Source organism: Engraulis encrasicolus, chromosome 8 (genome assembly GCF_034702125.1).
Source record: "Engraulis encrasicolus isolate BLACKSEA-1 chromosome 8, IST_EnEncr_1.0, whole genome shotgun sequence".
In the NCBI taxonomy this organism is placed as follows: Eukaryota; Metazoa; Chordata; class Actinopteri; order Clupeiformes; family Engraulidae; genus Engraulis; species Engraulis encrasicolus.
In genome coordinates, this window is record NC_085864.1 from 46,599,985 (window position 1) to 46,668,903 (window position 68,919).

A 68,919-nucleotide genomic window follows, 5' to 3' on the forward strand; every position below is an offset into this window, starting at 1 on the left:
ATGCAACAGATTAGTGACAACATGTATTCAAGTTCACATGTAGACTGTTCTATTTCCAAGTCACCATCATATCTATTATAAGAACCAACAGATATGCCAGTAAGGTGTGGCAAAGAATGAAAATAATTTGAAGCTGCATGGCACAGTAGAACTGACCATCGTCTACTGGCTGCCCTGTGCATTAAACTTAGTAGTCTAAACACTAAAGCGAAAAACATGCCATTTGCAAAGACTGACCTGCCTTTGCAAAATAAACAGTGCACGGTACATTTGACAGAGGCATTTCAACACAAGGACAGCGAATAAGCATCGAAATCGAATCTGCAATGTAATGTTGAAAATTTCGACTAATGTAGGCTAAGAGCATCAGGCCATGACAGTGCTCATCATCCAGGACTGTTAAGCCAAGGTCACAAGCAGGCGATACGAGCAAAGCGAGGCAAAATTCATTGTTCCAATCACAGCCCAACAGTCATGTCAGCAAGTCAAAAAGAATGCCATATTTGTGTTGATTTAACTGGTCGCAGCAGGTGAAATTTGCTCTTTTGCAAAACAGGAACACTTTATAGAATAGTTTTGCTTTGCTCTGTTCGGCTCCCGCATAGGAATGAAATGGCGACGTTCGCTTGGTGTTGTCAAATTCAGGTGCATGTGTCCCCAGCTTAAAGTGATTCATTACCTTTGCCCAGCAGCTCCAGGAGGGCAGCCCTGGCGAGGGATCCCCTGATCTTCAGCCTCTCAGACACTACTGCGGGCGTGATGAGCTTGTAGTTGGGGACCTCCTTGTACAGCTTGTCGTAGGTGGCCTTATCGAAGAGAACCAGGTTGTTCAGCTTGTCCCTGACCTTTCCCTTGGACCACTTCTACTCCACACAGAGAGAGAAAAAAAGAGACAAGACAAATGGGCACAGCGTTAGTTCCAGTTCACCATTCAGGAGCTGAGGGTATGGATTTAGGCCAAAGCAGATTAGTAGAAATGCCACAAACCTTCTTCTTGGCCTTGCCTCCAGACTTGTTGACTGGGTCCTTGTCCTTCTTGGACTTCCCAGCATCTTTCCCCTTCTTCGCGTCTTTGGGAGGCTGTTTTGGGAAAAGCAAAGTGGTGTCATCATGAAATCAGTGCTTCATAAAGCTTCTCCTGGCAGTCCATAGCAGACGGGCTGCATCAGACTTTAAAGACATGTAAGGATGGCATTCCAGTTCGTCTGACTGACTAACTTGAAATGCCGTGCCCGGTAATAAAAATTATGTGCACCAATCGATTCGGCTAGGCCATTGGCTAACTGCTAACTGGATTGCACCACACACGGGAAAACTGGTGAGCTACCAAAACCAAGGGGGCACCAGGATCAACAGCCAATTCCAGAACACTTCATACCCAGAAACAGGTCTGTCGATATACATGTTTTACTTTAGACGCAAAAAGGCCAATTAAAGAACCACACTAAACCCACGCTTGCATGGCTAGCAGCCTTCAGCTAATGCTTACAACAAGTCATGTAGTGCCTACTGGCAGCACGCGACAGAGCATGCCGCAGAGTGGTGAACTATATTGATTATTTGTGACGTTTGGGACGCATTTCAACGATTCATTTGGAAATATATTGCAGAATAATGACTGATGGCTTGTATGTCACGATTATTTTTTAAAACAAATGAGGAAAATGTGTAGATTAAACGTTCAAAAATCCCGAAGATTCTCACCATGATGCTGCTCAGTCAAGATGTCGGAAAGAAAGGAAGTGCAACAAGCGCACGGCCCAGAAGACACTGCGAGAATCCGGGAAATGACGCAGGTACTTATGGGAAATTGAGTACATGGCAATATATATCGATTAAAATGCATTCTTTTTAACGTTTTAGACGAAAGAGCTTCGACATTTCAAGACACATGTAAGTCATGAGCTGTAAAACGTTGCCTTAGTTAACATTTTATAGAAATGTCCCATTACAAAAAATATAGGCACTGCCGCACTGGTCACGTGACTTGTAGACAGCTGTCAGCTGGTCAGTGAGAGAAAATGGCGATTTTCAGTGTGTATGTTGTGAATAAGGCAGGTGGACTTATTTATCAATATGACAACCACGTACCAAGAACAGAGGTGGAGAAGACATTTAGCTTTCCGTTGGATCTAGTCTTGAAAATCCACGATGAGAAGGTTGTGGTTTCATTCGGCCAGAGAGATGGCATCAGAGGTGGGTGTGGATAGCCTGCATATCTGGACAGCTAACGTAACGTCAGTTTAACCAAAGTTCTTCTGGTTTAACTATCTCAAAATGTAATGCACCTTACTACACATATCATTACATTTTGTAACATCATTTTATTGCAGTGGGCCATGCGGTGTTGTCAATCAACGGCATTGATGTGAATGGCAAGTTCACAGCAGAGGGCAAGGAGATCCTGGAGTACCTGAAAGAGCCAGCCAATTATCCCGTGTCCATCAAATTTGGAAGAGCCCGTCTGAGCTCAAATGAAAAGTTGATGCTGGCGTCGATGTTCCACTCGTAAGTAGGCCTATGCTGCACGTTTCCTATGCCATGAATCATGTGTCTGTATCCTAGTTCTTGGCCTATTGTAATGTGGAGTGAGCTAAAGTCTGTTTGAAAGCTTCCCTGGCTATCCTTCTGCCTGCATTCCTGCAGAAAATGCAAAAGAAACAGTGCCTATGCGCCAAGATCAAGATGCCAACCACTGCGTACTATCCATTATTATCATATACTATGAGCAGCTTCAGTTAATCCAAATACCATTTCTCTACTCCTTTCCCTCCAGGCTGTTTGCTATTGGTTCCCAGCTCTCGCCAGAGGTCGGGAGTTCTGGAATTGAGATGTTGGAGACGGATGCCTTCAAGCTGCACTGCTACCAAACACTCACAGGTTCAGTACAGTAGATTTATATTGTGATCTGTTGTATTCTCCACACAGTTGGCCTGTTTATGTTTCCTTTTGTAAGTCACCTGATCTTGGACAATTAAATGTAGTCTAATGTGAAGTGCTCTTGAGCAAAGCACTTAACCCAACATTGCATCCGGGACTGTAACCAATAGGCCTACCCTGTCAAAGCTGTAAGTCGCTTAGGATAAAAGCATTAGCTAATTGTAAAACAAAACAATGCAATGCAATATAATGTAACATAATGTGAATTGTGTTGCAATACCCATGGTGGCAACGTAATTGATGATTCTCCTTCCTGTGTTTTGACAGGTATAAAGTTCATTGTGCTGGCAGATCCAAGGCAGTCGGGTATTGATGCGCTGCTGAGAAAGATCTATGAAATCTACTCAGACTTTGCCCTGAAGAACCCCTTCTACTCACTGGAGATGCCCATCAGGTCAGGAGTACATCAGTGTACTGTTTGTTATCTGTGTACAGTAGGGCTGGGTAAAAGAATCGATTTAATCGATAATTGATCGATATAATTTAAAATTCACATAATCGATTCACAGTGCACAAAATCGTTTTTTTTTTTTTTGCTCTTCTTCTTTTTGTTCTTTTTGTTTCATTTAGTTCTATGGAAAATACCCAGTAGGTAGGTATTAGTCAATTAGTCCTAGGCCTACTTATTACAAATTAGAAATCTGTTAACACTGTCAAGCCACGCTCTTTCACATTTTGATATAAAAATAGACAACAGCATCATTTGGGGGAAATCCTAGCACCAAGAAGGGAACGGATTGAATTGATTCGGAATGAATCGAATCAAATCGAACTGAATCGTGATTAATCGATTCAAAGACCTAAGAATCGAAATCGAATCTATACAGGAACATGGCTGCGATACCCAGCCCTAGTGTACAGTTATTCCATCACAATTGTTTGATTTAATATGAATCCTGGCATACTGGAGGAGAGAAGTGCCGCACACTCTCAAGTTGGATAAACAAGTTTTTAATGTGACAACGTTTCGGCCTGGCGGCCTTCCTCAGGTCACATGTGTCTCACGTGACCTGAGGAAGGCTGACAGGCCAAAACGTTGTCACATTAAAAACTTGTTTATAGTGTGCAGCACTTCTCTCCTCCTGCAAGTGTTTTACTGGTTGACAGCACCTCTGTTTCTGGTGTGCGCTTTGTACCTCAACTCATATACTGGTTCTAACTAACAACACCCTGGGACAATACAGGACTGTTTGCAGATTATGAGTAGCAGAGTTACTTCATGATGACATGTACAGAAAACGAAAGTGTGAGCACAGAGATAAGTGAAGAAAGCCACATGCTGAAATGTTTGCTCTGCCCTAAATAATGGTAAGTATAGTAGAGTGCTTTTATTAATCCAGAGGGAAGGTAAGGTGTCTCAGGATTAATACAAGTGCTCTAAACAATACTATTATAGTAAAACAATAATATTTGATGTCCCTTTCTTTCTCTGTGTTACAGATGTGAGCTTTTTGACCAGAATCTGAAGGGTTCCCTGGAGGTTGCGGAGAAGGCTGGTACCTTTGGACCGGGTTCTTGAGGCGCATAGAAGAGGAACCGTCAGTAGGGGGCGACGTACCTCAACCTGTGCTCAGGAGGTGTGGGAGTGGAGCAGACAAACAAAACTACTCCCATCTTGGATCCCCAGGACGTTTTGCCTTCATCCTAATCGGCATGGCATATGCTATTCATTAATGAAAAGAACTTGTGGGGTGGGGTGGAAATGTCCTAAACAAGCAACACACTGCTGTCTTTCAAATATGTAGTCAGATCTTCACGTGTGTGTGTGTGTGTGTGTGTGTGTGTGTGTGTGTGTGTGTGTGTGTGTGTGTGTGTGTGTGTGTGTGTGTGTGTGTGTGTGTGTTAGCCGTCAATGAAATGTTCACTTCTTCACTAGCCTACACAGTGCACTACATGATGTGCAGTGATGGGCATTTTGGATCCATTGGTTTTAATACAGTGCCATATATTTATAATGACCTGTCAAATTACCTGTCCAATTCAACCAGGTGATTGCTTGGTTGAACGATAACCTGGTTGAATAGGACAGGTAAAATCAGGTAATCTTTTTGAATATGTGGCACTGGAGTGTAAACTAATGAATCCAAGTTGCCCATCACTTTGTGAGTGGATTTAGTTTGTTTGCGAGGTAGTGGATTGTGTAGTGGATGGGGGAGTGAATATTGAGGATTTGGCCAGTATGTATGTGGGCGTTTCTCAAAGTCAAGTGTTCTAGCCTGGCTAGTACGAGTCATTTTTCGCAGTATCCAGTTATTAATTACACTTGGAACTAGTTATTGGATATCCCATACTGCCTTTAGTTCCACACAATCGTTTCGATCTGAAAGACAGTCTGGCGAGGATGACTCATAACGGACAAGATCATGGTCCCTGTCTCTGTCCAATCAGAGAGCGGAACGGGTGTGTCATAATGGCCAAGCATTCCGACCTTTACGGTTTCTCTGTCCACTCAGAGAGCAGGGCAGTGTGTCATAATAACCAAGCATAGAACTAATACAATTATTTCTATGATAGCCAAGTATTCTGCCCCCTATGGAATTTACAATAGGCAGCTCCCCAGACCAAATCTCACTTGTGATTAGGTCTGGTGTTAACCAGGCAAGTTATTGGATACTCCTAGGTGAAATCTGTAAAAAATGAGTGCTTCTCGCACTAGCAAGGCTAGAACACTTGACTTTGACAAATGGCCTCTGATTGCTTTGTTCAGACGATCAGTGGACTGTAATGTGAGATCCACTGAGGAGCATACTGTTGTGAGGATGGCATGTGTTGGAACATTTTACCTGTTGTGTGATATGAAGAAGCCACTGTAAATACAGCATAAGTAACTGTCTGTCTCTTTTGTACATAACATTAAAAAAATAATATCTTCAGTTGACTTCCATTTGAGCTGTCGCATTTCTCTTCTGCATGGAGGATAGTGACCTGAGTTCTAGTCAACCTAAAGGTGCACTGTGTAGAATGTGGCCAGAATGGGCACTGCAACTATGCTGTCCATTGAAACTGGGTTGCCTATTGCCACATTTGATCTTTTCATGAATGTTTGCTAAGAAATAAACTAATATTTACTAGTGGTGTGTGCATTGGCATTGCCCTCACGATTCGATTTGATTCCGATTCGGGAGGCAGCGATTCGATTCTATGCGATTCGATCCGATTCAATTCCACAATGCATTACATTTGTATTGAAAGCAAAGCAAATGTTTCATCAGTCATGATTAGGCAATATAAGTAGTTAGATACTGAGCAACAATGTATTGTCTGTATCAGTCTGTATAAGTCTTGCAATGCTTTGAAGTGCTTTTATTTCATTTAACAGTCATTTGCTCCCGAAATATCCACGGAAGTAATTGAAATTAATTAATTACAAGTAGTTGCAGCTAAAAATGCCTATTTCTGGAAATTCAAAATGGCAGACCATGGAGAAGATCCCCTTTTTCATTTATGAAAAGTGCAATTTTCCCAGTCATAATGAATACTTAGAATTTGATGGTGGTGGTCAGTATTCATGAAAAAGGTAACATTAGTGAATGGGTAGCATGAATTCTGGAAATAAACAACAGAAAATCTTACACAGTGCACCTTTAACCATCGAAATTCAAATTCATGATTACACTCGCCTCCAAAAGAGTTGTCGCCTATCCATCTGTTTGGAATAACAGCTAATAACCTGACTTTCAAATAATCACTTGGCTTCAGAAGTCTCTCATATGAAAGCTACAATGAAAATGTATGTACAAAAATACATTTCATGCACCAAAGAAAGATTGACCCTTTATTGAACACAGACAGGGCAGATTTTCACAAGACAAAAGTTTTGTCGCCTATCGAACATAATGTGAAAATGAGCAGATAAGTCACTTCAAAACACTTCAAATACGCAGATTGGGTGTCATACTTAATCACTGAATCACTCTCACCTCTCCAGAAAATCAACTTTGGCCTTAGGTGTATGTTTAGGGTCATTGTAATCATGGAAAGCAACACAATGAAAATCAATGGAGTTCAATGAGAGATGGTGACATATTCGCTATTCGTAGAGCAATACATGTTTAACTTCATGATTTAATCAATGATAAAAGCCCTCAAACACCTGCAGCATGCATGCAGCTCCTCATAAGAGCTGTATCTGTACCATGTTTCACTTTATACACCATTTCTCTTTTTTCATATTCTTCATCTCCAACACCATATAGTTTTGATGCTATCAGTTGGTTGATCTTGGGATCTTGACTTCAGAGTATGAGTCCCATTAGCCTTCATTTTTGTCAGAATTAGGCCTGACATACTCTTGGCTGGCTTTTTTGAGACAGGACAGTGGGAGAGACTTCTTTGGTGTTAAAGGTGAAGAATTTGGAAAAAATACAAGGTGTCTAAAGTCAAACATGGGAGGGATACAGCTCTTATGTGGAGCTGCATGCATGCTGCTGGTGTGTGAGGGCTTTTATCATTGATTACATCATGAAGTTAAAAATGTATTGCTCTACGAATAGCAAATATGTCACCATCTCTCATTGAACTCCATTGATTTTCATTGTGTTGCTTTCCATGATTACGATGACCCTAAACATACACCTAAGGCCAAAGTTGATTTTCTGGAGAGGTGTGAGTGAATCAGTGATTAAGTATGACACCCGATCTGCGTATTTGAAGTGTTTTGAAGTGATTTATCTACTCATTTTCACATTATGTTCGATAGGCGACAAAGCTTTTGTCTCGTGACAATCTGCCCTGTCTGTGTTCATTAAAGGGTCAATCTTTCTTTGGTGCATGAAATGTATTTTTGTACATACATTTTCATTCGAGAGGGTTGTAGCTTTCATATGAGTGACTTCTGAAGCCAAGTGATTATTTGAAAGTCAGGTTATTAGCTGTTATTCCAAACAGAAGGATAGGCGACAACTCTTTTGGAGGCGAGTGTAGATGGTATGAGTAGTATCATGTGTAAATGGTTTTAAGAGAGTATGCAAATGTTATTACATCAGTGAAACGAGAAAATGTCAATCCATGGCAAATGTAATCATTTTGGTATTGTTTACATTGAGCTTTAATAAGACTTTCATTACAGCAACATTAAATTAATAACAAGAACCAACACATTCACAACAAGACAGTTACAAAAGTTGTCAGGATTGAAACTGAGATGGGAATGTATAGTGTTACCGGTACATGCTTTGTGCAATTCCCAAGAAAAATAACGCATCTGTCAAGTAGTATGCAATGTTATTCAAGTATTATTTACAAAACGGTCATTTCACAATCTTTTTTTCAGTTACAGTATTATTAAAATTAATGTGAATTATACATCAAATTTGCAAAAGCATTACAAATGTGTCAGGATTAAAAACCCTGTGAAAGGGGAATGCGGTTCAGTTTTTAGTACATCATGCCTTCATGTGCAATTGTGCAATACCAATTTACTTTCATTGTGTTTTCAAAAAAACAGAACTATTTAAAATGCTTGTGAACACTAATTCATCTGAAGTGGAATGAAGGGGGTGGAGGTAGAACTATGAGGACGAACGAAGGTCTCTGTGTCAGTCCAACTACAACGCTGGTGCAACAGAGGTGGCTTTTAATACAACATATGCCAAGTGTGTACTGTCTACATCAGTGGTTCCCAACCTTTTTCTTCAGGGACCCATGTTTTTACTATTGTAAGCTTTGGTGACCCAGCGCCCGCATGAGAGGAAGTCACTCGATACGCTCTGTCTCCTCCGAAAACTCATTTTAGTCATCATTTTATTCCTCAATTCGTCTTTGTTCAAAAACAGAAGAAATGTTTAATGTAGCACTTACATTTTGTTGCTTCTATGCATTAGTCATTCATTCAACATGGGCTACATATGGTATTAAAATGAAACCCCTTAAACTCAAGAGGGCTTCGCGACCCCCCGTGAATCTTTGGCGACCCATAGGTTGGGTCCCGACCCATAGGTTGGGAACCACTGCTCTACATCACCGTCCCTAATGGCAGAGAGGGAGGAGATCTGTGGCTAAGGTGCTGTTTATACGTATCTGGATATTTTTAAATGTGGATATTTTTTTTGTTATCCAGTTTAGGTGTAAACGCACCATGTGGATAAAAATTCAAACTTCATTGCAACATTTTAGCCTCCTAAATGGGATATTTTTAAAGCCGGATTTTTGATATGCGGATTTGAAAACTCTGTTTACTTGTAAACGGAAGGCCAAAACCAATGCGTTTTCAAAAAGATCCATATACGTGTAAACAGTTTCTACCAGGGCAAGGCACAGCAGTAGCCTACCAAAAGTGTTTGTTATTGCATCTTAATGACATTCTAATAACAGTAGTGAAGTGAGGTGAAAAGGACATGCCGAAGTATTGCATGAAATTCAGATGCTGGCCTCATAATACGCGCGTTGTGTTGTCAGTCACAGTTGTCAGTGGGGTGAGCTAAGCTAAGGTAACGTGGCTGGCAGTTCCTACAAAATGGTGCTGAGGTGCATCTCGATATCTGTGACAGCTACCACAACAATCTAGGGTAGGGGGAAACAGGCAGGATTTAGGAAAATAGATAAAAGGAGGCGTACCGATGTTCATTGTGCACAATGCATGGATTTTTACTTTCTTTATACATAATAAAATAAGTATTTGCTCCCTCCCTTGAGGAGAATCTGTGTCCTATTTAATATTTCCTATTAAAAGCTTGAGATGATGAGGTCTGAACTAAGATTTAACACGTGTCCAGGCGACAGGATTTCGTGGCTCATATCATGACTCTGAACTCTAAGTCATCCTGCGGCACAATCGTGGAGTTGCATCCCTTCCATTTCGACATAGCACCGTGTCCGTTTACAATCTTAATAATAATAGCAATAATAATAATAATAATGATGATAATAATAATGTAATACTTTCCCGCCCTTAGAATGCTATGAGACACAGACATTCATGTAAAAAAATGAGAAAGAAATGCTAATCCATGAATTCCTTTTGAGACCAGTAACGTATGTAGGAGAGATGCAGATGTGTGTGTGTGAACAGTGACTGGTCTCTGAAGTACAAACAAGGTGGTGGCATTCGCATGTCTGCCATGACGGCCGCTCCCGCTCCCTAGTCCTCCTTCTTGGGGACGCGGCCCATCTTGGTGCGGACGTTGCGCAGGAGGAAGAAACAGACGGTGGTGATGATGCAGGTGATCTCGGCGACCCAGAATGCCGTGTTCCACCCATGATACTTTGCGATGGTGCTGAAGGGCAGGCCGGACAGGAAGCCACCCACTGCCAATACAAGAGGAATAAATGCAATTTTGTTGTGTGCAGCAGTGTGCACTTGTGTGCTGTGGAGTGCTGTGTCACAATTTCACTTCCACAGGAGGTCAGCTCATCACCAAGCAACACCACCACCTGTACATCAACTTTTATTAAGTCTATACAGATCCTTTAGCTGTTTGACCGAAATATGTGTTGTAATTGAAATAACGTATTAAAGCATTTCAGCATTGTGATATCAAAAGGCCTTACCATTGGCCATGAGTGCAACGATGGCATGTGACGTTCCACAGTAGTTTGAAGGAGCACTCTCATTGGCTATCACTCCGAAGAGCGCCACTGGTCCATATGCTGAGAAGCCAAAAATGGCGCCAAGAGAAAGGATCCAAACCTGAAAGGAATCAGAACACAAATGGTGCACTTGTTTACTTCAGTCAGTGTTCATGTTTCCGTGCGTATGCCGTATTAGTTACGCACTAAAACATAGTGCCCTAAGTGCACAAGTGCGTCATTTGAGATCCAGAAATATATGTATGTGAACACACAATACCGCGTTGACCACTCCTTTGTATTGCAATGAATGGCTGAGGTCAGATAGCCGCCATGTTTAGCAGCAGGTATAATGCTGCCATTGATCAGTGTCAATGAGTGCGTCTTACTATGCGACCTTGCCTCCTCCACTTGCGCTTGTCTCCTCGTCCCGCCTCCTGGCCCCTCCTCCGTGGAGAAAACGATAAAGTTTCCCAGCTGTAAGCCTAGCCACAACAACTTTTGAGGAACTGTTTTTCATTCACCATCCCAATTGCAAATTAGAAAAAGACTCTACAATTGAGCTTTTGCAAGATATTGAAATATAATGCTGTTGTCAGTGATGTCATCATGACGAGAAGCAAGTGGAGGAGGCAAGGTCGCATAATAATACGCACTTTATGCGATATGCACAATATCCTGTAGGTGGCGATAAAACAACATCAATGAAAAACATAGGGTACCGTCCTAAGACAGCAGTGCCCAGCAGTGCACATCAAAAGACTGAACATGGCATCTAGAGTTACATTACATTACATAACATTACACTTAGCTGACGCTTTTTAACCAAAGCAACATACAGTTATTATTTTTCAGGGTATTGGTTACAGTGCCTGGATCAATGCCTAGGGTTAGGTGCCTTGCCTCAAAGGCACTTCAGCCATTGATGTAGATGTCGGGAGAGGTTAGGGTGGGATTTGAACCTACAACCCCCAGATTGAAAGAGCAACTCTCTAACCACAAGGCCACGGCTACCCCCCTAATGCAGTTCATATCTATGCTCAGAAAAAAGCCTTATTGGTCCGCTCTTGTGGAATTTCGTCTTTTCTTTTTGCTTAAATCACTAAATTTCAGAATATGTTGCCAAGTCAAGAATAATGTGCCTGCCAAGCATTTTGGTCCAAAGTCCCTAATGGGTCCTTTTATGTGAACAATGAACAAGGGAAAGATTAACAAACTGAGGTAACTAGGGAATGGGGTTTAAAGAACAGAACCCAGTTTATGAAATACACGAATGCAGTTCTGTACGCCAAACCAGATGCTTTCTACGCTAAACTACGTTGCCAGCCAGTGAGGATCAATTTCAGTGGATGAACGAAGTCCGAAGTTTGAATCATAGCACCCTCCCGTACCCTCATATGCAGAGAAAATAACAGAGACAGGTTACCAATATATTGATTTCATTAATGGAAGAGATCAAAGGTTAAATCCTCTACAACAGGCAGACCCTCCTCAATTATGAAGGGTTATAATTCATGACTGTGAATAGATGTGGTCCCTCTCTACCATCTCTGTATAAATCCAAGGGGGTGCGAGCAGATCTCATCCCAAATGATCTTAACCCATTGATGCCTAAAGCACCTACAAAAAACACCTGCTGAAAGCCTAAGCTCTTGATGGGAATGTTGCCCTCAGCCTATAAAAACCTAAATATCTCAGCCTCTAATGCACATACAGTTGAGGACGATATTATTAGCCTCCCTCCTGAAATTAGACATTTCTCTTGATTTCTCAGTGACACTGACCATTATGAACCGTTTCTGTTATTCTGGAAACAAATACACTGATGGAGATATCAAATACACTGATGGAGGTTTTTCCAGAATAGAAGAAATGGTTCAGAAAGGCAGCGGTACGCTTGCTACGAGCAGCAAATTACGCGCGTCACCGCGAGCAACCGACTGCATATGCTTGCTTTAAAAGCAGTGGACCAACACGCAAAATACTGGCGGTGTCATCCAGAGGGCAGACAGAACGCTATTGTGATCCGGGAATTGTGAACACAGACTGTAAATAAAACATAAAGGACTCCAGGGTAAGGATACTGCTACTACTTCTGCATTTGCACGCTCCTTTGTCAAAGTGCAACGGGAAGTATGATTGCAAATCAAGTGTTTATAATTTCGGACAAGCTCGAGATGTTCTTGAAAAGTTGCTGCCATCGTTCTTTCCTCCAGAAGCACTCGCATGGAACTGTGCCGTCTTTCTTATGATCACCCCCAGCGAGCTTGAAAATATCGCACCTAACACACGCGTTTGGTTGCAGTATCTAACGTGCGTAAAATTGACATGAACTACGCTAGTTAACTCGCGTGCGTATCCTACAGCAAGCATGCCGAGGGCCTAATGGTCCTTCTCACTGAGAAATCAAGAGAATTGTCTAATTGTCTAATTTCAGGAGGGGGGCTAATAATATCGTCCTCAACTGCATAAACATGCAATAAGTTGCATTTACAACCCTAAGACCCTCATCTTGCACTAGAATGTGTTCATTCAGCTGTAACACCCACATTTGCATTTTAAAAAGCTAAAATCTCAAGAGCTTGAATGCAGCGTATATGTGTCTCCAGGCACCAAAGGTTAAGCAACATATACGAATCATCAGGCTAAAATGGGTTAAAGCAGTGTTTTTCACCTGGTGGGTCGCGTCCCAAAAGTGGGTCGCGGAGAGGTCATGGGTGGGTCACAGAGCCGTGGTGTAAAAAAAAGCGTAATTCATTCATTCGCTTAAAAAAAAAAAAATCCAACTTTTCCTGCAACAATTTACAACCTTTATTTTTATAGGCGATTGAACTTGTGTCATCTGTCCTCATAGATAAAATCAGAATGTCTATGCGAGATAGATAGTAGCGTGCAACCAGTCATTCGAGTGTCGCTAAAAAAAAAATGGGTCGCGACCGAATGAGAGTGGAAAATGGTGGGTCCCAAGACTGTTCCAGTTGAGAACCACTGGGTTAAAGCATCTCGGGACCGAGGCAAGCTACCATTTCTGCACATTACTGTCCTGGTGTAACTACTGGTGTAATGGCAAACTAGTGAAAAGATGGATGTTGACCTCACCGATGAGCTGTCAGGGGTCACGGTGACCCGGAAGAGATACATGGAGACGCACATGCCGGCCATCATGGACAGCAGGAGGCCATGGCGAGGGTTTCCATTAATGCTCAGGCCTTGCTATTTAGGAAGAAAAGGAAAAAAGAGTCAGACAGAAAACAGGAATAAAACAAATACAGTGTTGTGCCATGGCGAGGGTTTCCATTAATGCTCAGGACTTGCTGTTTAGGAAAAAAGAATTAGAGAGAGTCAGATATATAGTTAGCCTTTATTGTCCCCAAGGGGACAACCCACCTGTATATTACATATATATGCACAATATCAGTCTTGTTTTATTTTGCTTCTCTCTGTACAGTGTCCTTGAGTGTTTTGAAAGGCGCTTTTAAATAAAATGTATTATTATTATTATTGCTGTAAGACAATGGAAGGATGGGGTGGGTAGAAAAGGACCAGGGGTCCGTATCTCGAAAGCGTCTTTGCTAACAACGGTAGCAACGTCCTTCGTAAGAGCGACTCAACTCTCTCTCGACAGCGACGCTCACCACTAAATCCAAGGGAATGGTAAGACTTAAGACGGTCTTAAGACGGTTAGCAACGTCAAGAATGGAGAAACGGACCCCAGGCAGGTAGACAGGTGGCAGTACGAGAGAGAAAACGAGGGGAAAGGTATCATATTTGTGTGATCACTTACTTCTGCATTGCTTCTATTCTATCTGGAATAAAACTAAATACCGTGTTGTGCACAATATCACACTTCAAACTTAATTTGTACATTCCACAGTTTGAAACCTTTGTGTGAATGGCTGCATAGAAATACGCCGGCGACCCGGGTTCGATTTCGGTGCGGGTCATTTGCCGATCACTCCCCATCTCTCTCCCCAGTCATTTCCAGTCTGCCTCTCGCTATCCTGTCCCAAATGAAGGCAAAAAGCCCCCAAAAATATCTATTTATTTAAAAAAAATCTGGGCCCAGCCGTGCCTCTAACGGCAGGGCACTGGACTGCTGCGTGGCTGACCTGGGTCTGATTCCTAGCCCGGGTCATTTTCCGATCCTTAAATAAATGATGGAAGTCCGCAACACTGTTAATGCTCCCAGTGATTTATTTGCACGACGTTTCGGACCTTCGTCCTTTCTCAAGGTTGCACTTGAGAAAGGACGAAGGTCCGAAACGTTGTGCAAATAAATCACTGGGAGCATTAACAGTGTTGCGGACTTCTATCATTTATTTCAGTTACTCTATTTTGTCCAGCACCTGTACCACTGATGTGCGCGCATTCTCCACCTTCCATTTTCCGATCGTTCTCCATCTCTCTCTCCCACCTCCCTTCCTGTCTCTCCTCCACTGTTCTATCTGAAATACAATAACCCAAATCTCCCCTCCCCCCAAAAAAATTTAAAATCTGGAAAAGAGGCAGTTCCTTACTTTGGCCACGGCTCGGTCAGAGAGGTACCCAGCTGCAATGCTGCCAATCAGCCCCCCGATCTCCAACGCACTCATGAAGGAACTGCCTGCAGAACAGATTAGGAGAATAATTATTAGAAAGAAACAAACAAAACAAATACACACACACACACACACACACACACACACACACACACACACACACACACACACACACACACACACACACACACACACACACACACACACACATACACACACACACACACACACACACACACACACACACACAACATACGTGAATATTAGAACGATTAGATATGTAGGTCTATGAATATGATGCACATTGTCTGAACATTCTCCAAACATTCTCCTTAACATCCGCAGACACCTTATAACACAGCAATAACTTTTGGGTGGATTCCTGGAGTATGTAAACGCATTTATGCTGGATCCTGTGTAGTGCAACATTGACTCTAGCGCCTGGAGCTGCATGACACAGCTTTAGGCTCATGAAATTCAAGATTTTTTAAAATAAAAAAATGTTGGCATATTAGAGCTGAAGGAACTCAATCTAAGATGAGGGCAATGTCTTTTAAATACAACTCATCTCATGTTTTATGTGCTTTAGAGACTGGGATATTTAGGTTTTTATAGCTTAATCGTACATTTTCCCTGAAATGGCTTAGGCATTTAGTTACCAGGCGTTTTTGCAAATATCTTAGGCATCAATGAGTTCAAACGAGGTCATAGGCATGTTGATAGTAACAAGCTTATAATAAGGCTCTGTGTGAAATTAAATACTGTAAAACTGTAGCCATTGACATCTGTAATAGTATTAGTTATACACGGGCCAAAGTACAACAAGTCTCTTGTATGCCACCTGAGAACAAGCAGTCATGCTTTGCCTGTTGCTCAGCTACATTTTTCGAATATATTGCAAAAGTAACAATTGTTGCAAGTCAGAGGCCTGCTCAGTCCCTTTAGAAAAATGGAAAAAGTTGTGCTCTGGCGGGTGCTCTTTGGTTCAAGGTTATTGTTTGTCCAAAGTTTGTTTCTTTTCAGCGGCTTCCCGCCCAACTGGGCTGCTTAGGGTGGCAGTCTGTGGGTAAAACAGTTAAAAAGGGCATTTGGGCATTCCTGCAAATTTAGTTTTAGAATTTAGTTAATCAGGCATAGGCGAGTACATTACCCATGAGCACCGTCTGTCCCTTGTCCTGGATGAGGAAGAGTTGTCCCCAGTCGGTGCAGGCGGTCTTGACCCCGAACACCACCAGGTAGCCCAGAGACAGCACCCACAGGTAGGGCGTCAGCAGGAACTCCTTCAGGGTGCTGTCATCGCTGGAGGCATCTGAGGAGCACAGGACAAGAGAAGAGATGACAAGACAGAGAGAAGTCAAGTCGGTTTTATTGTACATGCGCTGGTCATACAAAGAATTGAAATTACAGTACGTTTCTTACTTTCCCATGCAGACATAGAGTCTAGCCTCTAGGTGTGGACATAGACAATTAGACCTAGACAGTATACATACATTAGACCTAGAGTACCTACAATACCCATACAGACATATAAAGTGCAGAGACAGAGAGGGGACTGTCAAAACGTGTGTGTGTGTGTGTCTGTGTGTCTGTGTGTGTGTGTCTGTGTGTGTGTGTGTGTGTGTGTGTCTGTGTCTGTGTCTGTGTCTGTGTCTGTGTCTGTGTCTGTGTGCGCATGCGTGTGTGTGCAAATATGGAGACTGGAGACGGAGGCGTTTTGTTTATCCTTAAAGGCTTAATGCTACAATAATACAGGCACAGTGCTGGCATAAGTATGTAGTCTTTAAAATCGGCTAACCTATCATAATCATTTGGCCTCTTCCACAATGTTTGGAGCTTGTGCTCTTTGCATGTCTTTTGGATCCAAATAAAATAAATCAAGTGTGTGTGTGTGTGTGTGTGTGTGTGTGTGTGTGTGTGTGTGTGTGTGTGTGTGTGTGTGTGTGTGTGTGTGTGTGTGTGTGTGTGTGTGTGTGTGTGTGTGTGTCACAGAGCCAGTGGAACAATGTAATATGTGTTGAAAGAGTTTACTACCATAGTACTACACTACTATGACATTACACAGAGCTGTTAGTAGTAGGCCTAATAATGACCATTGCCATTCTGTTAACAGCAAATATATAACAGGGACCAGGGCCGCTGACTTTGGCTGGGCCCAGGATAAAGCCATCTGAAAGGGCCCCCCCACTCAATACATACTATGTAATGAGGACCCATTCCTGGGCCCCTCGTCTCCCTGGGCCCGGGACAACTGACCCCTTTGTCCCGACTGGGTCCATGTTTGAAGAGAGTAGACTTTGGAATTAAGAAAACATCTCACTCTACTTCTACAGAGGAAGCATGTACACACGGCCTGTCATACGGTACAACCCCTTGTTCACGTTCATTCTGCGTGAGAGACTTTCTGGGTCAGAGTCCAAGAGGTCGGACCAGGACTGACCTTGGACTTCAAAGCACAGAGGGGCGTGTAAGACCACACACCCCTCATGCGTGCGCAGACACACACACACGTAAGCGGACACACACACACACGTAAGCACACACACACGTAAGCACACACACACGTAAGCACACACACACGTAAGCACACACACACGTAAGCACACACACACACACACACACACACACACACACACACACACACACACACACACACACACACACACACACACACACACACACACACACACACACACACACACACACACACACACACACACACGTAAGCACACACACACACACACACACACACACACACCCTCATAGGGTCCAATAGTCCGCACAAGACAAAAACATTCACCAACCAACCAACCAAGTCACACAACACACACGGGGCGGATGTCAAGGGGAAAGCCAGTGCATGCCATCAGAAACGTGTAATCATAAGGCAATGACAAATCGTATATTTTTGCATTTAAAATGCTGTCTCTTGAGATCTACTCTAGATTATCTCTACTGGAAGTCTTGTCTTTTTAAATACTTACTCTTGTTTACCTTTTGAATCACTATCTAGTAGTTTCACCAATATCAATAGTGTTGATCAGATCGGTGTGCCACATCTGACAATGGACAGATACTAGGTACTGAATAAGGCGTCTCCTGCAGGTACAGAGTGCCGAGACAAAGGTTATAGTCCTGTGCACTCATTTCTGACAGACAGTGTGTAGTAGGGCATTGTGTCAGAAACAAGGTTATCTTCCACACACCGCACTCTTACGTCTTGTTGGTGCGTCTCTGAAGTAATCAAGTAGTAAGGCACTCAGTTTTTTCTTCTTTCAATGCAGGGACTGCTATGACAGACGTTTCGGCTGCACAGAGCCTTCTTCAGTGTCACATTGTGTCAGAAACGCCAACGTAGCACCGTAGTGCTCAAGGTGTTACCAAGACATTATTACACAAAGCCCTACAAAGGAATTGTAAAACCACACACCTGGTCTCTACCCACATGTAATGAAATAAATATACAGCAAAAAAAGTACAGCATACACTTCACACTAATATACAATTCATTGCGTTACACTGTACAGTGGCAGTGTTGCCCGATTTGGCGGTTACCCACCCAATTGGGCTGCTTGGGATAGCCGTCTGCGGGTAAAAACGGGAAAAATCAGCCATTTGCCGTTTTTTCTGCAGTTGTATGTCCCTAGAAATCAATGCAATTTGTTGAAATTGGGCAGAATTTAGCGCCTCTTGGCGGTTTTTGAGCAACTATCGGGCGGGATTTGATTAGACACATCTGGCAACACAGTACAGCGGTACAGCTCAAGCCATTGCAGATGACTCCAGAGGGGTATGCTAAGAAAATGACTCTGGGCTCTTCTATTAGATGATTTATGTCTTGACTTAACTCCAGGACCAGCTTCTTAGTAGTATAGGCCCCAGGAGTGTGTTACAATATGCGACCTTGCCTCCTCCACTTGTGCTTGTCTCCTCGTACCAGAAAGTAATATGTCATGATGACATCACAGACAACAGCATTATATTTCAATATCTTGCAAAAGCTCAATTGTAGAGCCCTTTTCTCATTTGCAATTAGGATGGTGAATGAAAAACAGTCCCTCAAAAGTGTTGTGGCTAGGCTGACAGCTGTGAAACAGTTTTGCCACCATCTTGCCTCAGTAACACATGACACATTTGTCACTGACCTTAAGCGAAGAATGGTGAGGTTGGTTTTTACAGTGTGTCAACAGCTGACTATGAAACGTTCAGGTCACGAGTCGAGTCTTTTTTTAGGAGCTAGGAATTTTAGGGAACTAGTAATATGGGGAACCAGGAACTTGGCAAACAGAAGGTCTTAGCAGACCAAGTGCGATTTTTTTTTAAAGTATTTTTTTGGGGCTTTTCAGCCTTTATTGGATTTTTGTGATAGGATAGTGGAGGAGAGACAGGAAGCGAGCTGGGAGAGAGAGATGGGGAAGGTCTGGCAAAGGACCCGAACCGGGAATCGAACCCGGGTCGGCCGAGTGGTAAACGTGTGCCCTACCATATCAGCCACGGTAGGGCCCAAGTGCGATTTTTTGCATTGATTTTATGTCACAAGTTCGCAAAATCGTGTTGCGCTGGAGTGCATACTTTTTGGTGAATAATTCGCCCCTCTTTTTATTCGCAAAATCGCACCGCATTTTCGCATCGCGTCCGGTATGCGAAGGCCTCTTTAGTATAAAGGGAACTAGTATTTCAGCTAGAGCACTAGACACAGAACATGGAACAAGGAATTTGAGGAACTAAGAATAGTAACGATAACCATGGGTTCTAGCCGTTTTGTACACAGGGGAGTGCGCATGCAGCCAGGGATTCCAAAATGCTAGGCGGCTAAGTGTTTATCATTGGAAGTTCCATTAGAGCCCTGCACAATGTGTGCGTGTGTGTTTGTGTGTGTGTGTGTGTGTGTGTGCGTATCTTGAGTTCAACGTTGGGAAGGCGGAACACCATTAGGAACTAGGACTGGGAATATAGTGTGTGTGTGTGTGTGTGTGTGTGTGTGTGTGTGTGTGTGTGTGTGTGTGTGTGTGTGTGTGCGTGCGTGTGTGTGTGTGTGTGCGTGCGTGCATGCATGCATGCGATGTGTGTGATTATTCCACCGACCTCCTTTGCTTTGCCCTTCTTGGCGCCGGGTTCGATGTTGGCCAGTCCGACCAGTGAAGTGTGTGTGTGTGTGTGTTTGAGTGCACGCGTGTGTGTGTGCATGCGTGCACGTGCGCGCGATGTGTGTGCATGCGTTTGATTATTCCACCGACCTCCTTTGCCCTTTTTGGCGCCGGGTTCGATGTTGGCCAGGCCGACGTCGCTGGGCTGGTTCTTGATGAGCAGCAGGCAGAAGGCGGAGGTGGCCACGCAGGCCGAGCCGGAGAGGAAGAGGGTGGTGCGCCAGCTGTAGCTCTCCGCCATCAGCGTGGCCACGATGGGGCCCAGGCTGCCCGCCAGGTTCATGCTGCACGACAGGATGGCCCACCACGTGCCGAACTGGGACGGCTCGAACCACTGAGGAGAGAAGAGAGAGGAAACATCACACTATTGGTCATCAACATCATCTGATGTCATCAATACACCATTGGCCAGGTTCATGCTGCACGACAGGATGGCCCACCACGTGCCGAACTGCGACGGCTCGAACCACTGAGGAGAGAGAAAGGAAGAGGAAAAAGAAACATCAACATCATCCAATGAACATATTAATACAGTACATGACAGGGTGGCCCACCACGTCCTGAACTGGGACAGCTCGAACCACTGAGGAGAGAAGAGAGAGGAAGAGGAAAACCAAACATCATCTGATGTCATCAAAACCCATCAAATTCAATTTACAATGCACTCATCATCACACCATTGGCCAGGTTCATGCTGCAGGACAGGATGGCCCACCACGTGCCGAACTGCGACGGCTCGAACCACTGAGGAGAGAAGAGAGAGGAAAAAAAGCGTCAACATCATCCGATGAACATATTAACACACTAATATATTAATACAGTACAGGACAGGATGGCCCACCACGTGCCGAACTGGGAAGGCTCGAACCACTGAGAAGAGAAGAGAGGAAAAGGAAAACCAAACATCAAATTATATCATTAAATGGCTCAATAGTAGGGCACTGCGCTGTCACGCGGGGGACCCTGGTTCGATTCTGTCCCGAGGTCATTTGCCGATCCTCGTCCCCATCTCTCTCCCATTCCCTTCCTGTCATCATCTCACACCGACCAATCAAATAAAGGCATAACACCCCTCCTCTAAAAAAGGTGACAAGATGACCATCCACCAAGATGGCCCAACCATTTGCTGAACGGGGAGGGCTCTAACCAGTAAGAAGAGAGGGAATGAGAGAACAATCAGAGGTTTGTAAACATCTGGTAAATTCGTCAAGCCAATCATCAAACCATGTCCCGGATCAGTGAGAAGAAGTCAATGAGGTTTTCATCAAATCACAATTAAACGAATGAGACTACTCTCAGAACACCGTCCGACAGGTAGGGATGCACCGATGCACATTTTTTCACTTCCGATCCGATCCCAATATCTAAATTTGGATATCTGTCGATACCGATACTACTCCGATCCAATACCAAAACCACATATATGCATGGATTTCAGCTTGAGGTAGGCCCGAGATGACTATTTGGTCAGAAAAGGACAGGAAACCAATTAATTAGTAAAAAGTTACAAGTAAAAACGTATCAATCCCATCCTGAAAATTAATATGCAAGTGTTATGACTTCAAATTAACATTACACCTGGCTCAATGTCAGTACTGGGAAAATTCCGATACTTTGGGAAAATTCCGATCCGATCTCTGAATTATGTTGATATCTGAACCCGATACCGATACACCGATACCGATATCCCATCCCTACCTACAGGTTCATACTACGAGACAGGATGGCCCACCAAGTGCCAAACTGGGATGGCTCGAACCACGGGAGAAAAATAAAAGGAGATTGAATTGGCTTTAAAACATCTGGTAAGGTCCTGCTGTGGCCAACCAGTAGGGCACTCGCCTGCCATGCGGCTGACCGGGGTTCGATTCCCTGGCTGAGTCCTTTGCCGACCCCTCCCTGTCTCTCTCTCAATTCGCTTCCTGTCCACCTCTCACACTGTCCTTTCAAATTGAGTCGAAAAAGACCAAAGGAATATTTAAAACATCTGGTAAAACGTCAAACATCACCCCACTATGAAGAAGAGCAGTGAGCATGGTTTAAATATTATTCATACAGATTACAGCTGAAAATTACCCTCAAGGATAACTATGGCAAAGAAATGTTTTTAGAGATTCACTTGAACACTTGAAGAAAAATGAGCACCATTTATCGTTACATTACATGTATTTATTTAATTAAATAAATAATAACCATAAGTGGTGATCATTTGATTGTTCTACAACAGTTGAATCTCTTAAGACAAATAGATAGTTTAGCCCTCCTCTGGGCTGACATGCGGTTGCTTTCTCTTTCGCTATGCCATGTGCACCTTACGTAGTAGCTGACAGGGGATAACTTCCACATACTGATCAGTTCAATGTGGAGGATTACTGGCTTTTATTGCAATGGGATTCAACCGCTGCAGTGAAACCCAAAGCCCTTCTGAGGTCTTCTCACAGCTAGCCGCAGTGTGACGCAGTGTAGCACTATCCCCCTTGTGCTACAGTGTAGCGCTATCCCCATGTCTTTAAAACAGAAATACCAGAAGGTCCGGAGGGGCTCCATGCCTACATTCTAGCACGTAATTTACACTCTCTCTCTCTCTCTCGCTCCAACAGTAACTCGTGCGCGGCACCACGAAGCTTGTAGTTGATTTTCACCAGAATGGGCTCTCTCTCACACACTCACATACAGTGACTCAAATATTGCCCACTGTGCTCGAGTGTCTGACAAAGTCCTAAACACCACACACATACAACACACAAATACACTGCATAATAGAACCATCGAAGGCCGTCCCATCCAAAGCCGTTGAACTACATGCCGGAGAACACACATACATTACACAAAATCTCTCTCTCTCTCTCTCTCTCTCTCTCTCTCTCTCTCTCTCTCTCTCTCCTCTCTCTCTCTCTCCTCTCTCTCTCTCTCTCTCTCGCTCTCTCTCTCTCTCTCTCTCTCGCTCTCTCTCGCTCTCTCTCTCTCTCTCTCTCTCGCTCTCTCTCTCTCTCACCTCGTACCTTGCGCAGGATCTTCCCGCATGGAGGCCACCCGAGGCCCTGTCCGAGGCCGTTGAGGAACCAGAGTCCGGAGAAGACGGACACGCTGGAGGAGCCGGAGAAGATGATGTTGATGGCGCCCACGGAACACAGGCCGATGGAGAAGAGGAAGCGGGCGCTCAGCTGGTCCGACAGCACGCCGCTGATGAACTTGCTGATGGCATACGCCAGCGACTGGCTACTCGTGATCATGCCTGGCCGGGGGGAAAAACAGACAACAGCAATGGTCATTTTAGGGAAACAACAAAACAACAACAGCCAAAGCGATATGGAGATATTAGTAGTGATTATGATGGCGTACGCCAGGGACTGGCTACTCGTGATCATGCCTGGCCGGGGGAAAACAAACAAACAGACAACAGCAACCACATGGAGGTATTAGTAGTGATGAATTATACCCTGTAGTGTACACCAAAGGACTGGCTACAGGAGGAAAACAACAAAACAACAACAGCCAAAACAATATGGAGACATTAGTAGTGATTATTATGGCGTACGCAGAATTAAGTGTGCAGATTGCTTTTGGATAAAAACTGTCTTTTTAGCCTGTTCGTTTTTGTACCCAGAGCCCTGTAACGCCTGCCTGATGGCAGCAGGTCAAACAGTTTATGTCCAGGATGGTAGATGATACATCATTTAAAGGGACACTGTGCAGGAAATGGTCAAAAAAGGTACTGCAACTATGCTGCTCATTGACACTGGGCTGCCTATTGCCAAATTTGATCTTTACATGAAAGTTTACTAAGTAATAAACAAATATTTTCTAGTATGGTCCAAGTACAGTCTTTTTTGCAGCTAAAAATGTCTCTTTTTGGAAATTCAAAATGGCGGACCATGGAGAAGATCCCCCTTTTCATGTATGAAAAGTGCAATTTTTCCTGTCATAATGAATACTTAGAATTTGATGCTGGTGGTAAGTATTCATGAAAAAGGTAACATTAGTGAATGGGCAGCATGAATGCTGCAAATAAACAAGTACAAATCTCACACAGTGTCCCTTTAATAATGTGACCAGGGAAAACCAGGAAAAACAAAAAGACAAGAGTCAAAGGATATTTTACGGCAAGTAAGTACTAAGGAGGATGTCCTGAATAAAAGGTGAAGGTTGCATCATGGTGGTGATATTTGCTGATGGCGTATACCAGAAACGGACTACTGCTGATCATGCCAGTGGAATGAGCAAACAATCGGCATTAGATTGCATGCCTTTTGATGCACACTGAAATGTGTACACACCCTCAGAGCAGTAGAGGGTGCCCTTATTTCTCTATGGAAAGACAGTGACATTCAAGATTCAAGATTCAAGGAGTTTATTGTCATTGTCAATGAAGTCAACGAAATTGTGGGTGGAGCAACAACACTGCATAGTTTGAAGTAGGCCTATAGAAGTAACCCAAAAGTAGTCAAATAAAGTCTGAATTCATGAAGTATGTCATGAAATAGGTATAATAAATTAAAGTACATAATAGTAATAATATGAATATAATAAATTAATCAAGTACATCAAGCACTGAAATGTGATCCCCTCCCCACAATTCAAGGTTAATAACCCAGTGCTGTTGATATTTTTAAGGTGCACAACACACACACACACACACACACACACACACACACACACACACACACACACACACACACACACACACACACACACACACACACACACACACACACACACACACACACACACACACACACACACACACACACACACACACACACACACACACACACACACACACACACACACACACACACACACACACACACACACGTATGAATACACAAATCAATAGGATGTTACAGTGAGGGCCATCCCTTAAAAGGAAAAATCACAGAACACCAGTCCAGAGACCTATGTGAGAGCACTAGAATTAAGCAGTCTAATGGCTTCAGGGTACAGGCGTGATCTTAAAGGAGTGTTTTGGGAGACTAGGATCAAAATGAGTGGGCAATAAGCGAGGTCCAGTGATGACCAATAAGACCGCATAGGCCTATTCCCAAATTGACACTATTTCTCAATGTCATGTGTTCTAGCCTTGCTAGCTCGTGAAACGCCCAGTGATTGGCTACTCTTTGATGAACTCGGCACAGAGTATCCAATCACTAGGCGTTTCACCTCCTAGCAAGGCTAGAACACTTGACATTGAGAAACAGTGTGAGTCCCAAGTCAAGTTCCAAGTTGATGAACAGACAGACACAGTTGGACAGACAGCAGCACCTGACTGGTATAATTGCACAGTGATTATGTCTGTGTTAACAGACTGGTGGATGATGATGAGGCCTGGGGGTATTCTTAGAAAACAGAGAATGTGTGCACATCAGTGGCACAGGTGCTGGACAAAACAAAACAACTTAAAGTAAATAATGAATGCCTGCAACACTGGTAAAGTGATACTATCCCATTTTTGGAAATAAGCTTGTTTTACACCTCCCCTTGAGTTAAATAATAGGGTTTTACCGTTGTCCTATACTTTCAACCGTTTTTTGGGTACGGCAGTGCAAATTTTACCTACAAGCTAGCAGTTAACATTGAGTCCAATGAGACCAGTTAGCCGCCAGCTGGTCTCATAGGTCTCAATGTTAACTGCTAGCATGGAGGTAAAATATGCACTGCCATACTCAGAGAACGGTTGAAAGTACAGGAGAAAGGTAAAGCTCAACTATTTAACTCAAGGGCAGGTTTAATATGAGTTTATTTCCAAAAATGGGACATTATCACTTTAATGCTCCCAGTTACTTAATGTCATCCGAGCCGGGTATTCTTCCCGGAAGACAGGTTTAACATGGCACAGCAGAAGTGCATGGAAGGAAGCAATAAGGGAGTTTACCCACGTCTCAAGTAAACAAGAGTTTATACACCTCTCAAACAAAAAGGGTTATCCAGATCTCGACAGAGGTTATGCACTTATCAACTCAGTTTATTCACCTCGTGATAGACCTCACCAAGCACGATCTGTACCGTTCCCAAAACACACTATGTTATCGACACCGTGTGTACTAACAAGAGGCCCACTAAAATCCACTGGGACTGTTCAAATATGTACTGCACGTTTTGTCTAAAACATCTTGTGCCACACCATCGGGGTCCACACACCAGTTTGTTGCCCTGGGGCCTTGAATGTCATTGGTCCAACACAACCAGTGAGAACAAACATTGCACTGGTGGGAATATTGATTATTGACTGATTAAGCAGGTGCTTGATTTTGTTCAACCAGATTTACAACACAATCAAAACTAATGCAATGAATGATAAAGTACGTAAGTACACAACACAAAAGCTAACACATGGAACAGATTTAAACACAAAAGTACAATATGCATGACATAAAACCCAGTGAGATGTACAATGCAATGAATAAAAACTAACAACACAACACTACTAGTACACAAAGTACCAGTGTATCATATGCAACACAGTAAAATCATGCATAGGGGATTTGTAGCAAAGGGGAGTAGAGTTGTCCAGCCGGGACTCAAATCCGGACCTTCTCGGGTAGTAAACAGTTTCCTAACCTAGAAGATCCGGGTTCGAGTCCCGGCTAGGCAACTCTACTCCCCTTCGCTACATGATTCAACGAGTACTTACCTAGATCATCTTTGTCCAGAGTGATCTCCTGCATCAGAGAGGGCATCACGAACGAGAAGGTCTTGCGGTTGAAGTAGTACAAGGTGTACCCCACAAACATGGCCATGAAAATGCTAGTCCGGTAGTATCCATAATCATTTGCCCCCATGGTTCCAACTCTTCGGGGAAACAAATCCCAACTAAAATGTTGAAAATATAATATATCTAGAATATAAATCAAGCTGCTTCAGAGGACCAACTAGCCAGCTCCAGCTCCAGGCCTAGACTGAGTGTGGACAGGTACGAAATGCAGTGCAGTGCAGAGCAGTGCAGTGAGACTGAGCGAGGTGAACTGAACTTTGTGTCCGGTGCCTCGGCTGAGAGAGAGAGAGGGAGGGAGGCAAGCGAGGCGAGAGGCTTATGTGTGGGGAAACCTGCTGCAATCAGTGCCGGGGTTAATGGTCAACCCAGAGCAGGTCCCTTTAGGCAGGCAGGCAGGCAGGCGGGCGGGCGCTATTAGACAGGGGGGGCAGAGCTGAGAGCTGAGCAGTGGGCACTGCACAGCTTCACAACAGCTGGTCTTACAAGGCTGATGGCCTGGGGATAGATGGTCTCTGACAGGCCTGACAATCTTCTTTCCCCGAGACAATAGTTATATAGTACACCAAGTGCTAATCAGGTCTCCCTCTTTAGAAACTTCACATCTCCCTTTTTGTCTATCAATCAGTTTATCTTGATCCGGTTCAGTGCAGACAGTGTGCATACAGTAGGATGCAGCTGGTGGTCTCTGTCTGTGTCACTGTGCAGTTGATCATTAATTTTGAAGAGGTGGCTGTGGCAAAGTCTGTCAGGTCATTGGTTACTGGTGATCTGGGAGGACACAGGCGAAGACAGCCAATGGTCTGCTGCTGAGAGAGAGAGAGAGAGAGAGAGAGAGAGAGAGAGAGAGAGAGAGAGAGAGAGAGAGAGAGATTAATCAACTCAAATAGTTGAATACATATCTTGAACAATTCTTATAGTTGCAGGAGAGGTGATGAGTTTGGTGGTACTATGTGAAAATCTGAAGTTTAGAACTAGAGCTCTAGCAGTAGCTAGGAGTATAGAGACACGCCCCCGTTGTCCTTCTGGCATTCAAGGTGACATAAATGTAGCACTGTTGCTTACTGCACTGCGTCTTTTAAACCAATCTCAGCTGAAGTACGATACAATGTAGGCTACAATGTAACTACCTTGCCCATTGTATTATTTCAGCATGCCATACCCAGGGCACACAGGCTTGCTACATGAAACGCATCGTGCAGATCCTGTCTTTTTGTTTTTAAACGATTCCTATCTAGGCCATCATCACACAGCTACCTTCACGAGTCATTGAACATGCAGAGTTCAGTTGGCAGGTTGCATTTGAAATGCACGTGCATAATGCGGTGCTGACAGGCTGAGCCACACTCACGATAGAATCGCAGCGGTGATAAACTTCATGACGTGTCAATGTCGCAGTGTGGCTGGGCCTTGGTGTTCGGTTCCTTGACTACAGTGTTACCGGTGTTGTATCTCCTACTCCACTCTAGACAAAGACCGACTGCTTCATTGAACTAACGAAACTGGTGGTGACATGAAATGACAATGTCAATTGTGTCGCCACGTCTGAGGGCAAGTTGTGTTGATGGTCCAGCAGCAATGCTTCTATTCTAGAACTAACACGCGGTTGCCATCTAGTGGCAGGATGTGGTGCACTCGGGTGCCACCAGTTCCCAGCTGGTTTCAAGCATTTAGAAAATGAAGTGAGACAGATTACGTAACTATTAATCACTTTATCACTGGTCTCTAGCGGGGCAGTACCATGCTGTGAGTTTAACGACACAAATCCAAACGATCAACGCAATGCAATGTCAAAGTGGGACACCGGAGACCAAGACTTGCACGCAATCTACGGCAGACGATAAAATGCATGGGCAACACAACTGTCACTTTACCCCAAGCATGGATTTTCACATTGGATGCTGCGTCTGCATCTGCGACTAATCCTGGGCTTGCTTTAGCCTAGCAACTTGTCTAGCATTCCTCGAGAGAGTTGAATGAGGCAAGACGACAAACTGCAATTTAGGTGCGAGACCATTGATGACTTTTTGCTTACCACTTTCCATTGGTGGAGTGAAGGGATTAGATTAGATACTGGCTAGACTGGCAGACAGGGTGGTATAGCATCACACCGTCCTGACAACACCGTCTTCTCAGTGAAACTCCCGATTCGATTTATATTCTAGGTTGTGCAACTTCTGCTAGATAACAATTGACCTTTTCAATTCAGTCATATGACTGCTTACTATTCGGGAATGATGACTGAGTAATGTAATCCATTCGCTTCAGTCCAGTGTGTGTGCAGAAAACAAACTACTCCAAGTAGGCTACACCAAATTCCTTGTTTTGCTGACTGGCAGGGGCTTGTCCAATCCGCGGTCATTGATTGCTCACAGTAGTTACGTAAGGCATCTTGCCAACAAATCCGAATGTAGCAGGGCTCTGCGCTGTCTCATTTCATTGGTCAGATATATCCAGGTCCCATTTGATTGGTCCTGTTCATCAAACAGATGATAAGTGAGCTAATTTCGGTTTAGAGAAGGGAGAGGGCGGTGTGGCTGCTGCCTAGTATCAATGATCCTTCTAACTTAAATTTGATATTCTGAAGATACTGCTGTAAAAAATACTGAGCTATTATTTAACGATATATCCGTAGTATGGCATATCCAGCACAAAGTGGGTTCAGACAGCGTAAGTTACGTACGTCCTGTTATTATGAAATGTTATGTGTGTGTAGAAAGCTAACTTCTACTAGCCAATTACCAACTAGCAAATGCTAACCTTCTTTCAGCCAAGCTAACTTTAGCTTCAGTGAATTACAGTAGCTACTTATAGCAGTACTTTATTCCAGGGCAGAAACGGATGGTGTCCTATGGTTGTGCTATTCTAGGCAAGTTGGTTGACAACATTGAGGATGCCATTTAGCAAGCAAATAGCATGTTTGGAGGAAATAGCGGGTTGTCGATAATGCCGGTAGGAGTTCTGTCAAGCTAGCAGACAGTTGCAGATATTACAGATAGCTGAGTAGTTCTCTGTTGAGGTATGAACGAAGTTGTTATAACGTCTTTATACCGGCATACGAGCAGATGTTTACGTGTGCTGTGTTGATATCAAAATGAAGTGCACAACTTTAAGCCGAATTACCAATGCTGGAAATGTTAGTTTCAGTTTTCCATATGTACCAGCTGTAGCTTCTAGCTTGATAATGTGCTACCATATCAGTTTCCACGTAGACAGGGAGTCCGCTATATTTGGCTGTGCTGCAGACATAGCGGTCCACAGTGTCAAACCCGTCTAATGACTCAAGCTTTCACTAGCGTGGCTTTCAACAAATGTGTGTTAACCATGGCTAAATACTATGGATTCTTATTCAACGACTATTTCCTGCAACTTCAGTATGAGTCTGCTAGTACGCATATCAACAATCTTTATTGTCACTGCAGACAAAGTGAAACAGTTTCACTTCGCCAGAAGCTTGTCATGTTTATCAAGATCATGGTCACAGATATTTTGAAACCGAAAGTTGGATCATGCAAACTCCCGATCTAATCTATATACTTGACTTGGAAAGACATACCGGTGGTGGCTGTGTATTGTGCTGCTCAATAGCTGTCTTTTTGTGAAGCATGTGAACTTTTTCTACTAACACGTTAATTCTGTCTGTCTGTCTGTCTGTCTGTCTGTCTGTCTGTCTGTCTGTCTGTCTGTCTGTCTGTCTGTCTGTCTGTCTGTCTGTCTGTCTGTCTGTCTGTCTGTCTGTCTGTCTGTCTGTGTCACCTCGAACTTTCCTTCTACCAACATCTCACTCCGGCCTAGTTATTGTCCTACTTAACTCGTGCAGCCAGTGATGTCTAAGAAAGTGTTCCTCTTTCTAGCGCAGTGTTGTCTCCGGGCCAGAGCCATCAGAATCCCATGACCACACATGCTGCCAAATGAATGAAAACAGTAACAACTACTGTCATCTGATGCTGGGCTAGTTACGCACATGATCAATAACAGTGTTGCTGTTTCTTGTAGTGAAAAAATGTAGTGAACGTTTAACAACAGGCATGCAAAGAATTACAACTTGTCATAAAGCAGTCATTCATTCAGTTCATCCGATTGTTGTGCTGTTATTGGATTGTGAAAGCCCAAACGGAAACTCCAACTCCCATTGTCATTGTGACACAACACCCCACAGCACACAAGTTAACACTGCACACAACAAAATTGCATTTATGCCTCACCCGTGCAAGGGGGCAACCCCCAGTGGCGCCCCAAGGGAGCAGTGCGGCTGGATGGTACCATGCTCAGGGCACCTCAGTCATGGAGGAGGATGGGGGAGAGCACTGGTTGATTAGTCCCCCCACCAACCTGGCGGGTCGGGAGTCGAACCGGCAACCTTTGGGCTACAAGTCTGATGCCTACCGCTTACCCGTGACTGCCCTTTCCCTTGCCCTTGCCTGCCCATGCCTGCACACTGTGAGCAATGCAACTTCAAGCCTGTGCACAAGCTTTACACATGGGTTTGACAAAACTGACGATATGTGTGTCTTGGAGTGTGATGTCAGGTATATTGCAGCACACAATTTGGTTAATTGTGTAGTGAAAAAGCCAGTCACATACGGCACATGAAGATAAAATATCCTGAATGTCCCTTGTGACTAATACAGTATGCGTCTCTACATCTTCAACTCACTGTTTTGATAAAGGAGAGAGCTTGAGATGCCTGGAAAACATGTTTCCTCACTTGGCGTCTTTGGTCTCTCGGTCTCTCCTTCCCACTCCAGCCGTTTTTAACGAGGAGCACAAAAAATGAGGGAGGTCACAAGGTTCAGTGGCGTGAACAGCCCCTCTATGCCTCTTATCTGAGGCAGCTTTGCAGATGTATCATCCTCGTACAGATGCCACATAACTCACTGGCAAGAGCTCAGTAAAGGGAACAAAGTAACCAGAAACAGAGAGAAAAACAAAGTTTTTTTGCTAGCGATGATCATTATTTTTGCAATCTCCAAGCTTACGAGCTGACCTCATTCTTTCTTTTTTTACCAGTGTTTTTGGTCAATCACTGTTACTTGTCCTGTCTTGCACTTTGAAGTCAGTCTGTAAATGTCAGTCCTGTGTATGTCTAAGTCCTTTCATGGTATAGAGAGTGAAACGTAATTTCAATTTCCTTGTATGACCTGTGCATATGATTTGTCTTGTCTCCGTCTCAGAGCCCAAAATGAGGATGAGGAACACGTCTGCAGACGGCTCGGACCCGAGCCCCCTGTTCGAGGACACCAGTGGGGGACAGGGGGTGGGCGGCGGCTACGCCAGAGGCCACGACAAGGGAGCCGCCGCAGCGGGCACAGTCTACCCGGGCCAGAACCTCCTCTCCGACCCCATGTCCAACCTGGCCATGGCCTACGGCAGCAGCCTGGCCAGCCAGGGCAGGGAGATGGTCGACAAAAACGTGAGTCAAAGTGTCAAAATTGTTGTGGCTAAGTTATCTCACTTGGCCCAGGACTTTTCACTGCATAGGTTTTTTGTTTGTTTGTTTGTTTGTTTTGGTGAGTGTGTGTACATGCAACATGCCCTACCAGGACTTAAGTAAGTGTGTGTGTGTGTGTGTGTGTGTGTGTGTGTGTGTGTGTGTGTGTGTGTGTGTGTGTGTGTGTGTGTGTGTGTGTGTGTGTGTGTGTGTGTGTGTGTCACACACCATCCGCTCCACGTTTGTCTTTGTGCGACTCTCTGTATTTCCAAATCAGACAGTGATAGAGAGGTAGTGAGTCTCTGTTATTTGTGGTGGTGTTAATTAAACTACGTTTTTTTCATTGATTCTGTTGTGATTGATGTGGTGGATGTATTTATTTTTGATTGGGAGTAAAATAGTAATTGTCTTTTCACTTGTTTTTCCTCCTCAGCTGGACAGATTCATCCCCATCTCCAGGCTAAAGTACTACTTTGCAGTGGACACCATCTACGTTGGCAAGAAGCTCGGCCTTTTAGTCTTCCCTTATATGCACGAGGTAACTGCTGTGATTATCAATGCCTGTAGCGAAGGGGAGTAGAGTTCCCCAGCTGGGACTCGAACCCAGACCTTCTGGGGTAGTAAACTGGGGCTCTGACCGCTACGCCAAAGAGCCAGGCTCGTTGGCGTGACCGTCAGAACACACCCACAACCCTAGTGATGTCCACTCCATCACAATGCCCTTTTATACTAATCACCGTACACCAGAGCAGGGCAAACTCGGGCCACATGCGGCCCGCTGAGCCATTTCATCTGGCCCACACATTTTTACAACATTCTTAAAATTGCTAGCTACAACATGGGTGCTGCATACTTAAGATTAGCCAAATAAATAGGCTACAGTACATCGAAACACATGTCATTGCAATGTACAGGAATGGTATAGCTGTCAAGTTATGCCAGCGTACACCATTACACGGCCTGCAACATCTGACCCTTTGGTCAATATTCCAAATCCAATGTAGCCCTTTTACCAAAATGATTGCCCACCCCTGTCGTACACTCTCTGTTACCATTGTTTTCACACAATCATTAGTTTCCGTCAATATGTCATGCCAACATTGTTGTGTGTCCTCACTGACTTACTCATTGTTGTGTGTCCTCTAACCTATTCAGCTGGTGTATTTTAGTAAGGTGCCTAGGGCATACTGTACAAGTTCAAGCTTTGCTTCCAGGGTAGTAAGTTCAGATTCTGTGAATTCTGGTACTCTCGTGTAGCCACTCTAGACCTAGCCAGACTGTGCCCTCCTCGTGACGCAATACTTTCAGCATTGCAACTTAGAAAGTACTTGCATTGCTCTTGATCTGACTGAGTTCCCGCAAATGGGTCAAAGACGTCCAACATGACACTGTCCTTCAGTGCTACTGTGAAAAACATGAAATTTCAAAAACATTTTGAAAAGTGAATGCATGAAAGCCAAGCCAAAAAAAAAATATATATAAAATGTTAATAATTTTTTTTTTTTCTTTTTTTTGCATTTACAGTAAGCAAAAGTATCCGTTGCACTGAAGGACATGTTGGACATCTTTGACCAAAACACGGGAACTTTTCCCACTTGGTTGATAAGCAAACAACCATAAGCAAACCAAGGGAGGCAGGTCAACCATGCCGTTTGGGAAATGTTAATTGTTATGCTCTTGGTCAGACCAAGTCTCGAAGAGATTTGAACGTCGATGATAATCAGGCTACTCTAGACCCACATTCTGGGTTTTTTTCCAATATGCAGACTCCAGTCCTCGGCCTGTGTTTGTGGCCTCATGTTTTTCTGACGCCCCGCCTTCGTGGACAAATTCACATGTAGTATGTGTCCCCGGTGTCACGGACGCCCAGGGTTCAGTTCAGGTTGTTTCATTTCAGCTCTGCTGGTATTCTCTACAGGACAATGGTGCAGCACCACACAACTTCCTGACCTATTTCTCTGCCACTCTTGCACTAAAACAGGCTGCCGTGTGCACCTCTTCCTATGCTTCTTTGCCAAAAGGGTGAGACACTTTGGGCTTCATCCTTTGTGAGAGACATGCTGTACAAATAACTTGTAAGATGTTCAAATCATCATTATTTCCACTGCGTCCTTGACCAACCTGTGAGAAACGGGTTGCGTTACAAATAAGTTGTAACATGTTCAAGCTATTTTTGCTATATTTTTTATCAGTTTGAGGCAAGCTGTGTGGACTTTTTCTCTCAAACTTTGTTACAACCATTTTGCATGGCAGCCCCCATCATGGTTTGGCCAAAGGGAAGTTGTCAGTCTTATCCGTGCTGCTTCAGCTGTGCTGTAACTTATCACGTAGCCTTCCTTTGTGCTCTGCTCGCCCTTTACGCCATGCTAATTTGGGACTGTGTTTATTGTTTAAAAAATAGCCCCTGATAGCCGCCAACACTGACATGATTGATGGCTGGTGTGCTGTATTAACGGACTTGTAGAGCACAATACATTGAGAAGTGAAATGTGTTCCAAAAGTTTTTGCTGCTTCATCAAGTTGTAATTTGGCGAAGGCCACTCCTGAATTCTCACTTCTCTGTGTCTCTGAGCTATGTTTAAAGGGACACTGTGTGAGATTTTTAGTTGTTTATTTCCAGAATTCATGCTACCCATTCACTAATGTTACCTTTTTCATGAATGCTTACCACCACCATCAAATTCTAAGTATTCATTATGACTGGAAAAATTGCACTTTTCATACATGAAAAGGGGGATCTTCTCCATGGTCCACCATTTTGAATTTCCAAAAAATAGCCATTTTTAGCTGCAAAAATGACTCTACTTGGACCATACTAGAAAATATTTGTTTATTACTTAGTAAACTTTCATGTAAATATCAAATTTGGTGATAGCCAACCCAGTTTCACTAGCAGCATATTTGCAGTACCCTTTTCACCATTTCCTGCACAGTATCCCTTTAAAGTATCAACAGAAAGTCGTCTTTTCAACTTCAAAAAATGTGTTCCAAAAGTTTTTGCTGCTTCATCAAGTTGTAATTTGGCGAAGGCCACTCCTGAATTCTCACTTCTCTGTGTCTCTGAGCTATGTTTAACCAACCACACTCAGTTTGAAAGAACAGAGCATCTCTTTTCATCAGTGTTTCCAGATTGGGCGGTTACCCGCCTAATTGGCCTACTTGGGATGGCCGTCTGCGGGTAAAAATGGGGAAAATTGGCTATTTGGCGTTTTTTTTTTGCAGTCTAGGGCCCATAGAAATGAATGCAATTTGTTGAAATTTGGCGGAATTTAGTGTATTTTGGCGTTTTTTTGAGAACCTTTTGGGTTGGATTTGATCAGACACATCTGGCAACATGATAAATACTAGCTTAGAGGTAGAATTTGGGTTACCAGATTCAGAAAACAGCTGTAAGTTAATACAGGAAAATGGTAAAGCTCTGCATTCTCTGGCCTGTTTTTTTTAGTGCAAGTGACAATTAACACCTTAGCACAGATCCTATGTTATAACCTTACTGTCACCAATATTGTAATGGCTATGTCGTAGTCTGGTACTCTCGGTAATGTCATAGCAATGATGTAGTTGAGTATTTTCACCAAAAAATGAATAGGCCTGCCGACCCTAGCCTCGCGCGGCATCCTACGTACTTCTGCCAAGACACTTGGCTCCGCACTACGTCTGGTACCTGTCTTCTGTGGAGCGATGTTGACCGGTATGACTTTCACCGGTGTTCTGACAAACGATCCTACATTGTAATTTTATCCTACGGTAGGATGTTCTGTCAGACATGTCTGTTAAACGCTCCTACATCGCCATAGATAGACGTTAGACATGTTTGTTCAACAACTTATAAGTTAAATCCCGATTTTTCCAAAAATGTCCTTCCTGCTTCCTGCAATCGCGTCAGATCAAACAAAGTCCAGACCATGAATACAAAATGCAAATGGTAATATTATGGGATGGTCTGGACCAGGCTATGCCGACCCCATCTGCTCTAAGAGGCTACGACTTTCTGTTCTGTTCTGTTCTGTTCTGTGCTATACACAGTCTTCCACTGATAAAGCCTTTGTCTGCGTAGATGAGGACCTAGACATTAGAGGAGCCTTTGTCTGCGTACATGAGGGGCTGGACACTAGAGGGGCCCTTGTGCCCCCGTAACAGGATACGATGACGGTTATTTAAAGGCACCGCCATGCTGCTTTTAGCACAGCCTAATAAGACGCATAATGGCAGGTGCAGCACTTTCAATGTGATTCTTACTTCCTCCTAAAACAGTTTTGACAGTTCAAGCATGTACATGTACTGGTGTCAGTTCAGTTCCCGTCCTGTTGCTTCTAAAAAAGAAAAGCCATGAACTCGAGTGGTCTTTAAATAATTTCTTGGTTTTTTTTAAGGAACTGAGAGAGGGCGCGTAAAGGCCTTGGTCTATTTACATGAGCAGTGCCGATAGTATTCATGCTCAGTGCCTGGTTTCACACTTGACAAGGTTTGTTTTCCAGGATAAAACATAGTCAACTTTTTTCTTTTTTTCAAAAAGTGTTTTAAAGGTTCGGGCTCCGACTGGGGCGCTGTGGTGCAAGTACCTAAACCACCCACATGGGTTTGCAATGCATGCCCATGGGCACCCAGGTTCGAGTCTGGCCTGGGTCATGTCCCAACCCTACCCCCATCTCTCTGTCTCCCAACAATTTTCTGTCTTCTGTATATGGTTCAATCTAATAATGAAGGCGAAAAAGGCCCAGAAAAAAAAATATTTTTGAAAAATGTTCAGGCTCAGGATTTTCTTTTACTGTCAGGCCTGCATGAGCTTGGAGATGGTGGCCTTGTAGGCCTAACTTATGCCTCTTTTCAAATGCGTTTTTTTTTTTGGTAGGCCTACAGCGCGACTCAGCCGCCACTTTTTGCTTTACGATTGAGCTGTGTCGTGCCTATGCATTAGAACGTCTTACCACACGATGGCAGCACACGTTCAGGAATCAACGTGTGTTCCCTGAGGAACTTCCCTCCAACCATACTTCTGCATTCAGCCTACCACTTTGAAAAAACTTGTTGTTTTAACAGTGATGACTCTTTTGAACAGACGTTTAAATTTCAAAGTTATCCAAGATTTATTGGCATGAAAATCATGTGTCAAAGCACAATGACGCTGCAAACAAAGCAAAGTAAATCAACCCATAACCTACCATACTCACTGTGTTCAGGTGTGTGCGTGCGTGCACCAAGTACGTGCCTGTGTGTGTTCGCCTGCGTGCGTGCGTGCGTGCGTGTGTGTGCGTGTGTGTGTGTGTGTGGCTTGTACAGCATATGACCATGTACCGTACGCTGCCTGTGAAGTGTCCCTGGCCAGAGGAATTCATGGAAGGCCTGACACACAGCAGTACATGTCCAATCATTAACGCCTTCACTGTAATCAATCCACACAATGTGTACAGCGTAGACACCAGCACATGTGAAAAGTGACAGTGAACTATTCTATTCTATTCTAGAATAATGCCAAACCAAAGCAGCAAAAATCATAACCTCCTTGGCGTAGGTTTGCACTCTGAGTGCTTCTAGTTACCTCCACCAAGGAGGTTATGTTTTCAGTCAATGGCAATGATGCCGTATAGAAGGGGATAGGGTACGTTCTAATCTGCTGGGGGCTGGCGGTCACTGGGGACACACTGACGCCATAACATGTACATGATATGGAATCCTATGCCTATAATGATATAATCAGGGCTCTAAATTAACACCAGCCAACAGTAGAATAGACCAACTTGCTAGCCACTTTGACCCATTAGTGAGTGTGTGTTTGGCTAGTAAGATTAACATCTACTACCCATTTTGGCTGGTGAAAAATGAAAAATTGAAATGAAAAATTTAGTTAATTTAGAGAGCTGAATATAATGTACAACTTTTCATGTTTTTCTGGCTTGTTTTTGTGGAGTTAGAAACTGGAATGTCACCTGCAATGGTGAAGAATCTTATTTTAAAAAAACATGGTGTTGTTGCTTGCTGCCAGTCAGATGTACAGTAATAGAACACCCAGGAAGAGATTATTTTTTGTCCTGCCGTCAGCACTTACACTTCTGTTTACTCACCAAAGTGTGTGTGTGTGTGTGTGTGTGTGTGTGTGTGTGTGTGTGTGTGTGTGTGTTTTTCTCTCTGGCTAGAACTGGGAAGTAAGCTACCAGCAGGACACACCAGTGGCTCCACGCTTCGACATCAACGCCCCGGACTTGTACATTCCAGGTAACCAAGTGAGGAAGTGAAGATGCTCCAATGGCTCCATGGTCATGCCTTAAATGCCTCTTTTCCACTGCCGTTTTTCTGGTAGACCTACAGGTCTTCACAGCTCTACTCGGCCGCCAGTTTTTTGCTTTTGGAATAGGCACGACACAGCTCAATCATAAAGCATGAAAGTGGTGGCCGAGTCGCGCTGTGTCAAGCTGTAGGCCTACCAGAAAACCAGCAGTGGAAAAGAGGCAAAAGTGGAAGTCTGCAACTTATTTTTAGTAATATTACCATGAACCTAGTCATGTAACTTTGTTATGGGATCCCGAAAGTAGCACATTAAATGGCCCTTTTACGGAAAAAAGATGAGTTCTCTAGCTCCCACCAAAGCCTGTAGTTATGTTTACGAAGTTTAAGTGCTCCTTTGGTTAGCTTAATCTTAAAGGTTGGGTAACAGCGCAATCACATGACTTCTCTGGCATTTTGTGAAAGCCCCTTGGGAAACTCCAACTCCCATTGTCATTGTGACACAGCACTCCAAGCACACAAGTGAACACTGCACACAACAAAATTGCATTTATCTCTCACCCGTGCAAGGTAGGGGTGGTACGGTTCACAAAAGACACGATTCGGTCCATGTCACGGTTTCAAGGTCACGGTTTTCGGTTTTGTACGGTTCTGTTTTTTTTTTTTTTAATAAATACAATTTATTATGCACTGGAAATGTATAATATAAAAATTAGAATGAAAATGTAAGCTTATCATGTTGAATTTGACTTCATTTAACCTGTAACAAGGTGAAGTTACTGAAAGAGGAAAGATATCAATGATTTTAACATGCTTCCATTTATTTCACAAAAAAGGAGAACTAAGTCCTAACTTTTAAGTTGACAAATATTCAAATATTACATACTATAACACATTTGACGTGTAAAAATAAAACAGCTACACTCCTGTAGGCAATGGGACCATTAGGTCAGTGCAGTATGACTATTTTGGTTAATGACACATTGAGAACGAATTGGACTTTTATTTTGATACCGCTTTCTGCGACTTTTGCGCTTAGGATGAATCAGCTGCTTCCTATCATGAAACTGCTGGCCGTGAGAAGCATAGAAGTAAAATCAGAAGTCAAATTCAATTTTAAGTGAACAAGTGAGAGGGTAAAGTTATGTTAAAATGTAAAAGTAAAGGTAACAAATAATTTAAAAAGATCGTTTTTTTTAGAAGTGTATACAATACACAAGAATGTTTTAAAAAAAACTCCTGTGAAGCTGAGACTGTTAAAACAGTCAAATTGTAGGCCTATTTTGGTTATAGTGTTAAAAATCAATGTTAACTAGGCAACAGCACAAAGTTCCCTTCATTCCATCAGAGTTTAACTGGCTACATATCAGGAATAAGTTACAGTTGATTCCAGTTAAGGACAGCGCAGTGAATCTGGTGGATATGTTCAATTATCTCGCATTTTGCCGTCTGGAATCCCCATTCAATGTCACGTGGATATCGCCTACACTAGGCTACTGTAACGTAAGTCATAGTCTACTTTGTTCTGCTAATCTGTCATTTTTTGTAAATTCATGTTCATTTAATTTAAATTGGTCAGAATAAAGGCTGGGGGCAGTCGCTTGCATTAACGTGGAGAGAGAGAGGGGGGAAAGGGAGACGCTGCTGACCGACCTGCACTTGCGCAGGCTACTGTAGCCTATCAGCTGGTGCATGCTGTTACATTATGCCTTTCAGTTGGCTGATAAAAATCAGTCTTTCCACACTCAATATCCTACGTAGTCTTTGTGTTGTATGCTTGTAAAAGTAGTAGGATTTTAATTGCGTCGTCCGCTGGTGGCTTTTTTTTTTTTTTTTTTTAACCATGGGCACCGTGCGGTTGCACACTACCCCGTTCCGTGACATGCAAACCGTACGGTTTCGGTTTGCTACGCAAACCGTACCATACCTATTGCAAGGGGGCGGCCCCAATGGCACTCCAGGGGAGCAGTGGGGCGGGACAGTACCATGCTAAGGGTACCTCAGTCATGGAAGAGAATGGGGGAGAGCAATAATTAATTACTCCCTCTAGCAACCTGGCGGGTGCAGGCCGGGACAGGAAGTTCCTGACTACTACAATCGGGAATTGTGTGCATTTAGCGACTGTAGATTTAGCTGTTTTCAGCATTGGGTGTTCTGATTATTCATGTACAACTTCAACAAAACAAAACATATTTACATACGTATACGTACGTATACGTACATAAGTATGACTACTTACAGACGGCAGCTTTAAAGGATAACTTCTGCCAATTTCGACATGCAGTTGTAATGTTCACATTACCCTGGACTTGTCAGTGCCTGATAATTTTTTCCTTCAGCCTTTTCCGAGATCCTGGTCATTGTAATGGGGGAAGAGTTTGTTTAGTTTCAATCTTGGTTTATTCCCAATAACGCCCAAAAGGTTATGCAACATCAGCAGACAACTAGCAAACAGTGATGCCTTTTGGGACAATATTTGGAGTAGGCCTATGTTAAGAAGGTTTTTAATGTAAACAATGTCTGTCCGCATTAGAAAAGCTCAGATCTCGGAAAGGGCTGAGCCGAAAAATGCAGCATCACTGGGCACTGACAAGTCAAGGGTAGTGTGAGCAACTATACTTTGAAATTGACAGAAGTGCCCCTTTTAAGACGGTGTTTCCCAACCTTTTTTGACCTGGGACCCCATTTTGACTTACCAAATTTCTCGCGTCCCTCCCCACACACATTTTTGCCCCCCCAAAAAATGTATGTGTTGTTTTAACCATTTTATTAATTAGTTGAAACATTGCATCCGTATTCTTTTCCCTCCTTCAAGCATTTGAAATCCAGGCAAACCTGCGTGGGGTCCTGACCCTAAAACAGGGCTATTCAATTGGAGGCCCGAGGGCCACATGCGGCCCAGATGCAGTCCACATGCGGCCCAGGCATGGCCCCCAACTGAAGCAGTATACATTTCAGTTTTGTTACTGCAGTACAACACATTATTTGCTTGTGAATCTTCTGCTTGTCTTATACATTCACATTCAATGTGGTTAAGTTTTAGGTTAGAGGAACATGTTTAAATTTGTTTGTGGACTACTGATTTTAAGTGTCATTTCAGTGGTCGTGATGTCTGAAAATGTGCGGCCCGACTGTAGTTCTTGGTTTCGAAATGTGGCCCAGATAAAATTCTAATTGAATAGCCCTGCCCTAAACGGTTGAAAAACACGGCCTTCAGACCTTCACACAAGCTTGGCTCACTGTGTGTATGTGTGGTGTGTGTTGTGTGTGTGAGTGTATGTGTGTGTTAATATTCTGCTGATTACGCTTGTCTATTGGTTTTGTCTGCTGTTGCTGGTCCTTTGTTTTAAAGGGTAAGTGCGTTATTTTACACTTGGGCTAAAGCCCTGTTTTAAGAGCGATTGTGATCAAATACAACATTATTTTGAACACATGCTGCTGATGGACACATGCAGAACAAACAGCATTGGAATATGCTTGCCGAAATTGTTAACCCTTGACCATTGTATTTGATCACAAATACTCTCAACACAAAGCTTTAAATGTAAAATGGCACACTTGCCCTACAATACCATGTTCTGATGTGTAGTATTTATGGAATAGTTTGGAGCTGGTACTGTAGCTTGCATGCAATCAGTATGTATACCAAGAACGTAAGTAAATGTGTCCTCAGGCAAATTGATGTGCTGATTTCAGATGACTGAAAAATAAGCTTATTACCAAGGAGGTTCACGGGGAGTTGAACAATGGGGAGTTGGGCAATACCACCACATATGTACACCTCACTGTACCCCTTGTCCCAATGGTGGACACTGGGCATTTTGAAAGGATGGACATTCCAAGGATTAACTAGGTTCTAGAGTCTTTCATCGTTGTAGAAGGCATTTTTCAATTCTAGAATATTCCAAAGGAACTGAGAGGTGAGCTCTGATTTTTGTGTATGTGCGTGTGTCTCTGTGTATCTGGGTCATAGACGTCCAACATGACACTGACCTTCAGTGCTAACAGATGCTTTTGCGTACTATAATTGTGAAAAACATGAAATTTCAAAAAATTTTTTAAAAAAGTGAATGCATGAAAGCCAAGCCAAAAAAATAATTAAAAAAAAAAACATTTTTTTTTTTGCATTTACAGTAAGCAAAAGTATCCGTTGCACTGAAGGACATGTTGGACGTCTTTGACCCATCTGTGTATCTGTCTGTCCTTTGTGCTCTGCCCCTGCTAATGCTGCTCTGTGCTTCTGTCTCTAACAGTTATGGGCTTCATCACATACATACTGGTGGCAGGCTTAGCACTGGGAACACAGAACAGGTAAACACAAAAGTTATTGATGATGTGTCTGCTCTTTTCCCCCAATCAAAAGCATGCTTATTACTCTTTTCCCCCAATCAAAAGCATGCTTATTGCTTACTAACACCAATCAAAAGCATGCTTATTGCTTACTAACACCAAACAGCCATTCAGCCATGTAATACAATAATAGACGCCAGTAACTGAAGGCATGCACGTTTTGATTCAGCTGTTGATTCTCTCCATTGTAATAAGGAATTGACTGGCTGGGTATTATCAAATGGAAAATGAAATGTCATCCCTGTTTCAAAATACATCGTCATTTATTTATTTTGTGGCTGTACCCCCATCTTTTAACTTAACATCAATTCCTGTCCAGGGGCTACAGATGAAAATTAGCCTTCTGGCTACAATCTGGCTCAATTGTATGTCGTGCACTGTCCCTGTCAAATAAACAATAAGCTCTAAACTAAACTACTGTAAATCTTACAGTGCTCTCGCCCCAACTGAAACCCTTTTTTTCGGTTACTTTCCGATGCTACATACTTCCGTTTTTCCATTCTCCCAAACAACAGGGCAAAGAAACTAGCCTACAAATCCAGACATACTCAAATGGTAGCAATTAAAATTCCTGTCCTTTTTCCTATCCATGGCTGTGCAGTGCATGACCCTCTGAAGTTCTGTTACCCCCCACCCCCTCCCAAGTTTGGATAGACAAAATCGCATCAGTCTAACATTACTGCGACCAAACTTAATGTATTTATAGTAAATATTAAAAGCCACAGCTGCATATTTGACCTTAAATGTAAACAAACAAGCAAATTACCATTGCTGCCAGGACCTAATGAGATGGAGGGGGGTTTGGTTTCCCAAGTTCATTGCACTGGTTGGTTGTGAAACTGTCCTTTTGTTGTTCTGTACAGAGGCAGTTTGAAAAATAAACATTGGTGCTGCTCCTTGGATCGTGCCTGTCATGGCCAGACCACACAATTTGATGTTGTTAGGCTTGCCTGGCTGTTTCAAAGCTGGTAGGTCTTTGCTACTGAGGCAAGGCAAGTTTATTTTTGAATTGCGAATTACATTGTTGATGAAGACAGTCTGCATAGTGCATGTGTCATTGCAAGGACACACACACGGGGCACTCGGTAACATGATGGGCTATGGCAGTCTCTCCCAACCTTTCTTGTCCAGCGTGCCCCCTAATCATTTCCGCTCATGCTCTATATCTCTTTCTCAATCCCAGTATGATAATGCTCCATGTATTTGTTATTATTGATATTTGTGCCCCCGGCATTGAACTCGCGTCCCCTTAGTGGTATACGTACCCCTGGTTGGGAAACACTGGGCTATGGTAATCTAGACTCTTGGCTGAGTCAGAGAGAGTAGAGAGAGAGAGGTTCCATTGGTCCATTGTTTCCGGGTTCTATTATTGCAAGGGGGCTGGATCCCCCTTTAGTCAGACCTAGGCAGACCTAAGGACTGTTCTATTCAATGCTAGGAGTATTATGACACGCCCCTTTAGGCAGACCGGAACCTGGTCATGTTAGGTGCCCATAGCAACCTATCACATTGGCATATCTCTATACTTAAAGAATCTCTGGCTGAGTGGTTGTTTGAATATCTTTCAAACGGCCTCTAGTTACTCATGCCGCTCCTTGGATAATGCCTGGCCTATCGTAGCTAACATTTGGCTGGCCAGTTTGAAACCAGTAGACCTTTGCCACCAAGTTTCCTTGTACTATTTTATGTCATTGTTAATCTTGAATGATGATGAGGTGAGGTGAAATGAGGTGAAGGCGATCTGCATAGTGCAGCGCAGGTGTCATTGCTGCCTGGGACACATGAAGGCAACATTTGGTTATTAGTCATACAGTTCCTTGCCGTTGCTTCAGTTTCACAGTTGAACGCAAGCGGTTTCTGAAAACATAACAGCAGTTTCACAAAGGTCAGGCGAGCCACGTATGCAATTTTCAGAACTCCTTAGCTACTGCTAAGTTGGTTGAATAACATTTTCTTTATTCCTGAAAAAAAGAAAGAGGAAAAAACACAATACTCGGAAATGTCAGTCAGACAGTCGCAATGGCTGCAATGCAAAAGAGTAGCAAAAGCATGAATACGCATTTTTCCATATTGGGCCTGGATTGTTTTCTCATCACTCAACACCAATTTAGTTCAGTTGAAATGTGAGTTGTGAATGGCTGGCTTGAATTGTCCTTAACCCATTTTAGCCTGATGCTGTGTGCACGTTGTTTGACCTTTGGCGTCTGGAGTCACATATACGCTGTATTCAGGCTCTTGAGATTTGAGTTTTTTTCTATTAGAAATGCAAAATGGGGGTCCTAGCTTTAAAATTCAACTTATTTCATGCTTTTAAGTGCTTCTGAGTCTGAGTTATATAGGTTTTAATAGACAGAGAGCACCTTTTCCCCAAAAGGGCTTAGGGATTCAGCAGGCATTTTTTGCAGGTGCCTTATGCTAAAGTAGGTTACAACTAAGTATGTGATGTTTATCACGACTCAGCCTCCAGCTGTACTGTGCTGTACTGTGCTGCTTCTCTGCCCACAGCGATTCCCATAACACACAGGTGTGACTTCTGACTTCGTTACTACATGGCATTGGTTGTAGTCATTGGAGCAATTTGAGTGTTGGTGCCTTGCTCGCTTCCTGGATGATATTAAAACAGAAAATAAAGTCAGCGACACCAAGCTTCTCTTTCTTTACTTAAAGTTTCTCTTTCTTTAACCCGTTTTAGCCTAAGGCACCTAACCCTTTTTGGGAAAAGGTGCCCCCTGCCTATTAAAACCTAAATATCTCAGCCTCCAAAGCACATAAAACATGACATAAGTTGAATTTAAAAGCTAGGAACCTCATTTTGCACTAGAATGTGTTCATTCAGCTCTAACACACCCACATTTTATTGCAAGAATCTAAAATCTCAAGAGCCTGAAATGAATGCCACTCCAGGCACTAAAGGTCAAATAATGTATACGCAGCATCAGGCTGAAATGGGTTAATGTGATGTTTCTGCATCGCGTTAAAGTAAGAGAAATGGGAGGTTGGTGTCGCGGTCGGACTTTAATTTCAGTTTTCATGTGACTTTGCCACTCCTGCACCCTATCTTTTCAAGACGGATGTGCATGTTTTTTTTTTTCTTTGTTACTATTGATATGGGATTCAGCCATCTGCTTTCAAGACCCCTAACTCCCATTTGGGGTCGCCTGGAATTCAAATGGAGTCGCCTGAAATGTCTGAAAGTGTGTGAAAAAAAAAAATACTGATAACGTTACTGATTAATATAACATAACTATTTAATACTCTCTTTGAAACACCATTTACGATCTTAGACTGCCATAAATATCATAGGTTTAATACCCTACAGCTTATGTAGCTCAGTGATGTTTTAATTTTTGTCGTGAAAAAATATGTATGGGGTACCCAGAACTTTTGGATGTCGAAATGGGGCCCCATGCCAAAAACGGTTGGGAACCGCTGCCCTAACCATTAGGCCACTGCTCCACATGTGGTCAGCTTTGGGTTAGCAGTAGAGCTCTATTTGCCATGTGTGGTTAAAAGTTGACTGCAGCTTTTAGCAGTTTCCCCACCGGGGAAAACCCCATTGGGGTGTCGAACGGAAAAGTGAAAGTAAATTCATGGTGTGAGTTCAACACTAGCACATGATACTACACAGCTGCTACACGGTTTACTCCATTGTACCTAATGTCGGCTGGTCAGCTGATCGTAAGACAAGTACTGCTACACAGGTCTACTGGTTACTCGGATAGCTTGTCTGTGTTGTAAGGAAACTTTGTTACTTTAATGTTAAACTTTTACTTTGGACACCTCTGTCGTTGATCGACAACAGCACACAATGCATTCAACCAAATGGCCTTTGTGCAAGCAGTGCATGGGTGGGACAGTATTACGTTCAGTGTACCTCAGTCATGGAGGAAGATTGGCAAGGGAGCTGATGGTTATCTGAATTATCTACATCATCATTTGTTCTCAACCTTTTTGTGAATAAATGCCCCCTGGACCCACTACGGCACCCCAACCCCCCCTGTAGAGCCCCCGTTGACAAACGCTCATCTACATTATTGTGTGTGTGTGTGTGTGTGTGTGTGTGTGTGTGTGTGTGTGTGTGTGTGTGTGTGTGTGTGTGTGTGTGTGTGTGTGTGTGTGTGTGTGTGTGTGTGTGTGTGTGTGTGTGTGTGTGTGTGTGTGTGTGTGTGTGTGTGTGTGTGTGCGTGTGTGCGTGTGTGTGTGTGTGTGTGTTCCAGGTTCACTCCTGAGAGCTTGGGCATGCAGGCCAGCTCTGCGCTGGTGTGGCTGATCATCGAGGTGCTGGCTACTCTGCTCAGCCTCTACCTGGTGACCGTCAACACAGACCTCACCACCATAGACCTGGTGGCCTTCTCCGGGTACAAATACGTCGGGTAAGATGCAGCATTCAGTCAATCAAAATTACGTATATAGCACATTATCATACATAGTAATTGTCATTCAGTGTGCTAAAGATTAGAGAGAAGGGGAAAAAGGAGAAAAAGAAACCATTTATAGACCTGGTGGCCTTCTCCGGATACAAATACATTGGGTAAGATACAGCATTCAGTCAATCAAAATTGCTAACTATATAGCACATTAGTGAAAGTGAAGTGAAAGCCCATTTGGAAACTCCAACTCCCATTGGCATTGTGACACAGCACACAAGTGCACACTGCACACAACGAAATTGCATTTATGCCTCACCCGTGCTAGGGGGCAGCCCTCAATGGCACCCCTAGGGATCAGTGCGGGGGGATCAGTGCGGTACCATGCTCAGGGTACCTCCGTCATGGAGGAGGATGGGGGAGAGCACTGGTTGATTACTCCCCCCACCAGACGAGCCAACCTTTGGGCTACAAGTCTGACGCCCTAACCGCTTACCCATGACTGCCCCATTATCATACATAATTGTCATTCAATGTGCTAAAGATTAGAGAGAAGTTGGAAAAAGAAGAAAAATAAACTATTTATTGTGTAATAGATAGTAGATAAAGAACTCTCCTGGAAGGCAGATGAGAATAAAGCTGTTTTTCATTTCTTTTTAAAACAAGATGCTGTTGGGGCAGTTCTAATATGAACAGGAAGTTGGTTCCAGCATTTTGCAGCATAGTGACTAAATGCCATTTCACCCAGTCTACATTGGGATAGGAAACGGGAAGACCAGACGTTACAGGAAATTGAATACTTACTTTATTGTTCAGCTAAAATAGGGAGTTACTTGCCTCGTTTCCACCAGACCTAATCACAAGTGAGATGTTGTCCTTCAGATCGGAACGATTGTGTTGAACTAAAGACAGTATGGGAGTTCCCAGGCTAGGGAGTTATGTGTATGTTGCCTACCAACTGCAGGTTTCAATAGGGTGTTCTGATGATGAATGTGCAACTTCCAAATTCCCAGAATCGAGGCTTTTTGCCTGACAACAGGAACATTTGCAGACACGACGTCATGAATACATTAACTCTTTGAGGAGCAGGGCTTGACACTGGCACCTGCCAACCGGCCAAATGCTGGTAAAACTTGGCTGTGGCTAGTAAGAATTACAATGCCACTGGTCAATTTGGCAAGTAGCTTATTCAATGGTATGACATATCAGAATGGCATATATTCTGCATTTTATGCCTTGTGTATCAATTGTTTCTATTTAAGTTGAAGAAAAAGCTCAGTTACTCAGTCTCGATTTGTTTGATTTATTTCCATGTAGAAAGCTATGCACTCATCTGATTGCTTTAAGCACCTCATCTTCTGAGGTTAGATGAACAGCGTCATGATGAAGGAAAAAAAATCAAATGTGTGGCTAGTAGAATAGCTGGATGGCTAGTCACTCAGGAAAACCACTAGCCACATGGCAGGCAGGCGAAGAAGTTAGTATCAAGCCCTGTTGAGGAGTAAGGATTTTTTTTTGCCTGTTCTTTATTTTTACTCAAGTCCTGTAAAGTGGTTTTGACATCGTAGTAAGAATTCAATTTTTTGCTGAAGGTATAGTAATGGAGGATGGGGACAGTGCATAAGCTGACTGAATAGAAGAAGGAACTGTGTGCGTGTGTGTGTGTGTGTGCGTGCGCCTGTGTGTGTGCGCGTGTGTGCCTTTGGAAGGATGGCTTTGACCATCTCCCCAATGTTTTGCTGCTGCTCCACCAACAGATTGTAGATCGTAAAGATTTAGATTTAAAAAGTCAGCTTGTTCAGTATATATGTTTTCAGTTCACATTAGAATTGGTGCTTTAATTGAATCTCTTCTCTGCTTGTGCTTTATTTTGCCTCTCTCTCTCCCTCTCTGCCATCGCTCCTCTTTCCTCTCCTCTCCTCTCCCCTCTCTCTCCCTCCTCTCCTTCATCTGCACCTCCTCCTCTCCTCTCCTCTCCTCTCCTCTCCTCTCCTCTCCTCTCCTCTCCTCTCCTCTCCTCTCCTCTGCTCTTCCCCTCCTCTCCTCTCCTCTCCTCTCCTCTCCTCTGCTCTGCTCTGCTCTGCTCTCCCCAACCCTCCCCTCCCCTTCTCTCCCTCCTCTCCTCTCCTCTCCTCTCCTCTCCTCTCCTCTCCTCTCCCTCCCCTCTCCCTCTCTCTCTCTCTCTCCCTCTCTTCTCCTCTCCTCTGCTCTTCCCCTCCTCTCGCTCTCCATCTCTCCTCTCCTCTCTCCTCCCCTCCCCTCTCCCTTCTCCCTTCTCCTCTCCCCTCCCCTCTCCTCTCCTCACTTCTCCTCTCCTCTCCTCTCTCCCTCCACTCCCCTCTCCTCTTCTCTCCTCTCCTCAGCATGATCGTAGGAGTGGTGGCTGGGTTGATGTTCGGCAGGATGGGATACTACCTAACACTACTGTGGTGCTGTGCCTCTATATTCGTCTTCATGGTGAGTACACAGGGCACCTGGGGCCAAATAGATAGGACTGGAATCCAGGGATGGGATATCGGTATCGGTGTATCGGTATCGGGTTCAGATATCAACATATTTCAAAGATCGGATCGGATTGGAATTTTCCCAAAATATCGGAATTTTCCCGATACAGACATTAAGTCAGGTGCAATGTTAATTTGAAATCATAACACTTCCATATTAGTTTTCAGGATTCGATTGTTACTTTTTTACTTGTTACTTTTTGCTTATTAATTGGTTTCCTGTTCTTCTGACTCCCTTTTCTGACCAAATAGTCTGCTTGGGCCTACCTCAAGTTGAAACCCATGCATATATGTGATTTTGGTATTGGATCGGAGTAGTATCGGTATCGGCAGATATCCAAATTTAGATATCGGGATCGGATCGGAGGTGAAAAAATGTGTATTGGTGCATCCCTACTGGAATCCAGTACATCTTCAACTTCCTCCAGAAGTCACTTCCTGTATTCAAGTTGAGGAAATTGCACCAATCAAAATACCCAAACAAACAAAAAACAAGAAAAAACAAAACAACTTGATAGGCGGGATGTCAACAATTAATTAATTAATCAAATTTGAAAGTAAAATATGTTAATTGATTAAAAAATTGCAACGAAAAATGGCAATTAATTGCCAATTTGATGTGAGAGACCCAGGTGGAATGGTCATGTGAAGAGTGTCTTTGAAGACTAGAGGGGTGTGTAGAGTGGGACATTTAACCCATTGACGCCTAAGGTGCAAAAAAGGGTGCTGAATGCCTGACCCCTTTTTAAGAGACGCTGACCTCAGCCTTTATGAACCTAAATATCTCAGCCTCTGAAGCACATAAAAACATGCAATATGAAGGCATTTAAAAGCTAAGACCCTCATCTTTCATTAGAATGTGTTCATTTATCTCAAACAAACAAAGATTTTTGATAAAAAATGTCTCAAATCTCATGAGCCTGAATGTTGCGTAATGACGCTCCAGGCGCCAGGGTCAATGTTGCGCAACGCAACATCAGGAACCAATGGGTTAAATCACCTTTAGTGTGTTTTGAAGTTTTGCACTTTTTAAGCAGTTGATGAGGGGGCAAGTTTATCATGCAAGCTGTGAGTGAGTCATGTCACACAAACGACATTTAACCCACTTGATACACAGGATCACTGGTGCTTTGGACACCATTACAGAAGCACCATTGGCAAGCCACAAGTCATTGACAATACACAAGTCATTGACAAGAGACACGATTCAAATGGTTAAATGCAAAAGCAATAAAGATCAAAGAAAGAAATACCAAATGAAGGCTGTGGATTGCTGCCACAATTTAGTCACTTCATGTTAAGTCACTGTGTGCGTCTTAATATGCGACCTTGCCTCCTCCACTTGCCTCCTCCACTTGCTCCTCATCATGATGACATCACTGACAATAGCATTATATTTCAATATCTTGCAAAAGCTCAATTGTAAAGTCTTTTTCTCATTTGCAATTGGGATGGTGAATGAAAAACAGTCCCTCAAAAGTTGTTGTGGTGAGGCTGACAGCTGTGAAACTTTTTCTCCACGGAGGTGGGACGAGGAGACAAGCACAAGTGGAGGAGGCAAGGTCACATATTGGGATGCACCCACTGTGGAGCCCCCATTGAGAAACACTATGCTTGCAGCTACCTATTCATTTTGATTTCACATGCATGTGGCCAGAGTTTAATGATGAAGGCTTTTTAACTTAAGTTAAAAAACATGCAGGTAGCCAGTGTTTATTAAAGGCTTTTATTAAAGGCAAGGAGCGCCTCAAAGGTTGTTGTTGTTTTTATCCTGTCATGGCATTTTAACTGCATGTGTCTGTTTTGTGTGAGTGAGCTATTTTAGCTGTGTCTGTTTTGTGTGACTGAGCTATTAACTGCATGTGTTTGTTTTGTGTGAGTGAGCTATGAACTGCATGTGTCTGTTTTGTGTGAGTGAGCTATTTACTGTGTGTGTGTGTGTGTGTGTGTGTGTGTGTGTGTGTGTGTGTGTGTGTGTGTGTGTGTGTGTGTGTGTGTGTGTGTGTGTGTGTGTGTGTGTGTGTGTGTGTGTGTGTGTGTGTGTGTGTGTGTGTGTGTAGTACCTTATCAGGCACCCCTTCCTCTTCCTTGCTCTTACTGTGAGAGCTGGAGAATGAGCACACAGGAAACGTACATGTGCATCATGACATCCGGCCGTGTGTGGATCTTCTCTCCCCTCCCCCTCCCCCTCCCCCTCTCTGTCAATGTTCATGGCAGTGTTTCCCCCAGAATTTTAGTAAGTCAAGGCGGTGGGGGCGTTGAAAGTGTATTTTCTTTTGCTAAGCAGCACCTTTAGAAATGACATTCACAACATGAAATCTTGATCTTTTATCTCGGGGCCTTGTCAAGGTGGTTGGTGTTTCTTGTCAAGGTGGCCACCTTAGACAATAAAGTGCTAGGGGAAACCCTGGTTCATGGACTGAGCTCTACCACAAATGGCCAATAACTAGGGCTGGGAATCGATCCAAATTTCCTGGATCGTTTCGATTCCGATCCAGAAAGTCACGATCCACGATCCGATTCGATTCTATTCGATATCGATCTTCTGTATTGCTGGGTTATCACTTTAACCCATGTATGCTTAGAATTCTAAGGCCGGCTCTAAAAACCTAAGTATCTCAGCCTTTGATGCCCACACAAACATGAAATGCCTTGGTATGAGAGAAAGAAGTGGAAAACGTGGTATGAGAGAGAAAGGTGGGAAAAGACTGGCAATTTACTTGAATAAGCCATGTGTATTTGTGCATGTAGCCTAAATGAATGTGGAAGAGAGCTAAAGGATGTGGTTGAGGATCGATCTTTTGCAGATGATTGGTGCTATTTTCTCAAAGTTGTGAATCGATATCACACTTTTTGAACGTGAATCGATATTGGATCTAGGGCTGGGACGATTAATCGACTAATCGTGACTAATCGATTATAAAAATTAGTCGGAAAGAATTTTCATAGTCGACTAATCGTTTCATTTAATTCAATGCCTTTTTACTTACTTTACTAATGCTTTATTACTTTATTGAAACCTAAAATTGCCCAGCACGTATGAATTGGACGTTGTATCTCGGAGTAAATAAGCTACTATCATGATTTAAAGCTCATTGTGAGCTCAGGGACCTAATTTTAACGGTTTCTTTCTTTTTTCCCAATTTCCTTGAAGATTAAAGTGCTAGAGTACTTGAAAACTGAACCGTTTGACTAATCGACTATTTGAAAAAAATTATTGATATATTAATCGAGAGAAAAATAATCGTTTAGGACAGCCCTAATTGGATCGCAATTCGATCCTTTGAACCCAGCCCTACCAATAACTGTCTCAAACAGCTCAAAACTCCCAGGTGCAGCTTAGCGCAGGTGCCGTAGTGACTAGTTAACCTAGCTTGTCCCCACCTTGCCTGATTATCACGACTTTCAAATCACTTCGAGACTTGGTCTGACCAAGAGCATAACAACTAACGTTCTTAAACGGCATGGTTAATCCACCTCCCTCGGTTTGCTACTCGTCAAGGGCAGAGCCAAACTTTAAACCAAACATTTTCGTTGTCCCAATAGAACGTCTCTGCTTAAACCACGTCGCTGCCTTGAACACGCCTCTACCCAGGACCGTTGGAGATGCTCAAAGTTGATTGGTTCCCGACAAAGTGGGTGGAGTTCCCCTGCCAGAGGGAACTCAGAATCCTGAGCTAGTGTAGCAGAGCCGAAGGTGTTGCGTCACTGCGAGGGCGGAGCCTGGGTAGTCCCCAGCACTTTTTCACAATAATGGAAAAAATGGCATACCCCAGCACTTTCTAAGCCAAACCTACACATCTGGTTACGACACACTGCTTGAAATCACAGACTTCAGTCTTCACACGTTTCAGCTGTAGCGTCGTCAGCAAATCTGATGTTGCTACACGTGAAGCACTTTGTTTGCACGTGAGAAAAATAGTCTGTTTGTTGGGTCAAGCAGTGTACTGTGGCCCCTTTATTGCCACACAACATGGCAACAATGGTCACTTAAGTCTAATAAGTTTAAAAAAGGGGCCACATAACACCCTCTTTATTCTTTAAGTGACCGATAACTATGTTGAGTGGCAGTAAAGAATAAAGAGTGTCTTGTGATATCTTATCTCATCTGTGCGAGCGCGTGAGTGACACTTAAACAGGGACTCTCTTTATTGGCTTTTACCTAGCCTAGACCACCGCACTCCACACTCTAGACATTGTTGACACTGAGGGTGTGTGTGTGTGTGTGTTTGTGTGTGCGTGTGTGCGTGTGCCCCCAGATCCGTATGTTGCGCCTGAAGATCCTGTATAAAACTAAACTAAATGTTATGTAATGTATTGTAATGTACAGGTTCTCCTCCCATAATGCACAGTAATGTGATGTAACCTACTGGCTCTCCTCCCCCAAATCTGCACGTTGCGCCTGAAGATCCTGTGTAAAACTATACTAAATGTTATACAATGTATTGTAATGTGCAAGTTCTCCTCCTGTAATGTAATGTAATGTAATGATTTATTTCTCTTCACACAAGTTACATGTCATGAAAAAGTATATTTGTGTGGAGAGAAAAGGGTCCCTATAAGAAGCTAAATTCAAGCTTATAAGCTGGGGCCCGCGTTGGGCATTATTAGGTACAATAGGTTCTCCTCTGGTTCTGGTTCTGGTTCTCAAATGGTTCTCCTCTCTCTCTCCCCCAGATCTGCATGTTGCGCCTGAAGATCCTGTGTAAAACTATACTGAATGTTATGTAATGTACAGGTTCTCCTTCTGTAATGTAATGTAATTAAGCAATATGACCCGAGTGGGAGGGATGATGTGCACTGACATCCTCCCTGGTGTGGTTCGGCCATAGGCACACCAGCGAGGATGTCAGTGCACATCATCCCGACCACGAGGGTCATATTGCTTTTATACAGTAGTTCAATGGCCAACAAAATACCAGAATACATTTTCGAATTAATGTTTATTAATTACCTTCATCATACTTTTTTACCTGCTCCGCTAAGCAAAGTAGTTCCGAATTGATTGTATAGTTGCTATGCAATGACGAGCTGACAGCGCCAGCGCGCATCGTTCCATGAAACGCTGTGATTTGTGCATTTCTGTGTGGACTGCGACTGGGCTTCGCTTACTAAAATGATGCATGATAAATGAAAACACTCTCCAACTTCTATATTTTAGTTAGATGCCTACTTTTGTAAGCCTTTTGGCCGACATTGATTTTCACATTTTTGTGGACCGCAAACTTGCTGATAACTAGTTTGGACATGTAAAGACACACCTCCCACGTTTTTCCCTCTCCAATCCCGCATCCCGTTTTTCCTCCCAATAAACTAAAAGGTAACACATTCCAGTTCCAAGCGGCCATAATTTTAAATTCCATGGCACCCAGCATCTTGCTTCCAGACGCCCACTTTGTAGCCTACTATTCATTGATTTGCATGTGGTGGACGGCAAGCTTGTTGCTGATATCTAGCTATTTTTAAGGGCATCTCTTCCTCGTCCTTCCCTCTCCCGCAGCGCAATTGAGATCCGATTATAACGGTTCTCATACACTGCAGGAGATTGACATAGGCTAGCCTTTGTCCTGCATATCTCCCGTTTGAAACTATCTTCCGTGTATGAATAGATAGGCCTATTTAAAGTAGGCTATATGTTAGATTGCCTTCAAAAGACTACGAAATAGCGGCCGCAGATGTGTGCCAACTGCCTTGATAACTGCACTAGAATCAGATAACTTCTATCCTCTCTGCCAGAATCCAGCTACCAACTGGGATAGGTAGCCTACGCGTCTCTGTCATGCGGGCGTGCGTGCGCCCAACTTAGTCCAGCATAGAACAAAATAATAGAATGATGGCGAGTTCAAACTACGCTGCCCTGGTTACATTCACTTTCTCCACAGTAGACTATGTGATAGAATGATGGCAAGTTCAAAATGCGCGGCCCTGATTACATTCTATCCACGGCGGAGTGATTATTAGGTGTGATGAGTCTACAGGGATGATGTCCACCTAGACATCATCCTCCTTACCGACGCGTAGAATGCCAGTAGAACGCGTCTCATCCAATTAGATATCGCAAAATAAATTGACCGGATCTAACTATTTTATAATACAATGTAACACACTGGTTCTCCCCAGATCCACACGTTGCGCCTGAAGATCCTGTGTAAAACTAAACTACATGTTATGAAATGTATTGTAATGTACAAGTTCTCCTCCTGTAATGTAATGGTTCTCCTCTCTTGTCCCTCTCCCTCCTCCAGATCCGCACGTTGCGCCTGAAGATCCTGTATAAAACTTTACTAAATGTTATGTAATGTAATGTAATGGTTCCCTTCCTGTAATGTAATGTAATACAATATTATGTAATGGTTCTCCTCTCTTGTCCCGCTCCTCTCTCCTCTCCTCCAGATCCGCACGTTGCGCCTGAAGATCCTGTATAAAACTTTACTAAATGTTATGTAATGTAATGTAATGGTTCCCTTAATGTAATGTAATGTAATACAATATAATGGAATAGTTCTCCTCTCTTGTTCCTCTCCTCTCCTCCAGATCCGCACGTTGCGCCTGAAGATCCTGAATAAAACTATGCTAAATGTTATGTAATGTAATGTAATGTACAGGTTCTCCTCCTGTAATGTAATGTAATATACAATATAATGGAATAGTTCTCCTCTCTTGTCCCTCTCCTCTCTCCTCTCCGCCAGATCCGCACGTTGCGCCTGAAGATCCTGTGTAAAACTAAACTACATGTTGTGAAATATATTGTAATGTACAAGTTCTCCTCCTGTAATGTAATGTAATGTAATACAATATAATGGAATAGTTCTCCTCTCTTGTTCCTCTCCTCTCCTCCAGATCCGCACGTTGCGCCTGAAGATCCTGAATAAAACTATGCTAAATGTTATGTAATGTAATGTAATGGTTCCCTTCCTGTAATGTAATGTAATACAATATTATGTAATGGTTCTCCTCTCTTGTCCCGCTCCTCTCTCCTCTCCTCCAGATCCGCACGCTGCGCCTGAAGATCCTGTCGGAGGCGGCTGCGGAGGGCGTGCTGGTGCGGGGGGCCAAGAACCAGCTGCGCATGTACCTCACCATGTCCATCGCCGCCGCACAGCCCATATTCATGTACTGGCTTACCTTCCACCTAGTCAGGTAGAACAGACAGACAAACACAGCCAGGGGGCCAGGTGTGTGTGTGTGTGTGTGTGTGTGTGTGTGTGTCTGTGTGTGTGTGTGTGTGTGTGTGTGTGTGTGTGTGTGTGTGTGTCTGTGTCTGTGTCTGTGTCTGTGTGTGTGTGTGTGTGTGTGTGTGTCTGTGTGTTTGCGCGCGTGTGGGCGTGCACTGTCTCACCTTCCATCTGATCAGGTAGAACAGACAGACAGACAGGCACCGTGTGTGTGTGCGTGCGTGCGTGCGTGCGTGAAGTGGGTTTCACTCGTGTGCAGCCAACAACTTACACAGGAAGTAACTGCACATCCGGCGTATGTTTCTTTTTGGCCCCCACCCTGACACCACACACACACACACACACACACACACACACACACACACACACACACACACACACACCAGCAGCCGTGGCAGCAGCTGTGTGTGTGTGGCTTTGTCACCCTGGCACCAGTAGCGACTGCAGCAGTAGTGGTTACAACAGCAAACATGTCAAAAACAACAAGAACTTTTTCTATACACAGCCATTATGTAGACCGTTTTTCATTTGGTTTCGTTTCATTTATCACATGGCAAATGAAATGGGGCAAGAAGAAAAGAAAAAAAGCAGCACAAAGTTTTTTTTGTTTGTCTGTCTGTGTGTGTTTGTCTGTTTATCAGTGTGAGTGTGAGCGTGTGTGTGTGTGTGTGTGTGTGTGTGTGTGTGTAGTTCTTTTTCTTTCTTTGTATTGTATGTAAATGTATACAACAATCATTGGCTACTCACTTTTTGTACAATATGCAGTGTAGGTTTCAGCTCTCATGTTTTTTGTTTGTTTTTTTTGTTTTTGTTTGTTTAATAAATATAAAAGTTGATAATGTGAATGTGTACAAATACTAGTGATGTGGCCTAAGGCCTTACCGCACAAATAGACCAGGCGCGATGCGATTCCAGCGACAGAGTGCAGCAAGCGATACGAGCGATTGAAGAGACTAGAGTATGTCCGTACAGGCAGAAGGCAAAGCATTCAAGCATTCCCATTGGCTGTGGTCATTGACCTCTATACAGTCATTGGCTTTCGCGGCTTGTCTCCGAACCGCGTCATAGAAAGTTGAACGGATTTCAACTTCAAACTGTCGCGCTCGTCGCGCAAATCGCTCTAGTCTCCAGAATCGCTTTTGTCGCGCGACTCAATACAAAGTCAATTACTTCCGTCGCTCGCCTCGCTCGCCTCGCTCTTGTTGCAGTAGGTGTATTTCTGCGGTTAATGAGAGCGCCACATAGACATGTATGGATATATACTGTACACACGGCTTTAAATAAATGAACACCGGACAAGGTCTGATGGAAATTCGGTTAGGCTGGTGGAAAGGAGAACCTACTTAGCCTGGCAACGCCATCCTATGTGCGCCACGTGGCTCCGCACGTCATCTGCCAAAAGCCTCGAGCTCAGTTCTCTCAGTGTTAAGCCAATCAGCAAACAGTTGAGGGTGGTGACGCAGAACTCACCCGCGAAATCCGTCACTGATTGGTTAAGGTAACTATGTCCACACTTTTGTTTTGTTATTTGTATACTTTTGCGACGCTATATTGTAAAAGTCACTAGCTAATGAAGCACAATATGGGTTTTCATTTGAATTAGGAACTCCAATAAATTTAAAATGCAGAGTAAGATCAGACCATCTCCCACCCTCCGGAGACGGGTTCCTCTTGGCTTTTGCCAGTCTGTTTGACAGAGTCAACAGTCGCCTTTCGCCCAGGCTAGAACTTACTAGCCACTTTGACTGACAGTAAGTGTACCAGTATGCGTTGCTAGTAAGATTTAACATCCACTGGCCAAATTGACTAGTGATGAAAAGAAGTTAATATATAGCCTGACTCAGGGCTCTAAATTAACACCAGCCAACCAGCCAAATGCTGGTGAAATTTCATTTTGGTAGGTAGAAAAGACCAATTTATTAGCCACTGTGACTCATTAGTGAGTGTGTGTTTGGCTGGTAAGATTACAATCTACTGGTTATTTTGGCTAGTGATTAGGGCTGTAATGATATTGTATCGAACCGAGAAATCGTGATACACAGAGTGACAATACTGTATCGTGATACAAGGAGGCAGTATCGTGATACGCCCTTTCAAAGTTTTATTACCCATTAGTCCAGAAAACAACCTTATGATTTGATGTGATAGTGTTTCCAAACTTCAGTGGAGATACATTTCAGAAATCGTGGGGTGTATCGAACCGTAGGTCAAAAATCGTGATACGAACCGAATCGTGAGTTGAGTGTATCATTACAGCCCTACTAGTGATTAAAGAAAGTTAATTTAGAGCCCTGGCCTGACTGTACCCGAGTATGCCATGCCTCCAGACACCATAGCCATAGCCGTTCATACAATACATAGATGCCATGATGTTAACATGAGAAATGTAGCCTGGGAAATCCCATGATGCTTTACATAAGCGTTCTAATTTGAAAGTCGTCAATCGTTAACTACGCACCCCCTACGGGATTTACAGTGGGCATGTCTCCAGGCCTTATCTCTCTTGTGATTAGGTCTGGTGATAACCAGGCAATGAGAGATGAGCTTTAAGTGCCACCATCTTGGAACAGAAGTAATTGGGCAAGCGGTTGCAATTCACCCGAGTCCAGCAGTGCACCATCTCAGTACAAGGCGTTTCCTCCGCAAATGCTTTCCCAATAATATGGCCGCCTCGTGTCGTGAGCATATTGTTCTCAAAGCCCTTACAGGCAGTCGTCGTCTATGCAATGGTGCTAAACTGATAAAATTCGATAATAGCCAAGCAGTTCACATGTGCCAATGCTCTGCTCTGCGCTGGCTTCTAGAACACCTGTCTGCGCTGGCTTCTAGAACGCCTGTCAATGTGAGTGTTTTCCTCCCGGCCACATCAGGCATGTATCCGTAAGCAGCATTCACGTGTCCGTTAGCAACATTCACGTGTCCGTGACGTTAGCAGCATTCCGTGAGCAGCATTCACACTGGATGAGGACAAGTGGTGCTTCACTTCGCTCTCCATGAGCTGCCGCTGAATGCATGCCGCACCGCACCTTCATCAAAAAGTAAAGAAATGCCGCACCTTCATCAAAAAGTAAAGAAATGTTCAACTTTTGACTGATTGCGCTGCGTAACTACATAGTCCTTGGAGACCCCACTTTGCTCAAACACGCTCATCATCGCATTCACATTGGAATAAAGCTATGTGCCTGCCGCATCGCACCTTAATCCAAAAGTAAAGAAATGCCGTACCTTCTTAAAAAAATAAAGAAATGCTGCATACCTTCATCAAAAAGTAAAGAAATGCCGCACCTTCATCAAAAAGTAAAGAAATGCCGCACCTTCATCAAAGAGTAAAGAAATGGGCTGAAATTGACTGCGTAACTACATAGTCCTTCATGACCCCCACTTTCCTCAAACACGCTCATCATCGTGGAAAAAGCAAGTGTGTGTGATCCCAGTGTAAAAGATGTTTGTTATTGCATATCGGCGCCATTACAAATGCTGCTACTGTGACATCTGTGTCATACTTACCACCACCATTAAATTCTAAGTATTCATTATGACTGGGGAAATTGCATTTAACATACATGAATAGGGGGATCTTCTCCATGGTCCGCCTTTTTGAATTTCCAGAAGTATGCATTTTTAGCTGCAAACTTAGTGTAATTAGGTCATACTAGTAAATATTGGTTTATTATTTATTAAAATTCATGAAAATATCAAATTTGGCAATAGGCAGCACAGTTTCAATGAGCCGCATAGTTGCAGAACCTATTCTGGCCACATTCCACACACTGCAGCTTTTAATAGGTAATCTGGCCAGGCAAACTAAGGTATCTACAATATTCTGAAATTGTCACAAGATGGGGGGGTGGCATTTCCAACGGCTCGGTGGGGCATGTTAAAAGTAATGATGCAGCACCGTAGTTTAACAGGTGAGTGAGGAATTGGGTGGTCTGATCGATTGTAGCTTCAACTAGGGCTGTAAATAATAAACGTTATGTGGGGGCGTTCTTAAGTATCGAAAAATAAGTGAATCGCTGCCTTAAGAAATCGATATTGAATCGTATCGTCATGGAGGTTTACACCCCTAGCTAGCTTCAACCAGCTAGCTAGCTTCAACCTCGTTTTCATGAACGCTAGACACACCCCTTTGCATCTCCCTCTGAGAAATGGGTTGACACCGCTACTTAGCCAAACCAAATACTCAAAACACCTTGTCCTCGTGATAGCCAGGCTAATGGGCATGTATGCACTCACAGCCTGATCTCTCAGAATTCTGTTGAATGGACACGGATCTTTGGCAAAAGCCGTGAAACTGACACGGATTTCGTGTCCCAAAGTCCATTGACCATCAATTCTGTGAGGGCACGACAAATGTTGAAATGGGCGGGTTTAGTGGGCTCGGTAATAAGGTGGATACATGCAGTACAATGTGCACAATGTATATACAATATGTCTATGGCTCTCGTGGCGAGGTGAGTTGAGTTGAGTTGAGATGAGATGTTGTGGGACAGGCTCCTGCCTGTTTGTAACCTTTTGGCCAGTGTTGTCACTGAAGTTTTCATTTTAGTCTTAAGATATGTAACACGCAACATTTCTGGAGGGAACCATAAGCAAGCACATGGGTTTTTTTCTGTTTTTGTTTTTGTTTTTTAAATGATGGTGAAACAGGATCATACATTTGTTTAGTTGCAAAACTGTATGTCATCAAACTTGTATGGACATTTGTTGGAGATCATGGTCAATACACAGAAGTAATTTGCAGAGATAATGTACGTAAATGTGCGATGGACGATGATCTTGCAGAGATAATGTACGTAAATGTGCGATGGACGATGGCAGGGCTGGCCTGGCCATATGGCATACCGGGAATTTCCCGGTGGGCTCCGCACCCTCGTGGGCCCCTATTTTCAGAAATGTAAAAAAAGATTAAAAAAAAAAAAAAAACACTCTACATTTCTTCAAATAGGGGCCCACGAGGGTGCGGCGGGGCCCACCGGTGAGTCGGTTCTGCGCCCCTAATTATGAGGGGCCCCTTTAAGCCAAAAGTGCCCGGGCCCCATTTCTCCCCCAGCCCAGCCCTGGACGCTGGTCTTGGTTTTGCCATAGAGCTCGAAAGTCCCGCCCCTTAGTTCCGCGTTTCACGGGACCTCAGTTGACCATCTAACAACATGGTAGCGAGTAAATATCTTCTGATCTCAGTCATGATATGCGCTGGGCTCCAAATATGCTGTTTAAGAGGATAATTAAAGCAGAAGTATCAATGTTTTGTTCCGAGGCCGTCGGCATGAAAAATGTGAAGAAACACAGCTTTCTAAAAAGTTTAGGGGTTCATACGAAAAATTAGGCAAAAATATCAGAAACAACATATATGGAGCTCTTGGCACAACTCGAAGGGGATCGAAATGCCATTTTAATACCGCCATTGGATTACATGCTACGATTTTCGGCTAAAAACGCCGTTGAGGTCCCATGAAATCGGGGGAAGTGACGTCACTTTCTAGCTCTATATCCTCTCTCATTTCCATGTCATATCGCCAGAGCGGAGCTTTGTATGGGGAGTGGCTGAACACCCTCATAAATCAGACTGATTATAGGCCAACATGAAAGATAACAAGTGTAAAGTTCATGTTTAAGACGTGCACACTGCACGGGCATAATGTACAGATAAGGACAGTCTATGGGAAGAGGTTCAAATATCTACATCTGTTGCTTTTACCCATACAAACAGTACAGGTAAAAAAGAAAGGAGTTCAGCTTTTTTTTCTTTTTTTAAAAAGAATTATTTCAAGATCAAGTCCATTGCTATTTCTTTGCCTGATGACGGCAAATGTTAAGTAACTGTACTGTAACTGTAAAAACGAGTAAAAAATATGCTTTTGTGATGCATACCTCATGTTTTTAATATTATTATTATTATTACATTCTGTTTCAGTGATGCCAAATGCATTGGCATTGACGAGATGCCTAATAAAGCCAGTTGCGTTGTCTATACACATGTGTCTCAGGTGTGGTGTATTCTAAGGTCTTGAAAGAAGGAAGCGAAGGACGACACTACAGATTTTTTCTTAGTTAATTCACCCACGAACGTTGCGGGCAGAGCCCTTCCTTCTTCAATGTGTAATGGCGATCGCTTTGTTTATTTTTGTATTATTTGTTGTTTATGTGGAATTCACGGAGAAGAGAAAAAAACGTTTTGGTTCGCATTGCAAACAAACTTTCTGGTTCGCGAATGCTATGATATGCGGCGTGAACACGTGGCTGGTTCGCAATTAGGTGTGGGAACGGGCAACGGCATGCAGTGTTGCCAGATTGGGCTGTTTCCCGCCCAATTGGGCTGCTTAGGATGGTCGTGTGCGGGAAAAAATGGCATTTAGCAGAAAAACCCGCCCAATTTTTGCCATAGAAATCAATAGAATTGGGCGGGATTTAGTGCGTCCAGGCGGGTTTTGAGCATTTTTTGGGCTGGAAATCATCAGCCTCATCTGGCAACCCTGACGGCATGGTTCTCAGTTTGCCTGAACGCACCATCAGTGGGTGAAAACCATGTGTCTCTAGTAGCGCGTTCAGGCCAACTGAGAAACGTGCTGGAGCCCGTTCCCGCACCTAATCGTGAACCGGCTGTCGTGTTCACGCCACAGACATTTGCGTTCGCGAACCGGAAAGTTGGTTCGCAATGCAAGCCGCAAAATACTAGGTTTTCCTCCGCGAACCGTGACTCAGCCTGGCCCTCAGCAGGTTCATCAGGGTAAAACAGTCACGTGCGGAAAAAGTTCAGAGCCCGGTATGAACACGGGGGGGTTCGCAGATAAGCACTTAAGTGCCGAATGTAACTGGTGCGGGCACCAGCTCCGGCTCCGTTCTGGTCAGCCTGAAACCCCTATAGGTGCCTCCATTGCTGACCTAGGTGGGTATCCACCAAAATCGACAAGAAAGGGAGATATTGAGTCTTTCCTTGAGACTCTGTTTCAGAATGCTTTTAAATGGAATCAGATATGAAATCGAAGGGCAAGGGGGGCACCCGTGACGTCATCAATGCAGGGTGATCATTACCGTTTTCAAAATTGTTCTTGGGTTGACGCCGAGCCATTGGCGTTGTGATTAAAATGACCGGATGATTTTTCATTTATTTCAGTTCTATTCATCAAAAAAAAAGAGTAAAAATGTGTTTTTACCATTTGTTGTGCCAACGCACAAGAGGAACAAAACATAATTTTACCGGCGGCAGTGTGTTAAATGCATGCACTGCTTTTGAAATCCTCAGTCCCATAAAAACTCTGATACAGTTGGGGTGCAGTGCGCTAAGCATGCATGGGCTTGCATGCCCACCCACCGGGACCCCGGTTCGAGTCCGGCAGGGGTCATCCCCTGATCCTCCCGTCTCTCTGTCCCATTTGCTTCCTGTCTCCATCTTCGACTGTCCTGCCAAATAAAGGCATAAAAGCCCCTTGAAAATATATATTAAAAATAAAAAAAAGTTCCGATACAGTTCATGCGGCTTTCAAATGCATACAACAGTCCTTAATTCCCACTGCTTTGTAATATGTGGTCACCATCCAAAGGCCTGAGGCATAGAACAGCTAATGAAATACGACTTCAAAAATATCCTGATTTGAATGTATTTCAATGGAGTCGACCATTTCCTTGACTGAGTTCTGGGTGTGGCCGGTGGTTAGTGGAAAGGTAACTTTTCCAATTGTACAGAGCAACACCGCAGGTTGTTTAATGTTCCGTTTCATTGTGGAACATATCCAAGACAAATGGCCTCAGGATTTAATTATAAAATGGTGCTGAATACAGACTGAGTTGACGGAATCTTTATTGTCATGGCAGTTATCTGTTTACAGTGGCGAACAAATACCCAGAATGCTAGTCATGTAGTCTACACAACTCCTGATACTGCAGACCAATGGCAATATTTTTCATGAAAAAAAAGGTGTGTGTGCGTGTGTGTGTGTGTGTGTGTGTGTGTGTGTGTGTGTGTGTGTGTGTGTGTGTGCTCCCATTTGTGTGCATTGCTACCACTACCACAGAACCCATAATCATGTGTTCTGTCTTAGATGCTGTTTCCACGTATATAGATATTTTTGGAAACGCATCAGTTTCTTGTTTACACGTACATGTATATGGAGTAGATCTCCTATCTCCTAGATATGGAGAAGAGCTCCATAATTGCAGTTTTAAGAGGGTTAAAACACACATGTCCACAATGGTGTTTTCATTTTTATCCACATGTTGTGTTTATACATAAACGTATGAAAAAATATATCAGCATTTAAAGATATCCTTACTCTCCACGCAAAATCACATCGACAAGCCTCTCCATGCCTCTTGGCATGTCTATACATTCTTTTTATTTTTTGGAGCAAACCTGAAGATGCACTGGACGAAACGCAAAAAAATAAAGAGAAAAAAGAACAGTATCCAGTGTGCAGTGTTTCATGAACTTTTCATTGTTGATCAAGTTTTCCTGCCATAGGCTACACCTGCACCTGGACACCTGAAGGGCACAAGGACTTCCATGAACTTCAAGGGCCTCCGCACACCGGCTCCAACAAAGTGCAGAGCACTGCTCCTCAAAAGTTCGATCAGAGATGCCATTGTAATCATTGTAATAGGTTGCTATGGGCACCTAACATGACCAGGTTCCGGTCTGCCTAAAGGGGCGTGTCATAATGCTCCTAGCATTGAATAGAACAGTCCTTAGGTCTGCCTAAAGGATTTCCCCCCTCCCCCTTGCAATAGTATAACCCGGAAACAATGGGCCAATGGAACCTCTCTCTCTCTACTCTCTCTGGTTCGATTCCATTGTTTTCAATAGAACCCCGCACACTGGCGCCAATGTCCACAGACATCGGCTAGCTATTAGAGGCGAGTTCTATTTTGTCACAGCCGCCCATTGACTAATTATGCTATGTTCGTGTGAAATTGGGTTGGGGGTCGGAATTGTGTCAGAAGCGAAAGTGCTCCGCAGTACTGTTGGAACCGATGTGCCTGTGCCTCTACATTCATTTACTGACTGTTGGCACCAGGGCTTGACATTAACTTTTTCACCCACCGGCCACTGTGGCTAGTGGTTTTCCCGGGTCACTAGCCATTCAGGTATTTCACTAGCCACCGATTTTATATCATTTTTCTGTTCTTTATCATGATAGCGTACGTCTAACCTCGGAAGATGAGGTGCTAAAGCAAGATGACTGTACAGCTTTCTACATGGAAGTATATCAAGCAAATAGAAATTGAGTTACTGAGCTTTTTCGTGAACTTAAATGCAAACAATTGATACAGAAGGGGTGAACAATAGAATATAGGCTATGATGCACATGTCGCATCAAGGAACAAGCTGCCAGCCAAATTGGCTAGTGACAATGAAAGCATTACCAGCCACTGCCAAGTTTTACCAGCATTTGGCCGGTTGGCTGGTGCCAGTGTCAAGCCCTGGTTGGCACACTCACCGATATCAAAGTGTCTTTTTGAATGGAGATTGTTTCTCTGAGTATTCCCTTCATCTGCTGAAGTTCTCAAACTGTTAACATCAGCCTAAATTCCTCAGAAAAAAACATAGACCGTCCTGAGTGTGTACATAGTGTGTTTTAGTTTTCGCAGTCTTTTCACTGTGGGACAGGATGAGGAAGATCGCACTGGTGGATCGAAACAGTTTGCCGTTTGTATAAGACATAAAGTTTTGTATTTTCGGAGCTCATTCCCAGTGCAGACCACTTCATCACAATGCCGGGTCGTTGCAAATATCAAATAAGGCTAACTGAGAAAATCCCTTAATAATCCTAGTGAACAAGGAAAGGTTCTCGTCAGATTTCAAGTCAAGTCAGCCACACATCTTGAATATTAAGCTACATATACTGCACACACCACCACCTCAGATTTGGAACCATTTCTCCACTAAGAAAATATAACATCTGGCATCATACAAAAATAAAATGAATTACCTCTCCCTACATGGAATTTTAAAAAGTATGTACACTCTGATTCAAACCAATTGAGCAATTGGTTATAAATATAAATTAATAATTAAATTAGATCATCATCCCACAGATGTAAGCTGCCCAGTGCAGTATAAACATCCCACCACACAACCCCCCTACTACATTCTGCTTTCTTCTATTTACGTTGTCAAATTCACTTTGTTCACCACATTCACCAACTCTCCATAGAGAAAGAACGACTTCTACCGTTCTGATTTCTGGCTTTGGTCGCTCCTGATGAGTTCTGTCACAACCAGGCAAGCAAAGTAGGCAATTGCCTAGGGCCCCCATCTGACAGGGGGACCCCCAGGCAGTGGTTCTCAAACTTTTTCAGACCGAGGACCACTTTGTCCCCCAAAAAATGTTCAGGGACCACCTGTCAACTGAATTGACAATTGAGGGGTGCCAATTTGACACTGCTAATTTTGATCACTTATTTTTTATTCGCATTACAAGCCTGTCTTATTGTGGTGTCCCCTAACGGACCACCTGAGCTCTGTCGTGGACCAGCAGTGGTCCCCGGACCACACTTTGAGAATCACTGCCCCCAGGTAATGACTGGTTATGTGCTTGTGTTGAAATGACAGCAGTGGCAACTTGATGAGTGGCGGCAGCACCTCCCTACATTCGTTGAGTGAAAAGTGCAATGATGAGTGCGTTACAATATGTTTGTTTCCTCGTACCAGGAAGTAATATGTCATGATGACATCACTGACAACAGCATTAGATTTCAATATTTTGAAAAAGGTCAATTGTAAACTCTCTTTCTCATTTGCAATTGGGATGGTGAATGAAAAACAGTCCCTCAAAAGTTGTTGTGGCTAGGCTGACAGCTGGAAATTTTTATCGTTTTCTCCACGGAGGAGGGGCCAGGAGGCGGGGCGAGGAAACAAGCACAAGTGGAGGAGGCAAGGTCGCATATTGTAACGCACTCGATATCAAGCGTTCTCTTCAAGGCGGTCCCTCTCCACTAGTCTGATCAGAAGAGAAGGGCCCCAAAAGCCCCCCCCCCCCCCCCCCCCCCCCCCCCCCCCCCTTTGCCTAGGGCCCCCCTTGAAATACCTTGAAACGACCCGCTGCTTCCGACGTGCATTACACACACACACGGATACAGTTATTTCGACGGGAAAGAGGGCCCAATAAAACAGTTTAACTTACACATATGAAGATGCTCCGGTGACTCACTTCTTTACCTGGAATTACTAGTCCTATTCCCATGATGACGCACCAGACTGTGAAGTGCAGAAGTGCAAAGGATATCTGTCTTTTTTTCACAGTTATTTCCATTTCATGGTCCTCTTCCACACACAGTTAATTTCCATTTCATGGTCCTCTTCCACACATAGTTATTTCGATTTCAAGATCCTTTTAATCACCTCCGTTACCGCGGGGACGAGGCGGGGCGCGTAATGCCAGAGCCGCTCGTCCAGCACGAGCTCCTCGTTAGCGACGTCGCGGCGGTACGGCCCCCTGACGTGATACAGCCTCGCCAGCTCCCGGTCCACGCGCACGCTGGCGCCCTCGGCCCACAGCACCCCGTGCACGGTGGCGCGGTACACCGCGCGCGGGTTCACGATCGTCTTGATGTTGTTGAAGGCGTGCGGGTCGTTTGGCTCCCGCCACACGTGGTCCAAGACGTCCACGCCCGGAACTCCCGCCCACTCATCGGGCCGCTGCGCCGCGTTCCGTCCGCACTGGGTGTTCCGGAAGACGTTGTTCTCGAACTCGAAGCTGGCGACGCCGGTTCCGTGTTGTTGCTCCAGTCGGGGGAGGAGCTCCGGCCAGGTGTCGACCTGCAGGGGGACGATGAGCTCGTCCAGGTCCTGCATCACCACGTATCTAGACACACACACACACGCACGCACACACACACACACACACACACACACGATGAGCTCGTCTAGGCCCTGCATCACCACGTATCTAGACACACACACACACACACACGCACGCACGCACGCACACACACACACACGATGAGCTCGTCTAGGCCCTGCATCACCACGTATCTAGACACACACACACACACACACACACACACACACACACACACACACACACAATGAGCTCG

General features: G+C 43.7%; 5 protein-coding genes across 6 annotated transcripts in view; 2 read left to right on the forward strand and 3 right to left on the reverse strand.

Moving 5' to 3' along the window:
• The window catches only part of rps25 (ribosomal protein S25), a 3,122-nt gene extending 1,300 nt beyond the window's left edge, over positions 1-1,822 (reverse strand). The window contains exons 1-3 of the mRNA XM_063204517.1: positions 1,705-1,822; positions 988-1,080; positions 680-863 (exon numbers count right to left, since the gene is read on the reverse strand). Of these exons, the coding sequence (XP_063060587.1) occupies positions 680-863; positions 988-1,080; positions 1,705-1,707 (280 nt within the window). The 5' untranslated portion in view covers positions 1,708-1,822. The remainder of the gene's footprint in view (positions 1-679; positions 864-987; positions 1,081-1,704) is intronic.
• Positions 1,823-2,015: 193 nt separating this feature from the next.
• On the forward strand, positions 2,016-5,818 carry trappc4 (trafficking protein particle complex subunit 4). The gene is made up of 5 exons (XM_063204518.1): positions 2,016-2,196; positions 2,334-2,508; positions 2,777-2,880; positions 3,208-3,334; positions 4,381-5,818. Exons 1-5 carry the CDS (start codon positions 2,022-2,024, stop codon positions 4,457-4,459), a joined length of 660 nt encoding a protein of 219 aa, XP_063060588.1. The 5' UTR covers positions 2,016-2,021; the 3' UTR covers positions 4,460-5,818.
• Positions 5,819-7,960: 2,142 nt separating this feature from the next.
• On the reverse strand, positions 7,961-26,949 carry slc37a4a (solute carrier family 37 member 4a). The gene is made up of 8 exons (XM_063205851.1): positions 26,760-26,949; positions 23,131-23,363; positions 20,219-20,462; positions 16,135-16,293; positions 14,964-15,049; positions 13,546-13,659; positions 10,429-10,567; positions 7,961-10,185 (listed from the first exon to the last, which is right to left on the reverse strand). The coding sequence occupies exons 1-8, from the start codon at positions 26,905-26,907 to the stop codon at positions 10,019-10,021; spliced, it is 1,290 nt and encodes a 429-aa protein (XP_063061921.1). The 5' UTR covers positions 26,908-26,949; the 3' UTR covers positions 7,961-10,018.
• A 2,415-nt stretch (positions 26,950-29,364) lies between these two features.
• On the forward strand, positions 29,365-56,909 carry yif1b (Yip1 interacting factor homolog B (S. cerevisiae)). Of its 2 annotated transcripts, none has more exons than XM_063204519.1 (8): positions 29,365-29,516; positions 32,012-32,250; positions 32,702-32,806; positions 38,403-38,481; positions 42,744-42,801; positions 47,058-47,213; positions 49,571-49,664; positions 56,700-56,909. In XM_063204519.1, the coding sequence occupies exons 1-8, from the start codon at positions 29,474-29,476 to the stop codon at positions 56,853-56,855; spliced, it is 930 nt and encodes a 309-aa protein (XP_063060589.1). In that variant the 5' UTR covers positions 29,365-29,473; the 3' UTR covers positions 56,856-56,909. The 2 variants fall into 2 exon arrangements, with proteins under 2 accessions (XP_063060589.1, XP_063060590.1); XM_063204520.1 differs by having other exon boundaries at positions 29,365-29,507.
• A 10,985-nt stretch (positions 56,910-67,894) lies between these two features.
• si:zfos-464b6.2 (uncharacterized) overlaps positions 67,895-68,919 on the reverse strand; it is a 16,442-nt gene continuing 15,417 nt past the window's right edge. Inside the window, exon 5 of the mRNA XM_063204521.1 lies at positions 67,895-68,687. Within this exon, the coding sequence (XP_063060591.1) occupies positions 68,195-68,687 (493 nt within the window). The 3' untranslated portion in view covers positions 67,895-68,194. The remainder of the gene's footprint in view (positions 68,688-68,919) is intronic.

What these genes read in the sequence shown, in the direction of transcription:
- yif1b (XM_063204519.1), top strand. Translation starts at nt 29,474, where the DNA reads ATGGCATATCCAGCACAAAGTGGGTTCAGACAGCGTAAGTTAC. An exon ending in GCACTGGGAACACAGAACAG is followed by an intron (nt 42,802 to 47,057) that starts GTAAACACAAAA and finishes TGTGTGTTCCAG; the next exon opens with GTTCACTCCTGAGAGCTTGG. An exon ending in TCCGGGTACAAATACGTCGG is followed by an intron (nt 47,214 to 49,570) that starts GTAAGATGCAGC and finishes TCCTCTCCTCAG; the next exon opens with CATGATCGTAGGAGTGGTGG.
- trappc4 (XM_063204518.1), top strand. Translation starts at nt 2,022, where the DNA reads ATGGCGATTTTCAGTGTGTATGTTGTGAATAAGGCAGGTGGACTTATT. An exon ending in CCAGAGAGATGGCATCAGAG is followed by an intron (nt 2,197 to 2,333) that starts GTGGGTGTGGAT and finishes ATTTTATTGCAG; the next exon opens with TGGGCCATGCGGTGTTGTCA. An exon ending in CTGGCGTCGATGTTCCACTC is followed by an intron (nt 2,509 to 2,776) that starts GTAAGTAGGCCT and finishes CTTTCCCTCCAG; the next exon opens with GCTGTTTGCTATTGGTTCCC.
- slc37a4a (XM_063205851.1), bottom strand. Translation starts at nt 26,907, where the DNA reads ATGGGGGCAAATGATTATGGATACTACCGGACTAGCATTTTCATGGCC. An exon ending in CTGACCGAGCCGTGGCCAAA is followed by an intron (nt 13,660 to 14,963) that starts GTAAGGAACTGC and finishes CTTCCTAAATAG; the next exon opens with CAAGGCCTGAGCATTAATGG. An exon ending in CGTTGCACTCATGGCCAATG is followed by an intron (nt 10,186 to 10,428) that starts GTAAGGCCTTTT and finishes TTGTATTGGCAG; the next exon opens with TGGGTGGCTTCCTGTCCGGC.